We start from the raw sequence: 72089 nt of genomic DNA on the forward strand, positions 1-72089 counted from the left end.
TAAAAAGGTTTTATATTTTTGCCTATTTTATTGGTTTATGCCCTGATACCAATTGATTTATCACTAATCTATTTTATTTGTTCATGCTTCCTTAGTTCCCTGAGCTGTATTTTTATATTATTCATTTTAAATAGCTCTAGTTTAGAGACATAAATGTTTATTGGTATGAACTGTATGCACGGTGTTTTTTTTCTACTCCTTAGGTTTGGTATGTTGTGTTTCAATTTTTTTTAAGACAGGGTATTTTTATATAGCCCTGGCTGAGCTGGACCTCACTGTGTACACCAGTCAAGCTTCAAACTCACAGAGACCCATCTGCCTCTGTCTCCTGAGTACTGGGATTCAAGGCATGTGTCACCAAATCTGCCTTCTGTGTTTCAATTTTTATATTTACTTCTTAGTTCCCCATTAATTTCTTCATTCACTTATTTACTATTCCCTAGCATATTGCTTACTTTTCCTGTATTTTTGCAGTTTTCCCAGTTCATTTGTTCTTGATTTATATATTTTATTTTCTGTAGTCAGAGAAGGTACAGTGGGTTTTGACCTAGTTGTTAATTTCTTGATATTTGTTTCACAAGCTAACGTATTTCTATCCTAAAAATTGTTCTATGTGCTGATAAAAATATTTATTCTGTGGCTATGGGAAGAAATGTTCTACAAATGTGTTATAAGTCTATTTCATCTGTGCTCTGTCTAAATTCTAGCATTTCTTTGTTCTGTCCAGTGATGAAAGCAGGATATTCAGCACCTCAGCTATTGTTATTGTTTTGGAGGCTTTCACCTTGGATATAATTTTGCTTTATATATTTGGTGTCCTGTTGTTGAATCCATATATTTTTTGAGTACTTAGCATCTTCTAGGGTTTCTCATTTTGTCATTATGTAATGACCATCTATGTCTCTTTTTACAGTTTTGTTTTCAAATGTGTCTTATATATTTTTTACTTCTTTAAAACAATTTATTTAGCATAATATAAAGATATAAATATTTCTGGAATAGTAGCATATTTTCCATACTTTTTTATTAAAAATTTTCACCTCCTCCCCTCCTCCCATTTCCCTCCCCTCCAAATAAATATAGGCAATCCTGCATGCCTTTTAATTTCATTATATATGCATTTTCTTTTTCTCTTGACTTTCTGTTTTAAATTCACACACCAGTTAGCCTGTAAACAATGGAATTGGGTGAGGCTATGCATTAAGACAATGAGACTGGAATTAATAACATGGATTAATGGCAAAAAGCAATGCTCTGATTCTATTTCCCTTGTGCTCACACTCACTGACTTGAAATGACTAGTGCCATTAATGGTCCCACTTACAAGGTGGCAACAGTTTGTCCCACTGAAAGCATAAGTGATAATTAGTTTGCATGAAGGGAAGAAATAATACTTACAGTGATAAGTTATGTCCTTAAAGTATGCTTAAGTTTCACAGAAAACATCATATCCTTTGAACTGTATTGTCTTTTAAGAAAAATGAATGATTTTAATAAAATATGAAAGTATAAATCTTAAACCCAAAGCAGTGTCATATTTAATAGTAAAACACTAAAATGTCTCTTATTTCCCCAGGGTTATTGTTTAAGTATTCATTTATTTTTGAGATTATAATATAATTACATCTTCCCTTATCCTTCTCTTTCCTCCCTCCAAACTCTGCCATATACCCTTCCTTTATCCCTTTCAAATCCATGGCCTTTTTCCATTAATGATTGTTATATGCATATGTGGATGTGTATATACTTACATATTTTAAATATAAAGTTTTCATTTCATGTTTATTTTATGTATGTTTTCAGAATAGAGCATTTGATATTGGATAACCAACTGATATGCTGTTTCCTTCAAAAGACTATTTCTCCTACTCTCAGCATTCCTTAGTTGCCAGTATTTTTTTGAGTAGGGTTGAGGCCTGATAGATGGCCTTTGGCTCATTTGCTGTGAAATTGGGTCTCCCAGTAATGTCCAAGGCAACACTCATAAAGTCTCTGGATCATTACAATAGCAGAATGTTTCCTCTCTTCATGTGAGTCTTCATTAATGAAAGAATTAGAATTCCAATGTTGAGATTAAAATCAATTAAGGGTGTATTCAGATTTGTATTGAGTAAGGTGAAGCAATATGATGGCATAATGAATGTCCCCATGGCCATAGTCTCCTGCAACTGCCTAGATTTTCTGACCATGTATTTCAACACGTAAACAGCTCATTACAAACCAGCTGCATAGCCTGCTATTCCCTGCCAGAAGAACCTATTAGAAACTAACTGTTTTAGCTCTAACTTTTTATTGGTTAACTCTTACATTTTAAGTTAACCCATTTCTATTCATCTCTGTATCACCACATGGCAGTGGCTTACCAGCACTCTCTTGGCAGCTCCATTGCTTCTCTCTGACTCCCTCCTTCTTTCTCCCAGCATTCAGTCCAGTCCTCCCTGCCTATCTAAGTTCTGCCCTATCAACAGACCAACACAGTTTCTTTATTCATTAATGGTAATCGCAGCACACAGAGGGATCTCCCACATCACCTCCCCTTTTCTGTTTAAATAAAAAGGAAAGGCTTTAACTTTAACATAATAAAATTGCATATAACAAAACAGGTATCAAATAAGAATTACAGTTACAATATTTATATCTATTTTATCTTCCATCATAACTGAGGAAAAATATAACTATAGCCATAAATTCTTCAACTCCATCAAAGACTCCAGAAGAATATATTACCTAAGTAAACAGGAAGTATATTGTAAGCAACTTGCAAAATTCTAGAATTAACAGAGATATCTCACTACCTGGACAGTCACCCAAAGTTCTTCTGTACCATTGGGGAATCCATCTTCAGCCTACAGACCTATAGTATCCAGCAGACTTTTTCACAAAGCAGGAAATTTCAAAGACAGTCCCACCTATACTGGCAGTTTGTCCATCACATTTTTCTGTGTTCTGCAAAATGTCTAGCATACTCTTTCATGAAGCAGGAACCCTGAAGGATCATTTCACCTTTAAGTAAGTTTAACAGTCTTCTCTCTGTGGTTTCTGCAAGTTAAGTCCATGCAAGTCCATGCAAGAGCAGTTTCTTGCACAAATGGCTAAGGAGCCTCTTCGATGCCCATCTTTCTCTCAAAGTAATTGGTGCTGCCAGGAGCAGACGTGTCTTATTGTCCTGAAAAATCCTAGGTTATTAAAACATTTTAAATGCCATATTCTGATGGTTTCTGAAAGATTTAAAGAATGTCTATCTAACTGAAATATATCTCTATACATATAGAAAATCTAACTAACATGACTACAAGCTTAACTATTATAGATGAGTATCTATTAACTTATTTTTCTTAATTATACAGGACATTTTTAAATAAGCTACACAAACACAAGACCTTATCAAGATCAGAAATACATGTACATATAACAAAATTAACCTTAAATTTGTAACAATAAACCAAGATTCATACCAATGCAAATCTCTATAGCATATCCCCCTTTAAATGTAAACAAACAATTATAAACAATATTTGGGAATATGGGTGTAGTTTTGTCCATACTGTTTCCTATTTGGGGGCTTCCTGTTAATCAGGTCTTTCATGCTGTGTCCTGTGTGCTTGGTTGGTCGCCAATTTATTACATAGAGAGAGAGCCACTTGTTTGTTCCAGCTGCCCAGAAATGAAATAACCACACAGAAATTGTATTAATTAAGTCACTGCTTGGCCCATTAGCTCTAATCTTATTGGCTAACTCTTACATCTTCATTTAACCCATTTCTAGTCATCTGTGTACCAACATGAGGTTGTGGTACCAGCAAAGTTCCAGCATGTCTATCTTTGGAGGCGGATTCATGGCATCTCCCCACTCTGTCTTCTTTCTGCCAGCATTCTGTGAAGGCGTAAATCACAAACAATCCCACACCAGTTTGGAATTATGATTAATAGAATGGTTATTTATTTAAAGGGAAAAAACTTACAGATCACTGTCCCAGACAACAGCCCTTTGAGCAATCAGGAAGGGAGCCTAGTCACTGGAAGCAGAGCCAGAAGCCAGAGAGTGAGTGGAGAGAAGTGGCCGCATTTTTAAGGAGAGAGACCATGCCCCAGTGGGCTGGTATCTCAGCGGCTATTGGCTGAAGGAGCAGAAGGAGCTCCTGCAACAATTCTGTTTAGTTTTCTCTGCCTAACTCTGTTCCCCTATAGCTCTGCTACAGGTCCAAAGCAGTTCCTTTATTCATTAACCAATCAAAGCAACACATAGACAAAAAGACCTCCCACACCAAGTAAGTATGACCACCTTGTCTGAGAAATTGTCCCTGAACAGGAAAAATTTCTGTACTGATAAATAGTTTAATCTACAAAGCTTTTTATAGGGACTACCTCTTACAAAGGCTCCAGTAGTCAGAGAAAGCAAAAGAGGTAGTGGTAACAAATTTCAATGACTCCTGCAAAAGTATTTTGTAGGTAAGATCAAAGCTCTGAGTGATAAAAGCAAAATGAAGAGATTACGAAAGCATTACCATTGCAAAATGATAGAATTTAGCCTCACTAACAATCAACAGCCAGCACCTCCTAATATAGTACCTGAGAAAAATTCAGCCTCCATTGTTAGAAATTCCTTCTATAGGCAAAATTGAATACAGGAAACAGGAGAAAAACCTAAATAGGAATACACATGCACAGTATGTTCTATAAAATATCTGGTCCATAAACTACAAAAATGTCCATCTGTTAAGATACAAAGAAAAATTCAGGAGCGGTTTTATGTAAAGGAATGCTTGCCATGCTGTGCACATGATCAGATGCAGTATGCCGCCTTGAGTTCCCTTTTGCTACACAGAGAACTTTACTGGGACAGTTGGTGAAAGCTCAATAAGCTGATGGGATTATATCAATTTTATTTCTTTTTCAAATTTTTATTTCATTTATTTATTGCCAGTGCATGTATTCTCTGTAAAGGTACACAAAGAGGAAATGAAAAGTAAATATACAAAATGTGATTCTGTAGGAAGCCATGATAAAGTTATCCAAGAAGAATCCTTGCATTTGTATTTTTTTGTTATTCTCTCCTTTATATTACACCAGGAAATTTATATGAAGAAGGACATAAGTTTCAGTCTATACTCTTTCAAAATATTGTAGATAATATTAGTATTTTTTCCTGTTTGAGGAGTATATTTGGACATAGAATTTTGTTAATTTTCAAAACAGACAGTTGAAATCAATTTAAAATATTACCACAATCAAGAGTCAACAAAGACAGATCAAAGTATAACATCCTGTCATGGCTACTGGAAGTTATGCTACTTTAGTAAATATATTATAGTATTTCTGTCATTATATCAAAAGACAAACCCCAAAATATAGCAATACTTAATGAAAGCCATTTTTACGAAATGCATGTCTATGTGCACTTGGATTCACGTAAAGCAAAGGTCACAGCAGCCTGCTTCATAACTCAATCTAAAAGTCTTACCAAGAACTGTCAATATAAATTCTCTTAGTTATATACATTGCATTTGTATTTGATTCTGAAATTATATAAAATATAAAATACTTTTAAATTTTTATTACATAAATTTGTTTACTTATTTATTTGTGTATATGCGCATGTGCTCATGTGCCATTGTGTATGTAGAGAGGTCAGTAGACAGTCTGTGACAGTCAGTGCTCTCTTTCTACCATGTGAGTCCCAGGAATTTAATTCAGATCCACCAGGCTCAGGGGCAGAGGCCTTTGACTGCTGAACCGTCTCTGTGGCAGTTAAAATTGTGTCTTTAACCAAGTTAAGAATTAAAAAATATGTATATAAGCACATGGAAAATGAATATGTATTTTTGGTAAATATGATAGACATGTAATTTAATGTGATGCAATTTAAATGTGATTTAAATATAATTTAATGTAATTTAAATTTTTAAAGAAATAACATTGATGTGATCTACACAACTTACCATTTCATAGATTTCCCCATTAAAGTTCTCAAAATAAATATGTATTTTTGACAAATATAATAGACATGTAATTTAATGTCATGCAATTTAAATGTGATTTAATGTAATTTAAATTTTTAAAGAAATAACATTGATGTGACCTACACAAATTACCATTTTATATATTTCCCATTAAAGTTTTCTTCATAAAAATTGTGAGTCCAAAGTCCCATACTACACTGTATCATGAGTACATATGTGTAAATGAAGGTAATTTTCTCAATTTAGGTAGGTAGGTCAGAAATTCTTGCCAACATCTACTTATAACCATACCTACCATGTGTGAACACAGGCTGGGCTTCTGTAACTCAGCTTTTGCCATGGGAATCTCAAGATAAAAAATTTGGAGGAGGGTTTTGAACCTTTGTGAAAGAGTACTTGTGCATGTAAAAAGTAGGTTCAATAATACTACATATCTAATAGGCTTCATGATCAGAACAAGAAAACAAACACAAATAATATGCTGGAAAATAACATGCATTTTCTCAAATTTAGGGAAGACTTATATACATAAACTATCAAAGAAAATATTATCAAAATTCTACTTAAAATGTGTCAATAAAAAGTTGCTGTAACATTTTCAATTAATCATTTCTATAAAGCAGTCATTCAAATGGTTTGCTAAATCTATTACTATCATGGGCATTGATAAATTAACAGGGATCTTATGTTCTAAAGAGAAAATTAACAACAAAAGCCATTCAAATAAACTATTCAGCATTTTAACTGGCCAAAAGTGTAGCAGTATGTGTGGCTGAGAGATTTAAAACATATGAGAGGGTGAGCTGTTAAAGAAGTGAGCAGTTCATGTGTGGTATATAAAATTTACCACAATTAAGCTGATTAACACATCCATCCCCTTTCATGGTAAAATTTTTCCTTAATTTTATTGTTATAAGAACATTTAAGATCTTCCTTCTTACAAAATTTCAAGTATGCAATAAATTATGATCAAGTGTATATACTGTGGTATACTTTAGACCCTGGAAATTATTAGTCTTTCATAATAAACATCCATATTCCCAACATATTCTGTGTAATCAGCCCATGACATACATTATTTGTTTCTGCTCCTGTAAGTATGACTTTTATATTCCACACAGAAATAACTTTTTGCATTATTTGTCTTCCTATTTCTGGGTTTTCACTTAGCTTGTGTCCTCCAGGCTCATCCTTTCGTGAATGATGAGCATTCTTACTTAAGGAATCTTTAAGCACAGTACAGTCTCTGAGTGGAGGCATCCAGGTGACTGATAGGTAAACTGATTTTACATTCTTAACACTTTTGTAGATTTCATATCTACTAACTTTTTCTATTGAACTCTCTATTTTCTTTTTTTTTTTTCTTTTTTTTTTTTTTGGTTTTTCGAGACAGGGTTTCTCTGTGGCTTTGGAGCCTGTCCTGGAACTAGCTCTTGTAGACCAGGCTGGTCTCGAACTCACAGAGATCCGCCTGCCTCTGCCTCCCGAGTGCTGGGATTAAAGGCGTGCGCCACCACCGCCCGGCTGTGAACTCTCTATTTTCATTTTCTAAAATTATGATACCCAAAATTCTATATATAATGTAAGTGAAATTAAATAATGGCAAGAGTCTAATAGTATTTAAATATTTAACTGCTATAAAATAAATCAATGTAAAAAGTAAACTAAAAATTAAACAAGATGTGGCAGTGTAAACTATAAATGCAGATAAAATCATTGTAATGCCATAAAGAGTTCACTTACTAATTCATTACTTCTTATTCATTGGTGCCCTAATATATATGCATTATGCCTGTCAAGGTATGATAATAAACAAGATGTTATGAAAGTTATTTTATAGCATGGAAATTTATTAATAGCAAAACCATTTTAATTCACTTGTGTTTTAAGAAATGCTTTATAAATAAAGGAAGTTAACATCAGAATTCAGAAGATATGCATCATAAGGAAACAACATCACAGTCAGATGACATTCTTCCTTGAAGAAGACTCACTTATATCTGCCCCGAAATAACTTTTCTTCTCCAGATCTTCTTCATAGCACTTGTCATCTCCGAGTTTCTCAGAGTGTATATCAAGGGGTTCATCATGGGGGTGATGACTGTATAAAACACACTCAACATTTTATCAACGGGGAAAGTTTTAGCAGGCCGTGCATACATGAAAATACAGGGAACAAAAAAGGAGACAACTACAATGATGTGAGAGCCACAGGTGGAGAGAGCTTTCCACCTCCCTTCCTGACTAAGGTTCCTGAGAGAGAACAGGATGACAGCATAAGAGAAGAGTAAAAGCAGAAACACAATTGTGCAGATCAGTCCTCCGTTAGCCATCACTAAGAGGCCAATGACATAAGTATCAATACAAACGAGCTTTAATAATGGGTACATGTCACACATAAAATGATCAATGATATTAGGACCACAGAATGGAAGCCCATAAATAGTACTGAGCTGAATTACTGAGTGAAAAAATCCTCCAATCCAAGATAATATCAGCAGCACAACACAAACCCATTGCTTCATGATAGTTGAATAATGCAAGGGCTTACAGATGGCCACATAACGATCATAGGCCATTGCCAACAGAAGAAAGACCTCTGATCCACCAAAAAAGTGTTCTGTGAAGAGCTGAGTCATACAAAATGTAAAGGATATTGTATTTTGACCAAAGAACAAATCTGAAATTAATTTGGGAGAAATGGCTGATGAATAAATGATATCCACAAATGACAAGCTAGCAAGGAAGAAATACATTGGTGAGCCCAGGCTGTTACTAATAGTTACAGTCATAACAATGAGCACATTTCCCACCATGGTCAAAATGTAGGAGAGCAAGAACAGAACAAAAAGTCCCTTCTGCACCTTTGGATTCTCTGAGAGGCCCAAGAGGACAAAGTAGGTTACATTGCTCCTTGGTTCCATCTACTCTTTTATTGGTTCTGATTTCATATATGAGAAGATTTTTACCTACAAAACAATGAAAATATCTTGAGAGTATAATAAAATCAGTGCTCCCTTATTTATCTATTGAAGTAAATATATACCACATGTGTTTGTGTAAAGATCCCTGTTATAAATATGTATCTGAGGGTTGCCTTGAACTCCAAATCCTCCTGCACCCAGCTCTCAAGTTTTATAGTTATAAATAAGTACCACCATGCTTACTCAAATTTCCCTTTATAATAAAGTCATCAAACCATAAGGGATTGTTACCTTTCATAATGAATTTAACTTGGTTATCTGTACCAACACTCTGTCACAAAATAAAGCCTTATGCTGAACTCCTCAAGGTTAAGACTTCAATGTATACAAGTATGGAAGGGATAACAATAAAACTGTAATATTTCGTGTAACACAATATGTGGCCCAGAACTAACAGAATCTCAGATGTCTAGCAAGATCATTGACAACTCCGTTTTGTGTATTAGGTATCTCTCCTGTTCCCAACATATAAATGTATAAAGCACTCCAAAATAGTATGTCTTCAGTATTCTCTCTCCCCTCATTTTCAAACTGCTGTCTGTATATAACTATATATTCACTGAGTACTTGCAAAATAAATTGAAAATTATCACAAAGAATCCATTCTTTCCAATTTTCTCTAGCTAAATAATCTTTTTTACATGTTAATACCAATTCTAAAACTTTCCTCTACTCTTTCATTGTTTTCTTGTTACTTATTCATCATTTTATGAAGTCACATTGACTTTCCTTGTCCGAAACACTTTATGTGACCCGAGTTTCATTTATTCTTTTAGATATACTAACTTTGGAGACAAGAATCCTGTCACACCATCTAAAATAATGATGAATGCTATACAACCTGCATTTGACAAGTGGCTATAAGTACACACAGTACATTGTAATGTTCAAGATAGACTTCCAGACAACACAAAGAGTCACTATCTACAAGGTGTACACCAGGGGCTCAAGGAAAGGAACCTTGGTATTGGCTTAGGAATCACTTTTCAGCATGAGTCTTCTACTTTCCAAGTTGGAATTGTAGCTTTTAAGGACATGAAACAAGCACTAACAATTTCCTTTGGTTTTCCAAAACTATACTCATTTACATGTTACATGCAATCTTCCCAGTAACATTTTGCATGCAAAAGGTTTCTCAATGTATTTTGATCAACTCAATTGATATAATCATTCAGTGAAAAGTTTACCCATTTGTAAAGTCTGTTTTCCCCAACTAATTCCTGAATTCTTAACTTTTGAAAGTTTCTTTGAAGTTTGAAAGCGAATTTTTACTTCACAATAAAATATCTTCTTCCATTTGGATATGCACATAGAAGGCAAAAAAGTTACATTATTTCTTGAAGATATTTTTGAAGGCATGTGGCTTGTTTGCTGCTCTTCTGAATATTTCAGAAAATCATTGTCTATGTTGTAGAACTACTTCAAATGAGTTACATGACAGAAACAAAAATTAATGTTTTTATGTTGGAATAACATAAATTCAGGTAAATCCTGCATCCACATAATAAGACTCCACTAACCTTTGCCACAAGGAAGATTTTGCTTTCTTATTTTCTAACAACTTCAATAAAGAATAGCTGCCCTCCGTGTATTTAAATCATCTCCTCTCCTCTTGACAAATACATCCTCTTGAAACTGGAGGAAATCATTCACATGCATTTTGAAAATCATGTTTTAGGAAAAGAAAGTGTTTCTAAAAAATTATATAAGTTGCAAGGAGAACTGCACTTTCTTCCTGGCAGAAACAAAGATCATAGAAGTTTTTTTTAAATTATAAACTGATTGGCTCATTATCTGAGGCTTCTTATTTCCTAATTCTTATAACTTACATTAGCCCATAATTCTTGTCTGAGTTAGCCATGTGGCTCAGTACCTTTCCAGTGAGGTAGTCACATTTTGCTTGCTCTGTGTCTGGATCACGACTACAGACTACAGAATCCTCCTCCCAGAACACAGGAGGTTTTTATACCTGACAGCTACACTTGTTATGGAATGTAGCATCTGGAGTGTATTCAAGACTGACTCTTAGTAAAATTCGCTGTGACTTCCCACTAATATTTAAAAGAACATCAATATATAAAAATTCCATCCTATTTATCAGACACATGAGACAGGGGTTCTAAAAAGGAAAAAAAATCTTTTCAGAAAATACTGTAGGGCAATTGGCAGTAAAGATTAAAATATCAGCCCAGCTCACTGTTTCTAGTGAAGGTAATTTTTTCATCACTTTTCTGGTTTGTTAGAGCCAATCGTTTTTTTCCTTTTACTTAGCCATTTGAGTTTTGCACAAGTATTGGTGTATAATTGTATATACTTTTAGGTATTTGTTTGTTTTTAGAAACTAACTGTTATCTATGAATCGTTTGAGCTATTATCAGACTCTATTTTGTTTCAAATCCTATGTGAAGTATTTGGACCCAAAATAGAATTTTAAATAAACATTCTTTACTGTTTCTTCTGAATAATGACAAAATACAAATGAATAAGTTTGGTGTTAATCTACCAAGAACCTAAGAGCATACCCGGAGCTTGACTCAATTCTTTGGCAATTGCAGCTGCACCTGTGAACTGTGGTTGGCCTGGCCGAACTGTTATGATGAGAGTGGGGGCAGTGGGTCATTTTCAGTTGGAAATTAATTTAGCCATCAAATGATTATTGTCTGTAAAGGCAGTAATTTATATTTGTAATAATGTTGGGATGGAAGGAAATCACCTCTTCATTGCACATTTGCACACATTTAGGAATATGTATATTGAAGCAACTGAAATTTTCAATGTTTATGGTAAGATCCAGTAATTGCACCATTTTTTCCTTTTCAACCTGTTACTGTGGACTAATTTCAAAAATATTACTTCTGCCATCTTGGAATAAAGTAATTGTATCATAAAAAAATCCTATGTGATTAGCAAGATATATAGTAGTTACCAGAACAGACAAAATTTTTAAAAAGTATCATCTTATTTGCACTGTCTTTATATCTTTTTGTGCTTTTCTAAATTTTGCTTTCCCAAATTTAGGGTCTTTTATTCTATCTTTGAGATTATAATATAATTATATCTCTCCCCTCCAAAATGGAATACTCCCGCAAACTCCTGCATATGCTTCTCCTTGCTCTCTTTCAAGGTCATGGCCTCTTAAAATAAAGATGGGAGCAGCTTTTAAAATATAACTATGATCTATGATTGGTTTTATGCTAATAGAACAATAATTCAAGTACTATGACAGAAAACACTGAGGTAAACTATGACTGAGGTAATTATAAAAGATTGTTTTAGAAGTGATACTTAAGCTGAAATTCATAGGTGAGATGGGAACCATTTTTATATGTTGGCAGAGCAATGACTATAAAAGGCTGTGATAGGCTTAGTATACAGCAAAGTAAAGCATTGGGAAACAACCAGAACAGCTTAGTATACAGCAAAGTAAAGCATTGGGAACAACCAGAGCAATACCTTGGTTTCGATCTCCAGCCTTGAAGGAATAAACAAAGGAAAAAAATAGAAGGGAGCCACAAAGAAGAGGGGGAGGAGGACTGGAGGAAATGGAAGAAAAGAAAACAAGACTAGGAAGAAGAGAGGAAAGGCGATGAGAAGAGAACTGTCTCGGTCCACTTTTATCATTTTTAGTTTTTTATATTTTTATTTTTTTATTAAATATTTCCATCTCCTCCCCTCCTCATCCCCCTTCCCCTCCCCTCCACCAATACCCCCTAGTCCCTCCCTCTCCAGGCCAAAGAGCCATCAGGGTTCCCTACACTATGTTGAGTTCAAGGTCCTCCCAACTCCCTCCAGGTCCAGGAAGGTGAGCAACCAAACTGACAAGGCTCACACAGAGCCCGTCCTTGTCGTGGAGACCAAGCCCATCGCCATTGTCCTTGGCTTCTCAGTCAGCCTCCACCGTCAGCCTCTTTCAGAGAGTCCGGTTTGGTCGGATGTTCCATCAGTCCCATTCCAACTGGACTTGGTTATCTCCCGTTAGTTCTGTCCCGCCGTCTCAGTGTGTGAACGCATCCCTGACGGTTCTGACTTTCTTTCTCATGTTCTCTCTCCTTCTGCTCCTCATCAGGACCTTAGGAGCTCAGTGGTTTACAAAGTAGCAAGGTTCTTGATGACATTTCCATATAATTCTTAGTTGTTCTTGACCTTCCCTTCCTTTCTTTCTCCATTCCTGCCCTCCCAAAGCCCTGCCTAAGCCATTTAGACCCCTTTGAATTTTGTACCATATGTTTCCCTTAACCTTCCTAATCCCTTTCCCCTTGTAGTATGCTTTCCCAGCTCTCATGACCCCTTTCTATCTCCTGGAATTTGCCCATGCTCACTCACATGTACACATACATAAATATCTGAAACTAAGACATACATATAAGAGAGAACATGTGGTCCTTCTCTTTCAGAGACTGAGTCACTTTCAATCTTTATTACAGTTCCTGTCCATTTTCATAAATGTTTCATAATTTCATTTTTCCTTATGGGTAAATAAAAATTCATTGTGTGTATACACAATATTTTCACTATCCTGATCTGACCTGACTCCATTTCCTTGCTATTTTTTAGAGGAAAAACTTTGAAGGAAGTAGAGACCAACAGATGTAATCAGTCTAGGAGCAAGTGAATTGGGGTAGCTTAGGAGATGTTCACTTTAGTGAAACAACTCTGTATGATGCTGGGACAGATGATGTACATTTTGTACTGTGTATGATGCCATGATAGTGGGTGTGTTTTTTGTACTCTGTATGACACTAATAGTGGATATGGACCGTTGTACTCTGTATGACTATGGTAGTGTGTGTTTTTTGTACTCTGTATGACACTAACATAGTGGATATGGACCGTTGTACTCTGTATGACTATGGTAGTGTGTGTTTTTTGTACTCTGTATGAAACGAACATAGTGGGTATGGACCACTGTACTCTGTGTTATGCTATGAAAGAGGATGTGTATCATTGTACATTTTTTAAAGCCATGAAATACACCACCACAAGTGAGCTCCAATATAAACTATGAACACTGAATGATAATAATGTCATTGTGAACTGGTCAATTGTTTTAAAGTCTAACTATTGTGATATGTAATACTAGACTGGGTACTATGGTTTGAATATGTCCCCCAAATTTCATGTATGAGAAACTGAGAGTTGAGCAGTGAAGTGTTTGTTAGGAGTCAACAAATGAACGAATTCTCTGAAACCTAGAGATTGCATGTGAGTGGCTTCCTAACAAAAGTAAGAAAGAAAATGTAGCACAAGTCATTATGATAACTCAATATAATATATGAACTCTTTACATCATGCCAGATACACAGAGTGTCCAAATCTTCTGTGATTTTTTGTTTTGTTTTTGCTTTGTTTTGCTTTATCTTTGTTTTTTTAAATGTGAGTGACTTGGGAGATAATTACCTGTGGTAGGGTTCTGCATGAATCTACAGAGATGAGTGACCTTTGGGTCAGAAAAACAGCACACCTTCAGACACATGTCTGTGAGCACATGGTCAAGGTCTCAGCACTAGCAACACATCCTCCAGAAAACCTACTCTATCAAATGGATCTCAGCAAGTTATTCCTGACAGTTCTTTCACTTTGCAATTCCAACCTTACAGTTGCTTTGTAGACCAATATGTTATAAACCCCTCCTACTTAAATTTGCAACAGATGATCCTGCGTAATTAAATAAGAACCATGGATGGTATACTAAACTGATGTTAATGTCTCCATTTCTATTTATTGCAAGAATTAAATGTAATCAATGTTATAAACAAAGCAGTTATCAAAAATCTCTTTTTAAAATGAATTTGTTCTTCAATGTCAAATGGACTTGATGATCATTTACTTAGTGAATGTTTCTGTTATACCAAGTCTAGGTATTACAAACAAGGTAGTGGATGAAGTAGCCAATGTCCTTACTTTCACAGAATTTATAAAGCAAATAAGATACTCACATGGTGAAATGTTATTGAAAATGTTAAAGTTGTATGTGGTGATTTAAACAGTGAGAATGGATTGATGTAAGTATTCAAAGACCTATAAGATATAGAACTTTAACTATAGAATAAATAGAAGTAAGGATGCAGCCTTTTATTCTACAATTCACGAAGACAAGTTTGAGATTATCATCATTTTTTAGGGAGATACTTTTTTAACTTTTTATTGACTTGTTGTGAATTTCACATAATATATGCTGATCCCATTCATCTCCTTACTAACTCATTTCCACCCTAAGTCCTTGCAAGCCCGCCCCCCCAAACAAAATTGAGAAACAAAATGAAAAGAATAAAAAGCCAAAAAACAAAACAAAATAAAATTTAAAAATATCAGCATTGAAATAGTAGTGTGGCCCAGTGAGTCACACAGTATACCCTTTATTCCATACATCTTTATACATTGCAATTGAGTCATTAGTATGATTCAAGGTCTCTGCTACACCACTGATACTGAGCCTTCACTGGGGCTCCTCTTGAATATCCTATTGCTGCTTTGTGTCATGGAGGTCCTGTAACTTTGGGTCTGCAGATCTGGCCCTTCACATGCTCCAGCAGTTTATAGATGAGGTGGGTATTGGAATGGGCTGCCTTGTGTCCTGGTTCTGGGCCTGGGTAGTAGCTAAGTTTGTCAGCCTGCCAGCCTTCCCTCATTGTCACCACCCAGGCAAACTCTCCAGCACTGCCCCAGCTAGCTCACCCAGTGTAGCAGACAGACTTCTGCTCTCACACCCTCAGGCTCAGTTAACCTGCACTCACACCAAGTCCAGTGCTACTGTTTTGACCAGGTGAGGTGCAGGACCCGCTCTCCACATTGCTACACTTGGTGAGGGGCAGGACCAGCTCTTCCCTTCTCATGTCCCCAAGCTCTCCCATGTGTCGGAGGTGGCAAGGAGTGTTTTTGGTATGAAAGATATAACCTAAAATTATTTAACAATGTAATATTTTAATAGGCAAGTATATTAATTCTCAAAGTGTATATATAGGGAATTTCCTTGGATAAATCCAGAAAAATCTACCACAAATTAAGATATGTCTTTCAACAACAGCCCTCCAGCCTCAGACTACTAGAGCTGTGTCCTTAGCCCATACACTTGAACAAGAACGTAAACCAACTCTCACAGCAGACTGAAGTTTGGCAAGCAAATGAACAATGAATACATCTAAGTGGGACATTTTTACAATCATAATTTAATGTATAATTATACCTCAGAATGCTTGACATATTATAATGATACACTTTAACATATAGTGCTCACCAAACTCAGAATCTTAAGAGTAATTTTTCTCTATACCATTTGAAAGATAATTGATTAATGTTATGTGATTCTTTTTCCATTTAAGTCAACTTTTGACCCAGAATTTCTTCATAGCATGTTTTACCTCAGCATTTCTGAGGGTATAGATTAAGGGGTTTAACATAGGAGCTATCATTGTATAAAATACAGCCACAGCTTTATCAATAGAGAAGGTTGTTACTGGGCGCAGATACACAAATATGCAAGGAACGAAGAATAAGATGACCACAGTGATATGAGAGACACAAGTGGAGAGTGCCTTGCGCCTTCTCTCCTTGCTGTGAGATTTCAGAGCATTTAAGATGACTATATAAGAGATAATCAGAAGTACAAAGTTTAGTAGACAGATGAATCCGCTATTGGCAGCAACAAAGAGACCCAGAGTGTGTGTGTCCATGCAGACAAGTTTCAACAATGGGGTCAGATCACACATAAAGTGGTCTATGACATTGGGGCCACAGAAAGGCAGCCAAACTGTGAAGAGGATCTGAATGGTTGCATGAATAAAACCTCCAGCCCAGGCCACTCCCACCAAGAGGCCACACACAAATCTGTTCATGATGATTGCATAGTGCAGGGGTTTGCAAATGGCCACATAGCGATCATAAGCCATCACTGTGAGAAGAATGATCTCAACAGCACCGAAAAAATGCTCAGCAAAGACTTGAGTCATACATCCACTGAAAGAAATGGTTTTCCTCACAGAGAAAGAGTCAGCCAGCATCTTTGGAGTCATGGATGAGGAGCAGCAGCCATCAATAAGAGACAGGAAAGAGAGAAAGAAGTACATCGGAGATCCCAGGGTCCTGCTGCTGCTGACAGTGACGATGATAAGCATGTTGCCAACCAGGGTGAGGAGATAAACAATGAAAAACACAACAAATGAAAATATCTGAAGCTGCATATTTTGAGTCAAGCCGATAAGGATGAATTCGGTTATATTATTCATCTTCTCTATCAATTCATTGCAGCTGACAGGTGAAAGTTCTAAAAATAAATGAGACACAAGATTTAAATGAGTTGTTGCTTTCAGTTTCTTTTGGCTCCATGCCCTCCTACATTTGAAAACCACTAAATGAACTCAGTATAAAGTTTGGAGGGAGCCTGTTGAGGAGGATATGGGAAGGAGATAAATATGATCAGATTTAATTGTATATAAGTATAAAATTCTCAAGAATAAAAAAATTTAAAGCAAGTACTGTCATAACAACTGTTTCATTTTTTAACGTTACACATGTAACAGTGAAAATGTTTATTTTATTTATAATTTCCTCAGATGTTTTCAATTTTTTAAGTTTAGTCAAAAATGTTATTTCTAAAGTCAACCAAGAAAACTGTGATTCATAAAGTTTTAATAGCCAATCCCTGGTCTGGATTGGCTACAATCCATGTAGCACATAAAATCTACACAAAAACCGATGTGTCTTAGCTGAAAGTTTGTAAACATACCATTTTTCTAGTTTTATGTTCTATAAAAGAATCTAGGACACACAGACACTTTCATGGGTCTTCTTTTTCCTGCCTTACTTGTCTGGGAGCTTCTTAGTTTCTTCAGTATGTAAGTTCAGAGATTGTGATAAATGTCCATTACAGCAACTGTCACACAGTCTCATACTCAACCCTCGACACTCAACAGTAGGATTCTTGATGGCAAAAGTCCTGCTTACTGCATTGTAGTTTCTTATTTTTGCTTATTTTCCCAGTATTGGCAAAAACATAAATGCTCAAAGGATTTACTGAAAGAAGGGGAAAGAAAAGGGGCAAATGAGAAAGAAAGTGGAAAGAGAAGAGAAAAATTTAAAATGTATTTAAGAAAAAGAATAATCAATGATCTTAAAACTCCAGGTGTTTATTTTGGAGTACTGATTCTATTATTAATAACCACATAATATTTTATATTTCAGTTTTAGACCTATCAACCTAAGGAAAAAGTATATCTAAATACATAATTAAAATTGTGTTTAATTTGCTATTTTATTTTGTTGCATAATTTTCTAGTTTTAATTGAAGTATTAATAAAAAAGAAAACTGTTTTTCTAAAATAGTCTCTAAACATGCCTAAAAGAAAGAATATGAATGAAAGCAAGGGCTAATCATGAGCTTAATCCTCGATTTTCTGAAAAAGACAGAAAAGAATGAATGTCAAAAGGGAAGTTCATCTTCGTAAAAGGAGAAACAAAACATCCTTCATAACAAAACATATTTGATTTGTTTTTCTTACTTATGTTGAAGTTATGCATTTCTGGATTCATTTGTTAAAGTCACATGCCAATTCATAGATAAAGCTTTTCTTCCACTTTGGCTACTGTAGCTAAACATGGAAACAATTACATTAAACCAAGTTTACTAATCAGATAAATGCTTAGTTTGTGTTTGTAACTACAGAGCTGGGCTAGAATCTGTAAAACACTTGGAGATAATGCAAGTAATGTGTATGGATAGGGGAACAGAAAAACAGAACAAATGAGAACAAGAAAGAAGAAAAATAGGGAAATAAAAGACTGATAGGAAAGAAGAAAAAATGAAGAGGAAAATTTGGAGAGGATGGACATAGAATCATCTGAGGAATAAACTTTATAATTGGAGTGTGTGTGTGTGTGCGTGTGTGTGTGCGCGTGGGAGGCAGAGGACAAGTGTGGAGTAAGTTTACAATTGTGTGTGTGTGTGTGTGAGTGTGTGTGTGTGAGTGTGTGTGTGTGGGAGGCCAGAGGACAACTGTAGAGTAAGTTTACAATTGGAGTGTGTGTGTGTGTGTGCAGGTGGGAGGCCAGAGGACAACTGTGGAGTAAGTTTGCTCCTCTTCCATCTTTACATGGGTTCCAGGAATCATACTCTGCTTGCCAGACTTTCATCTTACCAATCTAGATGCATTTTTAAGTAGGAAACATTTCAAACAACTTTTGAAATATGAACAACATTAAATCCAAAGTTTTATCAAATTCACTTGATAGTTATGGCCCTTAGGATTAACAACTGTTGGTAGAGGCTGCTTGTTCGTTCCCGGCCACCCAGACCTGAAATAATCACACAGAAATTATATTAATTACAATACTGCTTGGTCACTCACTTAAGCGTATTGTCAGTTAGGTCTTATATCTTAAATTAACCCATTTCCATTGTTTTGTATTTTACCACAAGGCTTGTGGTTTGCCAGTAAACTGGGCATCTGTCTCTTTCTGCAGCTACATGGCGTCTCTCAGACTACACCTATTTTCTCCCAGCATTCAGTTTAGTTTCTTCACCTAACTCTATTCTGCCCTGTCTCAGGCCCAAGAACTTCTTTATTCATTAATCAACAAAAACAATACATATACAAAAGGTCTTCCCACACCAAACAACAACAGAAGAAAACGCTGGCAAATAAATATCTTTGATCATTCTTACAGACTATCAAGGGAAAGGGCTCAGTTCGCATGATTCCATACAGAGTTGAAAACTATACCCTTGCCATAGATGCAACAATACTTAAAACAGACTCTTTCAGAATTTGCCTCATTGAAAAATACATGCAGCCAGAGCAATTGTCATGTTAATTTACTGTTAAAAACAGTGTTTTGTAAAAGAAAATTATGAAATATAATTTAAAAATAAGAAGAGAAAATCCATGTTTACCCTACTTACCAACATTTATGTTACCTGCAGATTTGAGATTTCTCATTTTAGCCAATGATGCGCTGTCCCAAACAGTAGATATGCTGATAGTGTGTTTAAATACAAGTTTTTCATTTTTTGTTTATTTCTTGAGATTATAACTTAGTTATATTTTTCCTTCCTTTCCTCACTCCAAACCCTCCCATAAACCCCCACCCCACTCTCCTTCAAATTCTTGGCCTCTGATGTTGAAAACACAGGGATGGTTCCTGCAGCACTGAATCAGCTAGTTCTCTGTGAGGCTTAGAGAAATGATAAGGTTTGCCTGTTTTCATCCAGTGCTTTGCCCAATACTGGCAATCTGGACACTAGGAACTAGATCATCATAAAACAAACAAACAAACAAAAAAAAAAACAGGCAAGATGGATTTCCAGGTACCAGCATCTGAGAAAGCATTCCCTGGGCGAGAACCCTCCTGTAGCCAACGTTTACAAGCATTCACTTAGACTCTTAGAGCATGGTTGGGAAGCTCTGAGTGGCATAGTTGGTCCTTGAGCATCACACTTCTTCCTCTCAGATTTCAGTTGCAACTGCGGAGTGTGACTGGGATGAAAGGCATTACCTTTGATGAGGACTCTGCCTAGAAATCCTAGCAGCTTGCACTTTCAGGCTTAAATTCTTAGAACATAAATACATGAACTTGATACTAGCAGTAACTCCGCCCTGTGCCATTTTCACAAGGGGAGGACAATTAATTTTAAAAGCCATTGCCAAAATGTCAAGCATTTATCACATCATCTTACTATCCTTCTTAAGGTGAGTAAGACTGGTTAGAAATTTATCCATAGCACTGAGCTAATCATCAACCTGAAATTAGAGTCTGAATAATTTATCTCTCGAGTTTTTCTTTAGTGAATGTTATTTAAGTAGCTAAAAGTGACTGTGGTGTGAGTTACCAAGTACTCTTTGGTTAAAGTCCAGGCTTACTCCTCAAGGAAGAAGGGGGATCAAGGATTGATACTGTGAGCCTGGCTAACAGCCAAATCTTGAGAGGTAGTAGGCCCATGTGAGAAACTTATAAATGAAGTATAAATAAAATGACAGCAGCAAACTGTCTAAATACCTATATTTATACTCATAGACAAAAGTGGTTCCCAGTCTTAATCAGAGGAACTTCCTCTTACAATGGCAGTGAATGCAGCCACCCATCGCTGTTCAAGACTCAGAGTAATGACAAATGTGTTTAGTCAAACACTAAACAGGCATTAATATTACCCCTATAAGGCTCAGAAAACATTGCAGAAGAGGTGAAGCTTTTAAGAGTTGGAAGACAGGGTGAAGAGCCACACAATACCATTACCTAGAATTGAGTCCATACAATTGCAATTATTAACTCACACTAAATATAGCTACCTGTACTGGGCCCACACAAGACTATGCCTAACAATAGTCAAGAAAGGGGGAGGTCACAGTCCCCAATTTTTTAAAACATTTAATTTTATTTGTGTGTGTGTCTGCCTAGTTCAGGTATAATTACACATATGTAGGTGCCTGTAGTAGCCAACCAATGATGATTCCCAAGGCACTAGAGTTATAAGCACCTATAAATTGCCTGATTTGAGAGCCACAAACTGAACTCAGGTACCTTGCAAGAACAGAAAATGCTCTTAACCTATGATTCATCTCTTCAACGCCTAAGCCTTTATTTGTTCTTTGGCAATTTCATATAATATATTTTATTATATCCATTCCCCTCCCCCCAACTTCTTCCAGGTTCTCCCTACGTTTTTACTCACTTATTTGTAAGAGTCCAACTCATTCTCTTTTCTTCCCTCCCTCCCTCCCTCCTTCCCTCTCTCTCTCTCTCTCTCTCTCTAGCAAACAAACAAAAAAATGTAATTTGGTTTGTATTGGTCCCTAGAATGGCTCCTTCTGTCGTGCACTGCGCTCCCCTGTCTGCACTCTATGTGCTACAATCCAGAACGCAAGCTTTGGGCAAGGGGCTGGAGGTTGAGAAAACACATGCAGAGACAGACCGACACATGGCCCTCCAACCACTGGTACAAAGCCATTCTTTAATAGCACCATGGAGGCTTAAATACACAGCTGTCAATGGCCAACAGGTGAAAATCCCATCCTCTGATCCTTTAGGTAAGGCACAGCTTTTAGTAACTTCAATTAGAAGGCTCTAGACAGGGAAGAGCAGCTGAAGGCCAGGACTCAATTGGTCCCAACATCCTTCCCTAGAGTGTAGTCCTTATAGCAGGTGTCACTCCATTGAAGAAAACTGACTTTAATTTACCCAGCAGCAATCAAATACAAGTAGCTTTTTAGAGAAGTTTGAGGCTTCATAGCCATCTCTCCCTGCCCATGCTGGGATTTTGTCTAGCATAAGCATATGTGCAGATGTTATGTGCATGCTGACACAATCTCTGTGAGTTGTGCATCTACCTTTTCTTGTCTGGAAAACACTACCTTCTTGAGGTTATTGGCCACCTTGGACTCTAACAAATTTTCCACCCCCTCTTCTACACAGGTATCTGTTTAATAAGTAGGCCTTGAACCAAACCAACGTCTCATAGCAATGAACACTACGAGTGAAGATGTATGGATTAAAAGGTGTACTGCATGACTCACTGGGCCATCCTACAGCTTCTGCACTGCAATTTTTGTTTGTTTGATTGATTTGTTGGTTGGTTGGTTTTGGGTTTCTCTTTTAAATTTTGTTTTGTTTAGGGGATGAAGTTTGCAAGGGCAGAGGGCAAATGCAAAGGGGCCAGAGGTAAATAGGATCAGAATGCATGATGTGACATCTACAAAGAATTAATAAAAAGTTTTTAAAACGTATTTGGAATCCTGTTAGAGATTATTCTGGTTTAAAAAAGTAGAAGCAGTAGGCTTTCCTCTAGGGTCCATGACCTTACCAGCCATGGGTAGTTGGCTAGGATAATAGTGCCAAGCATTAAATCTTTCCTAATGAGTGGGTCTTAAGTTGAATTAGGCAACTGTTGGCTATATGCCAAAACAATAATGCCATTATTATATCAAATGAAATAATTTGGCAGGCTGGTCATACTTTTCTCTTATAGTATCTTGCACAGTAACTTGAAACACTATGAGAGCCAGTCCTCAGGGAGGGGACTTCCATTCCTGTTCTAGCATGAGTCCTTCAAGTCCTGTGTCCAAAGTATGTGGTGCTTTCAGCAATGGGGTCTTCCCTTCAAGAAATTTGAGGAAACTAATGGCAACAGCAATACAGCAATAGCTTGTACTATCTGGGAAACCTATTCTTTCCCCTGACCAACAACTCAAGGAGAAGTTCCTCATACCTCTCACTGGCACTAGAAATTTGTTAAATTGTCTGTGGTTCCTGGAGAGGGCACATAGTTTCAATCTAACTACATGGGTATGTGTGCACATAATAATATATGTTTTTTATGTAACTAGAAAATAATTTGTTTCCTATGGCTTTTTCACACATCCTTAATGTTATTTACCCTTCCCTCTACCTCTCACTATGCATTGCCCTCTTTCCCCCTAACCACTTAAGTCACCAAATCCATTTTTCCCTTCATAACACATAATTCAAATCCCCTTCTCTAAAGTTCCTTCTCTCCCTCTCCTGCATGATCCCCTTTGACTTCCCTGGCTTCTTCTTATACTCCAGTCTATACAGTTATATCTAAAGAATCAGAGCTAAGATACACAAAGAAGAGAAGAGACCATGTGATATTGACTTTCTGAGTCAGGATTATCTCACTTGATATAATATTTTCTAGTTTCATATGTTTACCTACAAATTCCATTATTACATTTTTCTTTAAAGATGAATAGAATTAAATTGTGCATATATGAATAAAATTTTATTACCAATCCATGAGTTGAAGGAAATTTAGGTTGTTTCCATCTTCTAGTTACATAAACAAAATAGCAGTGAACAAGGCTGAGCAGATATCTATGAAAATGGGCTATTGAGTTTTTGGAGTGGTGTAATTAAGTCACATGGTAGATATATTTTTAAATTTTTGAAGATATTCCCCACCAACTTCTAATTGACTTCAGAAGTTTGTAATTTCACCAACAACTAATGGGTGTTTCCATTTTCCCATATCCTTGCCAGCATTTCTCAGATGTTCTTATTTTCTTATTGAAAATAAAGTTATCCTCATAGAGGTATTCTGATCACAGCTTTTACTCCTGGATCCTCCCTCGCTTTCCTACCCTTCCAATATCTTGCCTTCTTTCTTTCAAAAAAACAAATAGGTAAATAAAGAAAAACAATGATTAAGAAAAGAACTAACAAACAAAAACAGTCAATAAAGAGAAAAAGAATCAGAAACACAAGAAATGCATACAGAGGCAAACACATATAAAGACGTAATTTTGAAAGCAATTATATACAAGCAAAGATCAATAACGGTTAATAAAATAATGCCCTCCAAAAGCAAAATGAAATAAAAATAATCTCCAAAAATACCATTCAGTTCATCATCTACTGCTGAGCATAGAATCTTCTCTCAAATGTGTTTTGTGTACTCAGTGAGAATCCCCTGAAAAAACTAATATTTCTTTTTATGAGCAGTTATTATTTGTTAATATCTTCTAGGTGGTGAATGGGAGCTCATACTGACTTCCCCATCTGAGTGCTGAGATTCTATCTAGTTTGTACTTGTGTTGGACCTTTGTGTATTGTCACATTCTCTGTGTGTTTGTATGTTATATGCACTATTATACCTGAAAATACACTGCTTCTTTGATATTATCCAACCCTCTAACTCTAACAATCTTCCTGCCTCCTCTGCAATGTAGTTCTCTGAATCCTGAAGACATCACATTTAGGACTGGTGTTCTAGGGTCTCTCATTCTCTGTATGTTGCTCAATTGTTGGCCTCTGTCTTAGTTTCCCCTGTTGCAGGAGGAAACTTCTCTTATGACAGGTGAGTGAGGCACAGATCTATAGTTATATCAGAATATCATTTGGAGTCATTTTTATTGCTATATTCCTTTAGCAGAGCAATAGTGTTGGTTTCCCCTAGACTGATGGAGTCCTGAAATTTGTTTAGCAAACTATGGCTTCTGAGAGCAGCATTATCTACTTTTTAAGTTGTTTAAAGGTTATGTTACTTGTATGCATTATTTCAAGACTGATAATTTGGTATTGGATAATGATTTGTTGTGCTTTTACCTGGAAAATACTATTTCTCATGTTTTATTTATTTCTTCATTGCCTGTTGTTCTTTGTGTAAGGCTGGGTCCTCTGGGCCTTTCCCCTGTCCACATGAGTTTGTCTATTGATGTTGATCCTGTTCAGCACATGATTATGCAGTCGTATTGGTGACCTTCATCATTGTCCTTTCTTTGGTTCTTACTAATCTTTCTGTTGACTAATCATTACATAGACTGCACAATTTGTATTTATTTAGGAATATATATGTACATGTATGTGTGTATGTATATACAAATCTATATATGTAACAACAATTAATAACAAAAAAGAGGTTGTGAGTTTGAAAGAGAGAAGGGAGATTATATGGGAGGGTTTGAAGTGATAAAAGGAAAGGAGGAAATGGTGTAGAGGTACAATCTCAAATAATAAAATGAGTAATTTTTTAAAAAGCAAACAAAAAATGAAAAATAAAATTAAGAAAAAAATAGTGACTTTGACCCAGGTATATACTTGTCCCTTTTCTGTAGTTCATAAAGTCATAGGATTCTATTTTTCCTCATCCTTACGGTCTGTTTATTCCTTCCCACCACTCCTACTTTCCCTCATCCCTGCCCCAATCCCCATTTAAACATTTCAATCCCTAGTATGTGTACCCATGCTTTCACATAATATGTGTTTGTGTTTCCTCCTCCCCAAACCCTTTCCTTTTTCACACCTTATCTAATTCCTCTCTTGCTTTCAGGACCCTAAAGGGATTTTAACAGAAAGATGAAAATTTAAAGCTAGGATCCACATGGAAGACAGAACCTATCAAATCTGTCATTCTGGACTTGGGTTACCGACCTCAGTCCAGTTCCATTTGCCATCATGGAATAAAATTCAAATATATATATATATATATATATATATATATATATATATATATTTCATTACTTATTTACTAATCAATAAACACATTGGAGAATTCCATTTCTTAGAAATGTACAGATATCTCTGTTGTAGGTTAGAGTCCTTGAGTAAATGTCCAGGAGTTCATATTGTTCTATTTTTATCTTTTTTTACAAACCCTAAATGATTTCTACAATGCCTATACTAGTTTACCATTCCACCGAGGTGAATAAGGGATCCCTTTTCCCTGGATCCTGGTCAACATTAGTTGTCATTTATCTCATAGAAATTGAATGTAGAGTAAAGGTCACTGCAGGTTAGAAAGGGTGAGTAAGAGGAGGAACAGAGAGATATGGGTTAAAAATAATTCCAAAATATTTTTCAATAGAAGAAATACATTATAAACAGACTAAGGTGATCACAGTTTATAATAACTTATTTTATATATTACAAAAAACTAGATCAGAATTCCAAGCACCAAAAAATGAGGAATCTATAATGCCATAGAAATCCTTATCATTCTGAAATGATCATACATATTATAAAATGTGTTATTACATTGCATCTATTGCATTAATATAGGAATTATCCATACTCTAATTCTGATGCAGAGTATAACTGACTATGTCAATTTAAATTACTTAGGGAAAAGAAACCTACATAAAATGTCACTAAATATTCCTTATCAACACAGAAAATCACTGGACTTCTTTAACCAATGTTTGACCTTAATTGACCCAGGAGATTCTTAACAACCTTCTTGACTTCCTCATTTCTGAGAATAAAAATTAAAGGATTTAACAGAGTTATCACTAGTATGAAAAATACACTCACAACTTTGTCAATGGGAAAGGAGGTCATTGGTCTTGCAAACAAATATGAGTTAAGTATAAAGAATAAGACAACAACAGAGACATACTAAACAGAGGTAGAGAGAGTTTTGCGATACCCTTCAGAACTGTGATTTCTCAAAAAAAAGAATGAACAAGGAATGAAGATTGACCACAGACGAAGCAATAAGCATACAAAAAGTGAGTAAACGCAGTGACCCACCATGGGCAGCAATCAGTGGCCCAAGAAAGTTTCAGGGCAGGCCAATTCCAGAAGTGGCATAAAATCACACATAAAGTGATCAATAATATTTGGGCCAAAGAATAGTACCTGCGCCAAGAATAAAATCTGTATTTATCCATGGATGAATCCCAAGATTACAGCAGTGAAACTGGATGATGTGATATTAAAGGAAATAGCCAAGCACAGAAAGCCAAATGCTGGAAGTTCTTGCTCAAATGCAAAAGCCACAAAGTTTTATCCCATTAGAGTTGAGAATAGAATAGTGCTCACAGATACTAGGAGAACAGAAAACAAAGGAATATTGTGAGGTTGAATAACAGAAACCAAAATACATGTATATCAGAGGAGCACATACTAAACACTTGGCTGAAAATGGTTCACAACAATTTATTATATGTTTTATAAGAACTAGAAGCCGGGCGGTGGTGGCGCACGCCTTTAATCCCAGCACTCGGGAGGCAGAGGCAGGCGGATCTCTGTGAGTTCGAGACCAGCCTGGTCTACAAGAGCTAGTTCCAGGATAGGCTTCAAAGCTACAGAGAAACCCTGTCTCGAAAAACAAAAAAAAAAAAAAAAAAAAAAAAAGAACTAGAAAAGAGTTTAAAGGTTTATGACACAAAGAAGCCATGGTCATTTAATGGGATAGAAATGTTTATCACCACAATTTTCACATATATATTATCTACATGGATTGTCACACTGAACTCCATTCAGAAGTATAATTACTATTCAATGAAAATTTGGTGCAGGTAGGATATAATTCACTGTCATCACTTTAATCATTTAAGGAGAACAAGTGTCCATGAAACAGCTCTAGATATTTTTAAACACACAAATCCCCAAGTTTATGCATCACTAGCTTTGCACATTTGACCCCAGAGCTTCTTCATAACCTTTTTGACCTCCTCATTTCTGAGGGTATAGATTAGAGGGTTCAACATAGGTGTCACCAGGGTACAAAATACAGTCACGGCTTTGTCAGTGGGGAAGGCAGTCATAGGCCTTAGGTACAGGTATGAACAAGGTACAAAGAATAATACAACAACAGTGACATGAGAAGCACAGGTAGACAGGGCTTTGCGACGACCTTCTGAACTGTGATTCCTCAGGGAGTGAAGGATGGCTATATAGGAAGCAACCAACATAGAGAAAATGAGCAAACAGAGTGACCCACTGTTGGCAGCAATCAGAGGTCCAAGAATGTGAGTGTCAGTGCAGGCCAACTTGAGGAGTGGTATTAAATCACACATAAAGTGGTCAATGATATTTGGGCCACAGAATGGTAATTGGGACATAAATAAAATCTGTATTCCTCCATGGATGAATCCCAGGATTACAGCAGCCCTTACCAGGAATATACACACAGGTCGGCTCATGATGGTTATGTAATGCAACGGTTTACAAATGGCTACATAGCGATCATAGGCCATGGAAATCAGCAAGATGATTTCAGTTGCAGCAAAAAAATGCTCAGCAAAAAGCTGAGTCATGCAGCCTTTGAAGGATATGCTGCTCCTCTCAGAGATCAAGTCGTAGATCATTTTGGGTGCTATGGAAGAAGAGTAGAAACCATCTATGATGGACAAGTAGGACAGAAAAAAGTACATGGGAGTGGCCAGGGCCGGGCTGATGAAGATGGTGACTGAGATGAGTGTGTTACCTGCCAGTGTAATCAAATAGATTATTAAACACACAATAAATAAGAGTTTCTTCAGATCTGGGTCTTGAGTCAAGCCCAGGAGGATAAATTCTGTGACATTGCTCATCCTTTCATTGGTTTAGTGCAGGCTGTGGCCATATGGCCATCTGAAAAAAAGATAGTGTCTCATTAATGTTATTGTAAAACTGAACTGAAATACTTTGTTATCTCATTGTTGTAACTGCTGAAATAGAAAAGCTGCATTTACTTTTACACTTAATATCACTTTGCAGGCAATTTTGAAGATGGGAATTAGGTTAGCTTACTACTAATACTTTATTATAACACCACAACCAAACATAATCTTATTATGCTTGTTGGCTGAAAGTTAGGTGTCAACCTTAAAAAAATAACCTTAGGAATAGTCTCAAACTTGACTTTCTTCATTTTTTTGTGGGAAAATATGAATCTCAACTTATTTGAAACTACATTTGCACATGAATGTGAATGTTAAAGTCTAGGAACACACTGTTCATTAAATTTATTGGGACACTAAAGAACAAAAGCCTCACTGGATATAAGACTCCTATATGATTCCTCTGTACTATATGAGGTACATGAACCAGGGGCAGACAGAACTTCAGGGAGAGTTACTTTCTGGATGACAAGAAAACATCTTTTTACAGCCTACTGAGTATAATTAATTCTAGAACAGCAGCTTTTCTGCCTGATTTCCAACGTCCCTTCTTTCATGATCCCACTCTTTGTACATGTAAAGGCTCCAAAGTCCTTCTGTGTCCTCACAGTATTTCATAGGTTTTTCCCAGATGTTGAACTCTTTCCTCATTTAGGATTATGTTCAGGGTTAGGTAAAATTCTGCTGGGCACTCACTGTTTGTAATAGAGTTACATGAGGTGAGCATGTCTAGGAGAGGGCTGGCTAAGAAAATAGATTTTCTGTTTTTGGTATACATCCAATCAAATCAGTAAATTTAATGTTTTCATTGATAACTGGTGGAAATGTTGATGTTATTCAAAAATGTTTTCTTTTAATTTCTATACATGTGGACTTTCACAGCATGGCAGTGTTTCTAAAAATGAGGAGAGATTTTATTCTTTCTCTTCCCCTTTCTGCCTCTTTCCACAACACCCACCAAAAAGCAAGTGACATAATTTCCTTCCCATAACATCCACATTCTGGATGGAGAGGTCATCATCAAGGCCCCTCAGCCACAATATGAGTGAGGAAAATACACTCGGTTTTTAGAGAAGCTTAGTCTCTGAGTGGTTCCCTTTTATTCATTGGGCCTGTATATGGGGACTATGTCGTTAATCATTCTCAACGTATTTAACTTAAAGTTCTAACTTCAAAATAGCAGTGTGGAGAATGGAAAAGGTGAAAAGTCCTCAAGATGTTACAAACAAAACTTCAGAATCAGAGTATTTAATGATGTTACTGAACATAGTAATTTAAAAGTGACTTCATCCATTCTCAATATCACCTACTTTATTATTCCTACAAATTACTTAATGTTACTGTGTTTCATGTTTTAATTTTCATAGCAAACTATCATATTTTGAATCCACAATAATATTACAAGTTACACTTCAGTAAGAATAAATTGTTCAAATCAAGAGAATCACCTTGAAGTATGTAAAGAAACAACACAGTGTAGTTTAATATAGAGATGTCCTTGTTTGAAGTTTAGTGTACTTATTGTCTCTTCTCCTTTGAATACATGCAGCACAATTACCCACAGACTCTGGGAACTGACATCTCTCTAGACAGTTCTCCAGTGTGCATATTTTCATTCATTTTTATTACCATCGTCACAATTGACTCTGAAACATAGCTATTCCTGAGATATATTTATAAACATATGTGTTTCTATAATATGTAAATATACTTCAAGTTAAAAGTACTTGAAATAAGGCCAAATATTTTAAAGCAGAAAGCATTTGTGTATTGCACTATGAAATGTGTAAATGCATAGAATAGCTAGAAAGGATCTGATTTCCTTTACCACTCTGGGCACCTGCTTTACTTCTTAGTAGCCTTTGAACATTGTGTAGAGAGAATTTCTTTCAATCCTAACTCAAGTTTTCCTGTAACTTACCTTTGAATAAACTCACTGAGGCCAAGCAGTGTTTCTTAAACAAATCTTGTTACCACATCTCTAATCATCAGCTCACAAAACCTGTGGAATTCCTTCTTCCTTGATTCTAAACAACTGTTAAATAGACTTCCAGTATAATATAGGATCTGGTAGTGTTTTGGCCTCTCAAGTACCCAAAGGACTGATAATTGTTTCCGTTGAAATACTAGCCAAGACAGAGTCAAGGTCATCTGCACACTCCCACTTGGTGCCCACAAACTTCATTAGCAGTGACTTATTTTAGAAATGCACTTGGGTGAGTGTTAAATTGGTATGTACATTAAAGTTTAAGATAAGACCTGAGTGCTATACTTTTGGAAGCTCCTTTATTAAAATTTTGTAAAAATTTCTCTTGTTAATTATAGCTTCATTGATGCTGGCCTAATATATGGAGTAGTTTTAAGTATAGTTTATAATTCAGAGAGTGGACTTATCACAAAAAAACGTGATTAGGTTAAAGGATACTGTTATTTAAAGATCGAAATGACAGTATTCAGGAATTAGGGATTTTGATATTTTCATTAATGGCCCATTCAGTCAACAAGATAAAACAGGACACTTAGCTACTGGACAGGAATTTTTTAAAAGTCAGAGACACCATTTTTCCTCAGGATGATTGCCTACCTCACATGGTGTCCTGTGTAACTGAGAAGCATGAAAATTTTATCTTCACTACAAAAAAGAAAAGATACTGATTCTTAAAGTTAGTGCCATATTCTCAATAAGTAGGAATTGAGAAAGTCACACATCCAAGGATTTATGTATGAATATATGAACAGAGTTAGGGAAGAGAATCATTCTATAAAAAAGGTTCCAGTAGCTCCTGGGGTGGCGTCAAACTCACTGAACCATCACATGTAATCATATTTCTGTTGATGTTATCAGTCTTTGAATTTAAACAAGAGCAATATGAAAATGAATGAAGCAAAACAAATCTTCCAGCTGTATTGTTAATAGTCAACTTTTGGTGCCTTTGTTTACCATCAATCTCATTCATGGTCCTCTCTATATTTAACAAATTCAATTACAATGTTTAGTTTGGTGCCATTAAGCATATTCACATTATTATAAACCATTTTCTTCATCAATATCTATGGAATTGTTGAGACTGTGATAGACTATAGGAACTTTTGAAGATGGACTAAACACATTTTTCATTATGATATTGTTACAAGCTTATAGGAGCCAGGGAGTAGAATGTGGTAGTTTGACTGTAACTAGCCCCATAATCTCACAATGAGTGCTACTATTAGTTGGTCTGACCTTATTGAAGTAGGTGTGGTCTTGCTGGAAATATGTCACTGTGGAAGCAGCTTTGGGACTGCATATAAGATCACCCAGTGTCTGATCCCACTTCCTGTTGCCTTCTGATCAAGATGTGGTCAGCACCATGTCTGCCTACACTCTGCCATGGTCCTGTGATGGTGGAACACTGCCTAAGCTTGGGTGTCCTGAAAATGGATCTCTAGACCATGCTGGCTTCAAACTCAGAAATCCACCAGCCTCTGCCTTCTGAGTGTTGGGATAAAAGGTGATCACCACCACACCCAGTACTAATCTTTTCTTTAGTTCCTTTTTGCAAGTTGGAAAAATAGCTGGTTGAGATCTTGCCCTGAGGTCACCACTCCCTTTATTCTATTTCTTAATCTGTTTATTTCCTTGAACACAATACTTAGCTCCATTCAACTGCTTGGTACTCTTTCTCCTCAAAATTTATATTTTGGAATTTACCATGTTCAGCTTTCTCCTTTTCTTTATAAATCTTTGTTAGAGTTACCACTAATAACCACTAAACATAGTTTTACTAGGCTGTTTTGAGATTTCCACTGCCAGTGGAATTAATTCAAAACTCTTCACAATTGCAACAGTTACTTGTTATATACTCTGGTTTTAATATCTATAATTTTAAAACACTAAAATTAGTAAATGTTACAGAATATCTGTTTACACTGTAAAGACATATCTTTATCAAGACCCCTTCTGGTTGGTTTAATATAGAGCTGAATGGTCAATAGTTAGGGAGGAAGAGGTTAGGCAGAACTTTTGGAGACAGAGAAAGAAGAAAGGTGGGCTCTTGAGTTAGACACAGAGATGAGGCAGGAGGTGCACAATAGAAGATAGGTAAGCCATGTAGCAGAGCATAGATTTAAAATTATGGGTTAAGTTATAAGAGCTAATTTAAAGGCTAAACTTTCATAATTAATAATAAGTCTCCAAGTCACTTTGGTTGGAGGTCCAAAGACAGCCCTATAAGAAAGTTTGTTAAATATGGTAGCCAAAATAAGGTCATGTTAAAAAGAAATCTTCCAAACACACAAACACAGAGCCAGACACAGATTCCTAATCCTGCAGTCTCTCAGGTGATACAGTTCTAGGCTACTGCCTGTGGGCCTGAGCCAGCCAATATCATGTATAGAGTCAAGTGGCTGGTTTAAGGTTTAACTCACATGGTCAGAGAAGGCTGCAGGTATGCAGTAAAGAGGTCCAAATCTTTACTTAATCTAACTTAAACATATACAGTAAAAAAAATAGATATAGACAGTCATTGTAAAATATAAATAGTTTAGGACTAATAAATTCTTTAAAGAGAGCGCAAAATAATATAAAAATTAAGCCACACAATGATGGGAAATACACAGGGCATCTTTCTGAAGAAAGATTCAAATAGCACAGGAAATAATCCCAAGGATTGACGAGTGTGATTGCAAAGTGCAAAAAGTTCCACAAAGCGAGATAAACTATCAGCACAGTGAAGAGAGAGCCTACAGCAAACTGTGCATCAGAGGACTAATATATAGAATATATAAAAATGCAAAATTGAAAAGTTACCTAATCAATAAATGTATCAATGAACTGAATAGGCTGTTCTCAAAAAAGGGTTATAAATACAAATAAATATTTGAAGAAGGTGTTTAACATGCTTGACCATCAGGAAAATGATTGTTTCAGTACTATTCGTAATTCATTAGATATGGAATCAGTTTAATTGTCCATTAAAGTATGAATGAATAGAGTGGCAGAGAGAAGAGATTCCAGGTGTGCGTGTGTGCATGTGTGTGTGTGATGCCATTCCATCTTTAAAATGAAGAAAACTGCCATTTGAGTTAACACTGGTTGACCTGGAGGGCATTAAGTTAAGTGAAAGAAATCAAATAAAATGCAAATATTGTGTGATCTCACCTATATAGGGGTGCCGGAAACAGCCATATCAATGATATGAGAAGAAAGGTAATTGCCAAAGACTTAAGAGAGATGAGTCCTGGAGAGGCCCTGCACAGTCAAGTGACTGTACTTAATGATTCGATATCACATACGTGAAATTTGCCATGAGGGTAGGTGTTTCTTATTATATATAAAAAAAGCAGTTAGCCAGAATACTAAATTCTTTATTATGTATGCTTGCTGTCATTACGATATATTGTGAACATATAAAAGATTAATTAGTAAATCTTAAATTAGACTACTTTAATAAAATATATTAAGATATAAATTGAAAGAAAACCAACATTTGGAAAAAAGTACCTTTAAGGCTCCATTAATAACCTTATTACTTTAACAAGAAAGAGTTAATTTTCAGAGAAATTTTGATACTTATATGAAAATTGAAGCTGCTTCTGTGATGTTACTCATAAAAAATAAGAACAGTTTTCCAACTTGAAGTTATGCCACTTTGATACCAATACAGCATTTTGATTTCTTAATCTGAGATAACATGAGAATGTCACAAGCTTTCATTCCAATTCAGAGAATACAATTCCCTACTCAACATTTTTTTTTTAGTGATGTCTCTCCAGAATATCTGCTTCCAAGACAAATCCTTTCCATCAAAAGATATAATTAATCCCAGCTGAAACACCAAGTCAATGCCTCTGCATCTTTGTTGGCCCTCTTTAAATATCAGTATAGTTCAAGATGTAAAAAGCTTTTGCTGTTAATATCTCTAGGTCAGGATTCATCATGAAAAGAGTGATCTGTCTAATTTATTTCATCCACACTATCTGCCTTCTGCCCTTTGCATTGAAAATCATTTCTCTGTATAAATATATTAAAATTCAAATATCAAGTTTTCTGTAACATTGTTTTGAGACTTTAGAAGAGAAGATTTGTATTAACAAAGACTCAACATTTCATTTCACATCAAGTTATCTAAGTGTTTCTTTTTCTAACTGTGGCATATGTTTCACATGGAAATTCAGTTTGAAAATAACATTGTGTTTGGATATTCCCAGACATTATTAGAATCACCTAAGATGAACAAGGTAAGTTTCAAAGTGTGATTGATAACTAGAACAGATTCTTACTTTCCTCATATGATGATAATTATTTTTAAATGCTTTTCAAATACATTTATATATTATTATTTTGTTCTCATTTTAAGTCTATGACATTTAAGCATTCAACTTCTCTCACATTGTAATTGAAGTTTAGATTCTTAAGGAATTTGTAGGACACAGGATTTTAAAATCAAAGACCACGCTTTTGCCATGGAATACCAAATGAAAAACATCCAGACAAATTATGAAAAAAGTTTCTGTACATTCCGTATGCATGGAAGATTTAAATACATAAATTATTAAAGGTTTATTCCATGAAAATAGAAAATGCTTTTTGAGATTACTGCTATAGATAACATGAGTTTATTGTCTCTTGAAGATTAATATTGGTAATGACTCTCCATGAGTTTATCAAGTGGCTACTTTTTTATAGTGTTGTTCTAATTTTGATTGTATTATGTTTTCCTATATATTCCTTGCAATAATTTTGATAAAAATCTATAAAATGTATCTTAATATTTTCACCTTATAGGTGAGGAAATAACAGCATAAGATTCCAAGAAATGCACCTAAGAGAAAAGAAATTGCACATGGAAGAACCAGGATTCTAATCTGAAGTTGGGGTTCTAAAATTAATATCCTTATAGCTACTGTTGGATGGTTTTCAGCATTTTGAAGAACAATCTTAAAGCCTTCATTTCATAATTATAGTAAAGTAAAGGTGAGTGTGACCATGAAAAAGACCAAATTCCAAGACTCTGCAACTAAATACAATACCACAAACTTCTTAAAACTTGAGAATAGAAAAATGTCATTGTGTGCAATGGATACTATGTTCTATACAAATTTACTTTAAAATAGTAGTAAAATAATAGTATTATTTAGGCCATAATAAAAAGATTAAATAAAATTAATTAAACTATACTTATTAAAACAGTATAGAATGTGAATCAATAATTTAAATAAAAATAATAAAGATATAAAAATAACATAAAATGTACATTTAACTGCTCTTTATTAATTCTTTGATTTTGTACTCAATTGGTAATTTAATTGCTTCTATTTTCTAATTTTAAGATAATGTTAAAATAATTATTGAGACAATCTCTCAAGTATATAATGAGAATAAAATTGGGAAATAACTACAAATTCAGAATACACTCATTGATCAGTCATTTGAGCAACAGTGTTCTTGTTGTGGCAAATAACATTAATATTCATGATTCTTGACTCATTTGAAAAATTCACAAAATAATGTCAACCACATAATTTGTTAAAAACATTAATGAAGAAACATGTGCACAGGAAACAGGGTGCATGCCCCATAAAAGCTCAATCACATGAAAGTATGTAGTACTATTGTGAAGTTATTAGATTTCATAAACATGATTTTTAATGTTCATATTTTTATTAGACTATAAAACGTCAGAATTCATTATATCATTTTTCAAGGAAAAATGTATTTTCTGTACCTCCTCCTCTCTTCTCTCACACTCTGCCCCTGTTTTATGCCTTCCACCACAACACTTGCATCCTCTATATTCCCAGGAGTTACACCTTAGAATATCTATGTCACCTACTCTAAATAGAGTCTGAACTCCTTTCTCTGGATTCCATTCTGGTACTCAATCTCAGACCTTCTCATCCAACTCACACACACAACTCTACTGCATTACCATCCAATATTTCTCCTTCTTCAATTTCCTCTTTAGTTTTACACTCATATTCATACACCTGCTAAATTTCATTATTTCACATGGACATAGAGAAAGTGCTTTAGCTTTGCATTCACAGCCTGTACACACAACATCTACATCTTTGTTAAAGCTTAGCTTCCACTAGCATAAAATCTACTACAAGTTAGATCCTGATGGACTCGTATAATCAGATGTCTTTCACCCTGCACACTCATAAAAATTCCTCATATTGATCTCCTAAGAGAGTTGTCACATGAGAAACAACTTGAAGAATTTAGAACCTTTCTTAGAACATAAATAAAAATTTACAGATAAGCAGAAAACAAAGATTTTTAGACTAAACGTAATAAGGTGGAGATTTTTAAAAGATTAAAAATTGCATTGATATTTTTCAGGTGATATAACCAGCTACAACATGAAATAAAATGGAAAACCAAAACAACGTGACAGAGTTTATCCTTCTGGGACTCACAGAGAACCCAAGGATGCAGAAAGTTGTGTTTGCTGTGTTTTTTCTTATCTACATCACTTCTATAGCAGGAAATGTGCTCATTGTGGTCACCATAATTTCTACATCATTGTTAGAGTCTCCCATGTACTTTTTCCTGGCCTATCTGTCCTTTATTGATGCCTGTTATTCCTCTGTTAGCACCCCTAAACTGATAGTAGATTCACTCTGTGAAAAGAAGACTATTCTCTTCAATGGATGCATGACTCAAATCTTCGGGGAGCATCTGTTTGGAGGTGCTGAGATCATCCTGCTGACTGTGATGGCCTACGACCGCTATGTGGCCATCTGCAAACCCCTTCATTACGCAACCATTATGAATCGACGACTATGTAGCCTGCTAGTGGGAGTGTCGTGGTTGGGAGGTTTTCTTCATGCCACCATACAGATCCTGTTCATTTTCCGATTACCTTTCTGTGGCCCTAATGTCATAGATCATTTTATGTGTGATCTTAATCCTTTGCTCAACCTTGTCTGCACCGATACTCACACTCTTGGACTCTTTGTTGCTGCTAACAGTGGCTTTATTTGTCTGCTAAACTTCCTCCTTCTGTTGGTCTCCTATGTGGCCATCCTACGCTCCCTAAAGAGCCACAGTGCAGAAGGTAGGCGCAAAGCCCTTTCTACCTGCATTTCACACATCACAGTGGTTGTCTTATTCTTTGTGCCTTGCATATTTGTGTACATGAGACCTGTAGCCACCTTATCTATTGATAAAGCAGTTGCTATGTTCTATACTATGATAACTCCCATGCTAAATCCCTTAATCTACACCTTGAGAAATGCTCAGATGAAAGATGCCATTAAGAAATTGGGGAGCAAAAAAGTTCTTTCAAGTAATGAATGAACACACCTGGAGCACAGCATGAATTAAATTAAATCTTAAAATAAAAAGCTACTATCCATAATTTTAGAAAGCACATTTATTGGATAAGGAGAAAATTAGTTACGCATTTTATTTACAAATTCTGCAGTAAAAAGAGTAGAGAATGGTATAACAAAAGACAACATCCACCCCTCACATATTTCAAAATTCTACAAAATTGAGACTTTTCAATAACTCAGCCTTGTATGAGAAATCATATGATTTCCATGTAATAAAAAGTAAATAAGTAATAAGTATTCGTGGTATGATGTAATCTCACTGCCCATCCAAAGATGGGACTGACATTCTTCCCCTTTCAGGGACCGACAGACAGGAAAGTACCAAAATTTTAAGGACTGATAAAACAGTCACCAGAATAAGACTGATTTTTCAGGCCATTCTTCTCCATTTATACTTCGTGAAGAGATGACAGTAGAAAGGTTATATAGATAAACACGGATTCTCAGCATATTAATGATTGTTTTGCCTCAGTAATCTCTCTGCTCTTAGCAAGATTTCATGTTCTTAAGAATAATTCCCTTTTAACCACTTTACATTTAGGTAATATTTTCTTATATAAAACTGTTTTTTAAAATGTGCTCATACTTGGGGATGGTTTAAGGTAGGAAGTCATTGGTGGTTAATGGACACAGGGCTGAAGCTGGACTGGAGGTATAACGCCTTACATTCTATAACATCATGGGGGTGATGAAAGTTTTATAACAATTAATTGAATTTTCCAACATATTCATTGAAGAGTAATTAAATGTTCCAAGTACAAAGACATAATATATATCTTAGATTATATATATATTGATCTGATATAATATTACATATCATTTATGTAATAAAGTATCATGAAATGCCCCATAAATATGTGCAATTATTGTGTACTAATTAGAAATAAAGTACATTTAAAATGTATATGTCTCCTGTGCCTGTGGTTGTTTAAATGAGAAATGTCTCCCATTGGATCAGATACTTGAACACCTGGTCCTCAATTGGTTGTACTCTTTGGGGAAGTGATGCAGCCTTGCTGGAGGAAGTGCATTATTGTGGCTGGGATTGAGAATTTATACCTTTGTCCTACTTCCAGTTTATTCTTCCTGCTTCCCCCTTACAGTTGAAGATGTAAGTCCTCAGTTTCCTGCTCCTGCAGCCATATCTGCCACTTGTGTCTATGCCTACCAATCATAATGGACTCATATCCTTAGTAACCATAAAATAAATTAAACTATTTCTTCCATAAGTTGCCCTTGGTCATAGAATTTTATCACAGCAATAGAAAAAATAATGGACGTATACAGCTCCAAACACATAAAGAAACACACACACAAATTCAGAATAAATACATTCTAGCTTTTATGTCTTTTATGCACAAATCAACAATTACTTTGAGCCCAGTGAATCTATCAGAAACAGTGACATTTATTACTGTTTTAATGGTAAATAAGGAAAAATCCAGATCTTCCCTTGATTTAGTTTAGTGCCCATTAGGACATTCTAAGAATAAATTCATAATGTAGTAATATAAATGATAAGAAAGTAGAAGTGCATTATGCATTAGCACAAAATTGGGCAACCCAAGAAAAAAATTCCTACATTAAGAAGCAGAGGTATGAGCCAAAACATTATAAATGGAGTCAGGAGTTTGATGATGGTTCACTTACAAAAGTACTTGCTGTGGTGCCGGGCGGTGGTGGTGCATGCCTTTAATCCCAGCACTCGAGAGGCAAAGGCAGACCGATCTCTGTGAGTTCTAGGCCAGCCTGGTCTACAAGAGCTAGTTACAGGCAAGCTCCAAAGCCACAGAGAAACCCTGTCTCAAAAAAAAAAAAAAAAACAAAAAAAAAACGTACTTGCTGTGCAAATATGAGGACCTGATTCCAGCTCCCCAGAATCCTACCAGAACCAAAGGAGATCATGAGAAATATTCTTCCCTAGGGAAAATCACACCCATTGATTGTCCAGTACCAAATGATCATCCTTGAGAAAATAGCACTATACAAACTATACCAGTAGCACTATACAAACTTAGCAGGTTGTATTTATGTGTTTAAGAATATACATCTCTACACATTGATGTATGTAACAGTAAACAGTGAAAAATAGAGACAATTCAAAAGAGAACTGATGGAGGACTCTCATTGGCTAATAAAGAAACTGCCTGGCCCATTTGATTGGCCAGCCCTTAGGTGGGTGGAGTCGACAGAACAGGAAGAAGGAAGTGAGGTAGATGGCTCAGTCAGATGCTACACCTCTCCTAAGTTAGGCAGACTGCCGTGCCTCTCCTCAGGGAGAGAGATGCGATGAAGCCAGCTGCCATATTTCCTGGTAAGACACCGCTCGTGGTGTTACATAGATTATTAGAAATGGATTAGTCAAGATGTGAGTAAGAGGCTGAAACTAATGAGCCAGGCAGTGTTTAAAAGAATACAGTTTCCATGTAATTATTTCGGGTGTAAAGCTAACCATGCGGGAGCCGGGCGGGACGAAAAGCAGGCCTGCCCGCAGCTCCTCACTACAGAGAACAAGAAGGGATATTTGGGAGAGCTTAGAGAAATGAAAGGAAAGAGGGAAATGTTGTAATTATATTTTAATCTCAAAAATAAAAGAAAAATTTAAAATTCTGGGCTTGGGTTGCAAGATTCTGTAAGCTCAGCACTGATGGAGCAGAGACAAAGGAATCTCAGCACTCACTGGCCACCCAGTCAGGCTGAACAGTGAGCTCAGGGATCAATGAGAGATCCTGCCTCAAGAGGAAAGAATAATGATGGTGGGAGACACTTAATATTCACCCCGGTATCCTTACACACATGCACATATATACACATGTACCTATATACATACAGAATATGAGCACACATATATTTAACACACATACATAAAGATATCAGGAGAATGCATAGGAATGAGGCTGATCTGAAAGTATTTCAAAAAAAAGGAAAATATTCAAAAGGTTTTCTATGAGAGATTGTTTCAGAGCAGACTTCTTGATGTTCTGGCTCTTATGATCTTTCCACCTCATCTTCTGTGGTGTTCCTTGAGCCATAGAGGCAGGAACTGTGATGAATGTGTACCCACTGAAGCTGGGTTCCCCATGATCTACTCTAACTACACCTTGAAAATAGATTGAAGGAAACAAGAATAGAAGCATGATTATTGTAATGATTTAAGTGTAAATGCTGTGAAGATACAGAGTGTGATAAATTCTGCTTCATCCATCTTAAATCTGTTCTACTGGGCTGGCACACATATACTCCAAGTACCACCAGTCTAGATCACTAACAGTTCATAGCCCACATGTCTCTAGACAATGCATGAGAGAAATAACGATTTCAGAGCCTCCAAATATCCAATATAGAGGTAAAAACAGTTAATTCTTTGTCCGCAAGGGAAATCAGCTCTGTAGCACACCCCAACGCTGTCAAAACTCCAGGATGAAGCCAAATGCAGTTGAGACCACATCCTTTCCCACAGCTGTAGTCAGTTTCCCTCAAATCCCTCTTCCTTCACTTCATTTTCATCAAAATGCTGATCTCAGGACCTCCACCTGTGCACCACCACCTAAACGAATAGGTTGAGATAATTCAAGAAATATATATAATATTTATATATTGTATTAAAATAAAATGGAAAAAATAAAGCATATTCAACTAATGGTGGATGTTGACATGCAGAAGAATGTAAATTGATCCATATCTATCACCATGCACAAAACTTAAGTTCAAATGGACGAAAGATCTTAACATAAATCCAACCAAACTGAAGCTATAGAAGAGAAGGAGGGAAGTACCCTTGAACGCATTAACATAGGAGACCTCTTTCTAAATATAATGCCAGTAGCACAGACACTGAGAGAAACAACTAATAAATGGGATCTTCTGAAACTGAGAAGCTTCCGTAAAGCAAAGGACATGGTCAACAAAACTAAAAACACTACCTACAGAATTGGAGATCTTCACCAATCGCACATCTGACAGAGGGCTGATTTCTGTAATATCCAGTGAGTTCAAGAAACTAGACATCAAACTACCAAATAATCCAATTAAAAATGGGGTACAAATCTAAAAAGATAATTTTCAACAGAAGACTTCCAAAGGCTGAAAGACACTTAAGGAAATGCTCAACATCCTTATCCAGCAGAGAAATGCAAATCAAAACAACTCTGAGATTTAATCTTACACCAATTGAAATGGCCAAGGTCAAAAACACTGATTAGAGCTTATGCTGGAGAGAATATGGAGTAAGGGGAATATACTTCCATTGTTGAGATGTAACTGCAAACTTGTACAGCCACTGCGGCAATCAGTATGACAATTTCTTAGAAAATTGGGAATCAATCTACCTCTATACCCAGCAATATCACTTTGGGGCATAAACCCAAAGGAGGCACACGCATACCACAAGGACATTTGTTCAACTATGTTTATAGCAGCATTATTCACAATAGCCAGAACCTAGAAACAACCTAGATTCCCCTCAACTGAAGAATGAATAAAGAAAATGGAGTATTATTTACCAGGAAAAAAATGACATCTTGAAGTTCTCAGGAAAATGAACAGAACTAGAAAAAATTCTTCCTGAGTGAGGTATCCCACACCCAGAAAGACAAATATAACATGTACTTACTCATAAGCAGATATCAGATATAAAGAAAAAGAATAACCAGCCTACAGTACACAAACCTGGAGAAGAACCCTCATTCAGAAATATATGGAAGCAGATGCAGAGATCAACAACTGGGTTAAGCTCCTTGATACAATCAAAGATAGAGAGAAATGATAATATGAACAAAGGATTCAAGACCATGATGGGGAAATCACATAAATTGCTGACCTGAGCTAGTAGGAGTTCACTGACTCCAAACTGACAACTGGGTAACCTGCATAGGACCAAACTAGGGCCCCTGAATGCAGGTGAAAATGCTGTGACTTTATCAATATGTGGAACTATTGGCAGTGGGACAAGGATCTAACCCTAATGCATGAACTGACTTTGTGGAGCCCATTCTCAATGGATAGATACCTTGCTCAGCCTAGGCATGGCTCAGGGGCTTGGTCCTGCCTCAAGCAGATGATGAGACTGATGGGACAGACTTAATAGACTTCCTAGAGGAGGCCTTATTCTCTCTGAAGAACAGATAGGGGGTGGGGTGAGGGAAATGTGGGAGAACAGTAGGAGAAAATGGAGGGGGAACTGGGTTTGGTATGTAAAAATAATAAATAAATAAAATATGTACTAGTTATAAACAAAAGATCTTGATATAGGATTAATGCTAAAAAAAGTCATAAATAAAACAGTTTCTGGTTTATATCATTGGAGAATAAGAGATCTGTATGGATAAGGTACAAAAATTTTCTTATTCAATGGAAGAAACTCATCCAATCAATTAAAGGTCTGCAAACATCAAAAAGACAATACAATAAATAAATTTCCCCATCAGGCTGACTTTCTTTGATCTGAGACACTAGCCATTTTTTTCTATCTTTGATTTGAACCATAACAGCAGTTCTTCCTGCCAGCATTCACTCTGAAACTGCACTATTGGCTATTGTGGTATATTATTTGCATTTTAATAAATAAATCTTGCCTGAAGACCAGTGCCAAAGGAGCAGACCTTCTCAAAACTCCATTTTGAGAAAGAACTACATTTTAGACAGGACCTGACTAAGGGAGAGTGAATGCAGTACAGTAAAGTCATAAACATTCCCAAGAAACTGTGCCAGCTCCGGTCAAAGTGACCCACCATGGTATTCAAACAACATCTGCTTGTTTCAAGCCTCCTTGTAGGTATCTGATGAGCCACTGTTTTGAAGTTCTTGCATATCACCATAGAACCTTCACCTGGCATTGGATGGAGAAAATGACAGAGCCCCACATAGGAGCACCAGACTGAGCTCTCAAGGTCCTGATGAGGAGCAAAAGGAGGGAGATCATGAGCAAGGAAGCCAGGACCGCGAGGAGTGCTTTTACCCATTGAGACGGTGGAACAGATCTAACGGGAGACCACCAAGTCCAGTTGGAATGGGACTGATGGAACAGGGGACCAAACCGGACTCTCTGAATGTGGCTGACGGTGGAGGAGGACTGAGAAACCAAGGACAACGGCAATGAACATGAACTCTACAGCATGGATGGGCTCACTGTGAGCCTTGTCAGTTTGATTGCTCACCTTCCTGGACTTAGGGGGAGCTGGGAGGACCTTGGACTTAACATAGTGAAGGGAACCCTGATGGCTCTTTGTCTTTGGAGAGGGGTGGAGTGGGGGTATGGGTGGAAGGGAGGGGAGGGAAGGGGGAGTAGATGGAAATCTCGAATAAAAAAATGAGAAAAAAAAGAGAAGAGAATCCCAGGGAAATAGAAGGCAAACAAACACACATGAGTAAGTGCAGAGTGCAAGGATCTCATTATTGTCTCCTATTGGCCCATCCAGACACGTCAGTGAAGCACCATAAGAGGAAGCACAAGACCTCACAGGACCAAACCAGAAAAAAAAATATTTTATCATTGACAAGAGGAAGAGGACACAAATTTCTCCTTCTAAACAAGAAATTATTTGCAAGTAATACCTACTGGAAAAGGGAAAATCAGTTTTCTCCAATAAAGTGTCACTGGGTATATCAACTATGTTCCAGGGAATAACCCATGCCCAGAGTAGCTGGCCTACACAAAACACACTCCATTATTTTGTTTGGTTTTGTATGCTTTATATGCTTTTTGGTTTTGTTTGGTTTGTCTTATTATTTTTTGTTTGCTTGTCTGTTTTGTATTTTTGTTTGCATTTAGGACTCTTACGAGAGAGAGAGAGAGAAAGAACATGTAGTTGGGTGGGTAGGAAGATGGAAAGGATCTGGAAGGAGTTGTGGAAGAGAAAGAATATGATCAAAATATACTGTATGAAAAATATTTAAGAAAAAAGAACCATAAGAGCATGTTAAAATTTAAAACTAACCTCTTTTCTATCCAAACAGACAATCTGTATTAGCTTATTTACAACCAGAGGATAGACTGAGAGCAGCATAGAGTTGTTCCCAGCACCTACCAGACTGCATTTCTACCTGTCACTCTCAAATATATTAGGCACCCTGGTGTTAGGGGTTAATTTTATTGATAAACACACACACACAACACACACACATTGTACTTCTGACAGACTTTCTTTTTTAACTATATTGTTTAATATTTATTTATTTATTATGTATACAATATTCTGCCTGTGTGTATGTCTGCAGGCCAGAAGAGGGCACCAGACCTCATGGTTGTGAGCCACCATGCGGTTGCTGGGAATTGAACTCAGGACCTTTGAAAGAGCAGGCAATGCTCTTAACCGTTGAGCCATCTCTCCAGCCCCAAGACTGATTTTCATTCACCTTTTGTAGTCAGATTTTTCTTTTAGACTCCAGCTACCCAATAATGACATGGAAACTTTTTATTAATTGTGAATTCTTGGCCTTAAGCTTGTTCTGATCTTAAATCTTAAATTTACCCATTTATATTAATCTACATTCTGCCACATGACTCATTTATTACCTGTCCTCCTTACTGTACATCTAACTTCTGTATGTCTCGCTGGCAAATTTCCCATGCCTCAGATTCCTCTGAGAGTTCCTGTCTCTCTCTGAAAGTTGTGCCTATTCTCTCCTGCCTAGCTATTATCCATTCTGCTCTTTATTAAACCAATCAGAATAAAACAGGAACATCTTCATACAGTGTACAAAGAGATTATCCCACAACAACTTTTATTAATTCTGGTTTTAACTGTCCCTCTCTGCTATCAATATCTTATTTGCCTCTTACTCTTTTCTCCCTAGAACAGTACTGTCTCACCTTCTGTTGCCAGGGTCTAACTCCTGCTTATTCATGTCTTATTTATTAACATGTTTTATGAAGGACACTAAGCCTTCACACTTGAGTGTGCAGTGCAATATTTGCATCTCTTCTACAAACCACCTCTAAATAATGGTTCATCATCTGTCTGTACATTTTTAGTGGAGGATTAATAACATACCAGAAAATGCCTAATCAAAAACTTATGGCATATCTCTTCCAGATCTCAGTGTGGTTCTGTTTGCATTTAATTCTGACTGTAGTTTCCAACAATTTGTATGTTTGTGCAACAGAGGAAATATCTACTGAAGCTAATTTTACTGAATTCGTTGGTATCTTCATGGGCAGGTTATGACTAATTTTTTTGTTACCTCTGTAGGCAGATTTCGGTAATTACACTAGGACCCTTCAGTTTCCCAAGTCTGTTGGTCTGCTTTGTGATGAGAATGTTCTGCCAGTATCAGTCCTCTGAAGCTTAGGCTATCAATGCAAGACAAATTTCCTGTTTACCAGTCTCAGTGATGTGTATGTGCATGCACATTCTCTCTCTCTCTCTCTCTCTCTCTCTCTCTCTCTCTCTCTCTCTCTCTCTCTCTCTCTCTCTCTCTCTCTCTCTTTCTCTCTCACACACACACACGCACACACACACACACACACGCATGCACGCACGCACACACACACACACACACACACATCATCATCATCATCATCATCATCCCAGTGGAAGGTTTGAATCTTGTTAACTTATCAAAGGAGTTTATTTTGTACTAGCAACTATCCAGGCCTTAGAAAACAGAATGAACTTCATTATTCAATGGACAACAACTATGCCTTTCCCCAGTATTAGAATCCTAGAGTTCATGGAGAAGTCTAGTCTAAAAATTATATGTCTTTCTTAGATATTTGTCATAAAATATCAGGGTATCTTTACTCCTCTATCATAAACACCTTAAAATTATTCATTGTGGGAAAATTTCATCTGTTCAAGTCAAGGATACTTTGTGGTCTATCTCTTAATTAGATTTCAACTGATAAAATATAAAAAAGAAGGTTTATAGGTCTAAAATAAGCAGTATATCTTTTTCTACATAACCAATATGTAATAGAAAACAAATTTATAAAGCAAAGAACTAATGTGGATACCAGAATCTCAAGTAAGGGAGATCATTACAGATGTTAGTTTTATTATCATTAATAATAAGCAATCTCAATATTACATAAAGTTATTACTATCAAACCAACATTCTAGGCTTTTTAGATTATAGAGATGTTTCAGATTTCCAACCACTTTACATATATTTGCTAATTTAGAAGCAATTAGTTGTGATGACAGATATATGAGACAGGAGAACAGAAATATGAGCAATAACACATGCTTAAATTTCTACTGAAATAGCTATATCCAAATGATATCAAATTACAGTCAACATTCTCATCTCAAGGGCAAAATTTTCAGCTAGGAGTCCATGTATTGCCTCTGTATGTAAAGTTCAATGACATGTTTAATTGTTTTCTGTACTCACTTTTTTTCTCCATAGCTTCCTTATTGCATTTTTTACCTCAGCATTCCTGAGGGTATATATTAAAGGATTCAGCATAGGAGCCACCATAGTATAAAAGACAGCGACGGCCTTATCAAGTGGCAGAGTGATCACTGGTCGTAAATATACAAATATGCATGGGATAAAGAATAAAACCACTACTGTGATGTGAGACACACAGGTAGAGAGGGCTTTGCGCCTGCCCTCCAAGCTATAGTTCTTTAGGGAGCGCAGGATGACCACATAGGATCCCATCAAGAGGAGGAAGTTAAATAGGCAGATGAACCCACTGTTGGCAGCAACAAAAAGACCAAGGGTATGTGTGTCCATGCAGACAAGTTCCAACAATGGGTACAAGTCACACATAAAATGGTCTATGATGTTGGGGCCACAGAAGGGCAGCCAGACTGTAAAGAGGATCTGAATAGTTGCATGGAGAAACCCTCCGGTCCAGGCCACTCCCACCAGAAGAAAGCATAGCTTGTAGCTCATGATGGTCATATAGTGCAGAGGTTTGCAGATGGCCACATAGCGGTCATAGGCCATCACTGTCAAGAGAATGATCTCAGTTGCACCAAAAATGTGTTCTGCATAGACTTGCGCCATGCATCCATTAAAGGAGATGACTTTGTTCTCTTGAAAGGAGTCCACAATCAACTTTGGAGCTGAAGAGGAAGTGTAAATCATATCTATCAAGGAAAGGTGGCTCAGGAAGAAGTACATGGGGGAACTCAGAGCCCGGCTGAGGATGATGGTGACCACAATGAGAAGGTTGCCTGAAATTGTTACCATGTACAGAACCAAAAATGTCACAAACACTACTTTCTGCACTTGGGGGTTTTGTGTAAGACCTATCAAGATGAATTCAGACACATTCCTTTTATTCTCCATCTGTGCAGTATGGTTAATTCTTTCAAAATTCAAAAAGAAATATTTTATCTTCAGGAAAAAAAGGAGAAAATTTTAACGTAATTATACTCACAAACTCTAATCTTCAGAATTCAACCATGTCATACATTAGAATTAGTCTGCCCAAAATTTTATAAAAACAGGTCAAACATTTTCTAAGTTGACTTTCCTAGTCTTTATTTTTTTTTAATTCAAAAGAATTTTTAAAAGACAAAGAACACACTGAAGAAAGGATCTCATTTTCTGCAGTCAGGGAAACAATTGCAAACTTCACTTTTACATCAGAATTATAGAACAGAGCAATCATTAGCAGCAAAATTTTGGAGATTAACAAGACACACACACATACACATATATATCTTATATATACACATATATACATATAAATATATATCCCATATATATATAAGTATGTATATATATATGGAATAAGGTAATTTACAAACATAAAATAGTACTTAAACACCAGTTCTAGTTATGAAAATTTAATAGAAGTAAAAAGTTAGTGATAATAACAGTGTAATTAGTATTTGAAAAGTCTATTCAAATACTAATATGTGTAATTCAGGAATAAAATTAAATTTTGAAGGTTCACATAAAATTTTATATAGACTATTATTCATTGATGTTAAAACACAAGCATATTTGTTCCCTTTTCTTCACATCCTTGCAGAAATGGAGGAAATTTTAATTGAAATAAGTCAAATATTAATGCTATATATATATTATCTCACGTAACTGGGTTCTAAAACAAGCATTAATCCAAAGGTACAAGTAGAAATGGAAACCAAGGTGTTCAAGAACACGCACCAAACAATTACATACCCAAAGACAATGCTGGTATATGCTCCACAGCACAGTTGGATAACTACAGTTGATAATAATGTATTATATGTTTTATGAAGAGCTGAGAGGAGTTCAATGTCTCCAAATACAGAGCTGATAGTAAGAAGGGAATATTAATGACCCTGACTTGATCATGACATACTGTGTATATGTGTTGATAAACACATTGTGACCCATCAATATGTGTAATTATTACATGTTAATCAAAAATAAGGTAGAAGCTGAAGGCACTGCTCAGTGGTTAAGAGAGCATGCTTCTCCTGCAGAGGACCTTGGTTCAGTTCCTAGTATCCATGACAGGTGGTTCACAATCAAATACAATTCCAGCTCCAGATAAATCTGAATTTCTCTTATTACAGAAACCTTCACTCGCATGTATGCATACCCACAAATAGACACACACACACACACACACACACACACACAAAAGTATAAAAGCATAATAATGTTTCAGAGCAATTCAAAACATAAAGAAAAAAATAATTACTTAAAATATTGAGAACATTTGCTTCAAAATATAAGATTATGAATGATTTATTTTTTCTTTAGTTTTGTTTATCATTTTCCAAGTTACCATAGATTGCATTACTAATTTTATGATCAGAAAATAACTTTGATTTCTATATTTAGTACTATAATTGAAAAAATGAATATTCAAAGCTGAGTAAAATATGACACAACAATTATAAAGAATTATACATTGGCACATCAGGGAAATCCAACTAATAGCATCTGAATGTAACCAAATATAATATGGTGTTCTTATAAAACTGTGCTTGTCAATTCACCAAATGAGCATAATGCAAGGGGATGCATGAGCACTAGTGAATGGGCACTCAGGACAGAGGATGAGATTGCCCTGACCACCCCACACAATATATTGTCTTTTATTCTATAATCAAACATAGGTTTTCATGTGAACTAACCCTGTTAACCAACAATTTGCTTGCACAGTAAATAAGTCAAGCCTGAATTCATTTTATAACAAAATCTGTTTCATTTACATGATGAAAAATGCAGATATCACTCAAACTTTACAATATGATTTAAAACTGCTATGTCATTCATTATCAGTTTTTATTTTTTTCCTGGGATTCAGATTTCTTTCCTTTTTTTCTTTTAAAAAATATCTTCTTGTGTTCTGACACCCAAGAACTGTGGAGGGTAATTACGATGGATTGTCCCCATCACACGTGGTCATGATACATACTGAAGTCTGCTGGAAAGAGATTTCTTTCCAAGCGACCTCAAGAATACTTTGTTGAGACGTAGACCTTACATCTTTAAGTCCAGGATTGTAACCTCCCTTCTAAATAGCCCGAAGTATTAGAGAATCCTCCCAGGAAGAAGAACCACTGGGAATAAAAGAGAGTGTGTTTCTAATTGTCTGGTCTTCTCTAGAGGAGTTAATCCTTGGGATAACAAAGACTGGACTAATACGTTTTTATAAATTCGAGAATGTAAATGCCAAAATCATATTTCATGATCAAAACCACACATCCAAAACATGACTCATTGGGTTAATCATTCCATTTCTTGCAGATTTTCAAGTAATCTGTATATATTTTGATGCTTTTAAAGTATTCTGATTCTTCCAGTTCCCTCACAGCATGCAGACACAAAGGCAAACTGAAAATTTGAGTATATGATAAAACTGATGTCTTTGGTGCTCAATTCATCTTAAAGTAATGGATGAGTTTCATTCCCTGCCCTGGCTCAAAATCTAATAGCATACATGTGGTGTTTGCAGAGGAGCAAGAAGAGACTGGTCTTCCATAATAGGAAAGACTGCAATGGAGAGGCGAGGATGTAAATGAGCAACCTCATCTCACACTGAGAAAATCTGGTCACTACTTTAATTCCTGTGCTCAGATATTTGGGCATGAACCCTTTGTTGTGCTCTGCTTTTTCTCATTTGTGGCAGCATGCTGAGGCTTGCATGTTCTGCACAAGCTTCCTGTGAGATAATCTTTCACTGAGTACCTGCCATGCAATTGGCACAATACTAAGTGATATGTGTGTAGTGTTTCACATATTCCTCACAACAATATCAAAAGACTTAGACATTTTAAGTGTGAATTTTAAAGAAAAGAAGACTGGACTATGGATGGAAGATAAAGAACTTACCTAAAGTCCCAGTAGTAAAATGTAAAGGTTCCTGTATCCAAATCCAAGATGTCTGTCTCTCTTTTTAGCATTTACTCAGTGTCTGTGTCTCCAAGGCAGATCAGTTTCCTTTGAAGGTCAACATTGCCAGAGTTAAGAGAAGTGGGCTAGTGCCTTAAAACCATCACCTATGTACATAAGAAATCCTCCACAGTCCTCTGCTCAGCTACAAAAGAAAGCCAGATGGTAATGAGTTTAGATTTCCAGTCCACAAACCTCCAGAACTGCCCTACATTAGAAATCCCTGGGTATCTTGTATTTTGTCAACTTATACATAAAGTTGAGGAATGAAGGAATGAAGGTGAATTTCAGGCAACCAAAGCTTATCAGCCAATGACAGAAAACAATAACAGCCTAGGTATGCTAAACTCTATAACACTGGTATTCTCTGCCTCTGCATCTCACCTTTCTTATATAAATATACAAGGAGAAGCAATATCCAAAAGGAGAGAAATCAACTACCATTTCATATTTACCAATACCTTTTTTGAATCTGAGCTTAAGGTGACAAATATTTAATCATGCAACTGGGAGCTGATCTACTATTGCAAGGGCAAGCTCTCACTGCTCAATACCCAAGAACATTTGATGAGGTCAAAATTAAGGGTCCCTGAGTCTGAACTTTTAATTCAGATTTCCAATCAGAGCAGAGAGTATCCTTTCCCATTCCAGATTCTGAATTTTTAATGTATTCATCTTTGAACCTCGGCTTCAAAATTGAAAGAATTCAAAAGCTGTTACCGTCCCTCATGTTCTGACCAGTCTCATGTGTAGTGAAGGTCACGTCTATCATAGCTCTAACTCTGAGGAGCCTTAGTTGATTCTCAGCTGCCTTTTGGCTCTGCAGCTATCAGGACAAGTTGATATGTTTCCTCTCTTGAATCCCTGAGGATAGCCAAAACAATTTTTTCCCTGAAAACATGTGACTGTATTAGCCAAGAAACTACCCAAATCAGCACACTCTATGTAGTAAACTCTCAGTAACCCACCCAACCTTTTCAGTCTCTTTATAATCTTCCTGTGCTCAAGCCATAGAAATGAGTTCTTGCAGTTTCATGAATTGTAAGCCTCCTCCTAATACATTTAATATGCATGTGTATCCATATCTACAGTTTAAAGGAACAAATATTTTAGCAACATCTTCTTAAAATATCTGAAAATGTTCAAAAGGCATTGTTTTGATGATTTTTATGGAAAACTTCTTAGGGGTGGAAATATGAATAGTTAGATTAAAAATCAGAATTCTGGGGAACTTACTTTGGCTGCTGCTGCAACTGAGGAGAATGTCCAGTGTCTTCAGACACAGAGTAATCATCACATACAGATATTTAGACAGTATTTTATGCAATGTATGCATCCCAAATCTGTAATACCTAAACAATACTTTAAGAGGCAGAGACTGTCAAATGACACTAAATTCAAATGCATTTAACAAGCACTTTCAAATATTGATGGCTTTGTAATGCCCAATCAAAAGAGAAAAAAAGAAAATGTTCTGTTGAATTAGGCACTCATGGTTCTCCCTACTACAGTGAATATTCTAATTTTCTTACCTAGATCAAGTTACAAAGAAAAACACAAATGTCTACCCTTCAATTCTTCCAGTGGAAGAAAAAGAATGAAACCATGTGTAAAGGCTACTGAGTGTTTTATTAAAGGATAAATCTGTCTCAGCTTTACCCTCCCAGGAATTAATTATTTCTATTTTTTTGAAGAATGTGCCTTAGGAAGAGATATTCAGCAGTACTTATCTCTAAACAATTCACCTAATAAGATCTTTTTCCTGCAGTTGAAACTAATTTATTAACAGTCCATATCTCTGGTCTAGAATATTGTGATGAAGGATGTATCGCATAAACCCATGAGGACCAAGACAGGGACATGAAGGGCTCTCACTACTGTGTGGATAACAGTCTGGGGTATTGCTCACTGTTTGTCCCTGAGGAAGCTTCCGTGCAGCCTGCAATCATGAACGAGATGGAGACAATCACTCAACTGTACGAGGGTGCGTCAGCGCTCTTTCTGTCCATAGGAATGAGTTTCGGAAACGGACACAATTTTAAGCATTGTAATATCTAGATCTAAAGTCCCCCCATCAGGTTTTACTGTGCAGAAACCAAAACTTAATTACTGCAGTCACTAAGCTCTGTGTTCTAATTAGTAAGTGCCATGTCCTTTTTCTATTAATAGGCTGTACTCCATTGAATAATTTTTATTTAATAATTTTCATTGCTGGGGTATAACTCACTTGGACATAATCTAAAATAATTTTATAACTACTAAATATACTATACTAGCTTTTTATTGAATTTTTGTACCATTTTTATATATTATTATGAATTATTATTTAGCAGCTTTGTTTGATTTTGGTATTAAAATACTATGCCAGCATCACAGAATAAGTTAGGAAGTATTGCTCCCTTATGTATTTTTGGAAAAGTTAATGAGGATTAGTTGGGTTTTGTTGTTGTTGATGTTGTTCTTTTTTACAGCTCCTCCATTATATTCAAGCTAAATAAGATCGCTCTTCTATGTTGTCACTTTCTTTACAAAAAAGAAACTATCTAGTATTTTCTGCGTATTTCTAAGGCAGGAGAATAGTGGATCTCATCATACTTGTGGTTGAGTATTCAGGATTCAACAGACCAGTATCTTTGTGAGGGACAGTGAACTTTTTCTATTGAATTCTTGAATTACTTCAGAATAATATCATAATTTTCATGTGTCTATTTCTGAGGTCCTCTTTAGCCATTTCAAAGGAAGAAAAAGTTTTGAAACTTTATTGTTTAGTATCCCAAGTCTCTAAATAATGACAGGCCTACCTCAGGGTTTATGAGTTCAGAACTGTGGTTATATGAGTAGGTTTGAAGAAATATCAATATCCTCAGAATCTTTAGTTTAGTTTTCTTGAGATTTAGCTTATTCAGTGCTCTTCCAGTGCTTGGAAACTCTACTACACTATTATGTGTTCCCATTTCTACTATGTGTTAAAAATACTGTGTTAGTGGTACTTCCCGTCTCCTCTCTTTATTAAAATACAACCTCCTGGACCAATGGGTGTTCCTAGGGTGACAAAGGATGCAATGGCAGCACCTTTCAGGTTAGGGTACACAGAAATGTTTGACATGATTTCTTTTGGCTCTGTGTTCTTGCTGCATTTATGCACAATATTCATTTATGTTCACTGTTTTACCTGACCAAAAATTAGATAGGCTAAAGCAGTTAACATTTATATCAAGGATGTTGGAAGGACTTAACTCTCTTTTGGTGCTCACATGTCTTGCTGTCTAGGTATTATGTGTAAATGGACACATGGATTTAAACTCTTTGGAAGAAAATTCCACCAACAAAGTATATTAATAGTGACCACATACTTTCACAGATTATTTTACAATTTTATGAAATTCATTTACTTTTTGATGTTTTTGAGGATTTCTCTCACTCAGCCACACGGAATGATATTGCCTCTCTCCCTATTAGGTGCTGAGATCGAGGTCATGGGTATACATCACACTCAACCTCAGAAAATCTTTTCCTGCATCACCTGCTATTTTAAATGTTATATGCTTTAGTGAAGACAAGTGGATTCAGCATTAGTTCTCTTATTTTGTTCTAATGTTTTATTTTTATTGATTTTTTGGGTGGATATTTGGCATCATGCACCCCAATCCCATTCATTTCCCATTCCTTCCATGTTCTCTGAGGCATTGTAACATCCCTAAAAGAAAACTAAAAATGAAAATATAAATTAACAACAACAAAAAAGATCTCCTTGACTTCGCTGAGCAACAAACTTATCTCATCTATGCTGGGATTTTGGCTGCCTTCCCTTATACAGGTCATGTTCATGCAGTCAGATTCTATAAGTATATATGTGCAATTATCCTAGCGTGCTCTTTTACAATGAACTTCCATATCTCTAGTTCATACAATCTTCCAATACTATCTTCAGGGGCTGGAGAGATGGCTCACCGGTTAAGAGCATTGCCTGCTCTTCCAAAAGTCCTGAGTTCAGTTCCCAGCAACCACATGGTGGGTCACAACCATCTGTAATGAGGTCTGGTGCCCTCTTCTGGCCTGTAGGCATCTACACAGACAGAATATTGTATACATAATAAATAAATTTTTAAAAAAATACTATCTTCAGCTGTGATCCCTAAACCTTGTAGGTCGTATGTATGGTATAGTTGTCTGAATTAGAGCTAAGCATTCCACAGGTTTGTATTCTCTTCATGGTGGCCAGTTGTGGATCTGCATATGAACTGCTATATATAGCTTTTTTATGAGAGCTGATAAATGCATGTATTAGTGAAAAGAAAGGAACATTGGGAATGTGTAAAATCTACAGATTCTTTGGTAGGATGGTTATCTTCAGTTTCTTTCTTGAGTGTCTCAGCAAACATTGCACAACTCTTTCACTTTATTTTCTATATTAATTTCAATTTTTTGAACTTATTGTGAATGGGAATGTTTCTTTGGTTTCTTTTTAAATATTTGTTGTTATTATTATTAATAATAATAATTATTATTATTATTTTTATTATTACAAATTTTCACCTCCTTCCCTCCTCCCATTTCCCTTCCCCTCCCTCTCCAGTCCAAAGAGCAGTCAGGGTTCTCTGCCCTGTGGAAAGTCCAAACAGACTGTGTTCCCAAAAGCTAGTACATGCAGTAGACTCAGAACCCAGTGCCATTGTACTTGGCGTCTCAGTCAGCCCTCCTTGTCAGCCACGTTCAGAGAGTCCGGTTTGATGACATGCTCCATCAGTTCCAGTCCAGCTGGCCTTGGTGAGCTCCCATTAAATCAGCCCCACCGTCACAGTGGGTGGGCGCGCACCCCTCGCGGCCCTGACTTCCTTGCTCATGTTCTTTGGTTTCTTTATTGGGATATTTGTCTTTAAGAACAGGAAAGCTGCGGTTTTTGTAATGATTGTGAAGGAGAGGGACCTTGGCAGGTGATAGCCAGAGGCCTCAGGGTGCATAAGAAACAAATACACCGTGCAGGCCACTGCTTGCATAAGGAGTTTCATTGAGATAAAGGGAATGCAGGAGGAAAGAAAAAAATGAGAGAGAGGAAAAAAAAGGACAGGGAGACAGAGATAGAGAGAGACACACAGAGAGAAACAGAGACTTGCTTGCCTCTTCAGAAGAACAGCAGGAAAGAGAGTGGGAATGGGTGGAGCTTGTCTCTTAAAGGGACCTTTGCACCTGCCTACAGACTATGTAGTAATATAGCACCCATGGGCTGGACAAGGAACTGGTGACAGGTGACAGGGGCCAGCATAATAACTGAGTCCTAACAGCTTTCATTTGTTAACATTGTTTCCTACTACTTTGCTGAATGGGTTTATCAGCTGTACATACATATTTCTAAAGGAATCTTAGAGGATTTTTATGTATGAAATCTGCAAATAATTATAATCAGACATATTCTTTCCCATTTTATCACTTTTATTCTGTCTGTCTCTTATTGCTCTAGTTTAGACTTCAAACACTACATTGAACAGAAGTGGAGAGAGTGAACATCTTTTATTTGTTCCTGGTTTAGGAGAAATGCTTTGCATCCCTCCCTCCCACCACCACCACCATTTAACTTGATATTGGCTGTAGGCTGGTTGTAATTTTCCTCGCTGAAATGATAGATTCTTATTCCTCTGAAAATTTAAAAAAGTAGAATTCTTTTTTACAGCAAAAGTCTCTTTTTGATATCGTGTTTTATCTTAGAAAAGTCACAAACACACCAAGTATTCACCTTGAGTTCTCACTGAGTAGCATTATCATCTGCTTTTTACATTATAGAAACTAAGGTAAAGTGAAGCTGACAGTCCAGATCACACAGTTTACGGCAGAAGAATGTTGCATAGCAATTTCCTCTGAGATTGAAACATTTCATCATGCAGGGAAGCTCTTTAAGACAGAAGGCAAACAACTCAAAATAGCTTCAGGAAGTCCCTGGCCAGCTTCACCTCCTCTCAGGAATGACCATAAATGTTGTATTCTGGCTGTGGGCGTAGGTTCATGAGGGTCCATGGAAAGAAGCACCTGGATGATTTTAGCCTTTCCAGCTGCAAGGGGACTCAACCTCTTTGTGGACTGTCACTGAAGACTGAGATGCTTTCCCTTAGCCTTAGGCTTCTTTATTGTTCAATTTACACCTTAGTCAGCTGATTTCCATATACCAAAAACATCCTAACTAAGCTTTCAAAGGGACAATGCCAAATGCAAATTCTTCACAAGAAATATTGCAGTGTGCTCCATTTTCCTCAAGTTTTGCATAGATTTTTGTACCTTTGGAAAACTCCTCTCAAATATATTTTAAATGTGTTAAATAGAAGGTGCTATAGACAAAAGGCAGATTATGGTTAGCTGTCAACTTCAGAAGCCAGTTGCAGCTGTGGAGGAGTTGCCTCTACCTTTACTCGTTCTGCTATGCTTGAAATTACACAGTCATACAGCAAATACAGCTTCTTATCTATCTTTCTGCTTCACAATCTTGCATAAGTAAGACCAAACACATTTTACAAACAATAATGTTACTATTGGTAGAACCTGCTAAAATAAGAACTCTAGTAAAGTGATTTATAGGGTTGAATGAGGCTATGGTATCTGCAAGACCTTCTGTAACATTCATTCATATTGTATCAGGTAACTTTTTCACAAAAGTTTTCTTAATTTCTTTCTGTAAATCATAAACTGAAAGACCCTAATTTCTAGGGTTCAAGAAAGGATCCCCCAAACTCAATAAGCCACACCAATGGATGCAAACAGCAAGAGGATTCTTTAATGTTGAAGGCACCAATGAGAGACTCACTACTCCAGTGAGAATGAGCCCCCTTGGTATTTTTCCAGCAAGCATTTATAGGGTCTCAGGGTTATGTAACAGGGAACCATAACAACAGCAACATCATTGGTCAACTCAAATTAACATATGGGGGGGATCAACATCAGGACGAAAACAAGTCTAACAGGATGAAAACAAGTCTAACAGGATTAAAAACAAGTCTAACAGGATGAAAACAAGTCTAACAGGATAAAAACAAGTGCATTTCCTTTTTGGTGGAAATGGTCCACAGCACTAACTGGTAAGGCTATTGTACAATAAACTGTCAGTATTCTCTGGTTCAGCATATCTTATCACTTAAAGCTGTTGCCAAGTTGTCAGAACCTTAAGAACAAAAACAAGTCTAAATTAAGCCAGTTTTCAGCCAGTTTCTGCCTCCTGAGCTTTGATACACAAAAGACTGGGTGTTTTTCTCAAGACTGCTCCTGCCGCCCACAGATATCCTGTTTTGCCTCCTTGGCAGGTGCAGCTAGTCTCAAGGCTGCTTCTGCTACTCATAGGTATCCTGTTTTTCCCTAGTTGATTACAAAAACATCTTAAGATGAAGACTAGGGCTGGGGTTTTTCAAAACCATTTGAGAAGAATTGGGGTGACCTATCAAATGCAGCCTATCTTTATCTCAATCATACTTTCATTAAACTTGAAAGGTATAATACAACATGATGTAACACTCCAATTACATTTTAACTTTATCTGTTCCTTCAATATTTCTAATGGATCCTCTAACAACACAACAGCTTGCCTCAACTCACCACATTCATTCACTATCTCATTATCAATCATATTTTTCAGTACAAAGTTCTGTTGGATGTCTATGCGACAGTGTAACCATCTCAGCATTTTGAATTTCTTTATGAAGGGCCACTCAGGTCATTGCAGCAGTCACAGTGCAATAATTCCCATAATAATTGCAATAGCAAATAAAACCATTTGCTTTTTAATATTCTTTCAGCAAGCTTCTGTACCAGCATCATCATAGGAGAGTCTTGACAACTTTACCAGTATCCAGATTGCTGGCCTTGCTCTAAGAATGTATAAACTTTTACATAAAAACATATGAAAGTCATTCTCTGACAAGCCAAGCTGCAAAGAATACCCTCTGACAAGCAAAGTTGCAAAGAAGACTCTGAGACCATACCAGCTTCCTGGAAGAAGCACACACCAATTGATATGCCTTGAAGAGGTTTAGATCAACTGAGTTTCCTGGAAAGGACACTCTCTACCCTGTTGAGATGCCTGCCAGCTACACAATGTGCTCCATATTTCCAGTTTTGTGAGTCATTTCTGCTCCTGTAAGTAACCATTTCTCATTATTCCTGTGAATAACCTCAATAGGCTTCATTGATTCACCATGTTTGACTTTTATGGTATCTAGACTTTGGTTTGTCATGGGATCCTTATCTGGGGTAAGGAGACTTGTGTTGTGTTTATTTAGGTAAGGTCTACTCACACAACAAGGAGTTATCAAAGCTTTTAGTATTAAGAAACATTATGACTACAGTATTAAAGAGCTGTCTCTTTAGCTGTGCATGTCAAAACACTGATAATAATAACAGGTCAGTTTTACTCTGGGTTAGATAGTCTTACATCTCACCTTGCTCTATCTTTCCCATACACTGTAAAACAAATGTTATTAGTGTTGTTTTATAGACTGAAATTGAATCCTTCACCCATTTCCCCATGACTACACAATTCTGTGCTGTAGGTCTCAAACCCTAAGATCATTTTACACACACTACCATAGATATGCTACTAGCTCATCCTAGCTGGCTCTTTCCCAAAATTTGGTCACAAATCTCATGGTCACCAGACAGCGAACAAGCTCTATTGATTTGGATGCCATCTTGGCTAAAAATACTAATTCTAGACCTCTGGGAGCTGAGAGATCAGAGCATCACTAACTTCTTGCATTTGTATAAAATGTATTGAACATTTCCTGAATCTACTCAGGAAAATTCTGGTAAAGCCAGAGTTCAGAAATTCCTGATCTAAAAATCACATTAGCATAAGAAGCCACAGGGCTCATAATTTATAATGCATTTGGGTTTTTCTTTTTTTCCATTAGTAATATCTTCTAATCTTTAGAGATTATTTGAATGGCAGGTAGATTGCCTTCCAGGAGGGATGTTCTATCTGCTAGCTTATAATTTTTTTAACAGATTTTGATTGTCAATTTCAAAAGTATGAAACCTTTCTGATAATCTCTCAGTAGCATTTTGTAAGGTTTCATAACCCATGTCTATGGATTGAATTTTGCCTGTCAAATTAAGATCATCATTTTCAATGGTATGAATCCTTTCTGCTAACTTTTCATTACCAGTCTAAAAGATTGTACCACTTTTTTAAAAGTTTCTCATTCTTAACTCTGTTATCAAATCATTTCTTTAAGGATATAATATGAAGTACAAAACTAATAGCCTCTATGGCTAGGAATGTACGTGTCCCTGGGGGGTCATGTAGCTCTTCCAGAAATCTGTTCATTGTAGAAACAAAAAGATGGTTAAATTCAGGATGGTAATATTGTCTGCAATTATCTTGGTATTGGTTTACAAATTTCGAATTTATTTTTTATTTATTAATCAGTCTAATATTTAGTTATCAAAGTAACTTACCTCTGTTGTAATTTTCAAAAATTGTCATAGGTGCAATAATCTTAATTGACCAGCAGGTGGAGTCGGTGTTCAGGTAGCTGGCTAAGGTGGACGTTGAGCGTTAAGGTGTAATAAGGATGGTGGCCAGCAGGTGTCGCCGGTGTGACACTAAAGTAGGTCCTAGATCAAGACCTGTGAGATCTAGCAGAGCTGCTAACAAATTTGATTAGATTGGATAAAAGCAACACTCACACACGGAGAGGGTTGCATTGGGTAAAAAGCTCAAGGGGACCCAGAAACTGCAGACACCTGTAAGCTGTGAGGTTACTGGCAGGAGCTTGGGTCAGGAAATCCTATCGCTCGTGTAAAAAAGCTGGGAAAGCAAGACAGTGTTCCACGTTCTGGCTAACTAGCCAAGCAGGGTAAGAGCTCCCAGGGTCAGAGCTCAGCCTGGTAAGAGCAGACCTGGTGGCAGCTGAACATCAAAAGCAGATCACAGTATGGGTTGTGGCAGTGGGCCACATGGGTCAGGGGTCAGAGTGGCCAGAGACAATTATAAGCTACTCTGGGTAGTTGGTTGCAGTGGGAAGCTGCAGGTGATGGTAGCTCAGCCATGTGGTGGGAACCTGAGACTCTCACGAACAACTTCTCCTTTTGGAAAGGCCCTGAAGAATCTGGCCCAATTTATTGGTAATGCTGATGGATAGTTCACTGCATAATTCTCGGCATGACCCAGGAGCATATGTGTACTTTTTCTCCTTTCCTTCTTTATCCAAATCACATTGCTGGCTGCCTCTAGTTTCAATTTCTTTAGAGCTATGGATGAAATGGCTATTGCCTAGGGAATTTCTCCATGATGACTCCTTTCTCGGTGATCCAGAGAGCATACTATTTTTTTTTCATGGTTTATTTTTTTTATATTTAAAAATTTCCATCTCCTCCCCTCCTCCTCCCCCTGCCCTCCCCTCCTCCTCCCCCATCCCTCCCGTCCTTCTCCCCATTCCCTCCCCTCCCCTCCACCCATACCTCCCCTCCCTCCCTCTCAAGGTCAAGGAGCCATCAGGGTTCCCTACTCTATGCTAAGACCAAGGTCCTCCCAACTCCCCCCAGGTCCAGGAAGGTGATCGACCAAGCTGAGAAGGCTCCCACAGAGCCCATCCATGCAGAAGAATCAGAGCCCAGCGCCATTGTCCTTTGCTTCTCAGTCAGCCCACACTGTTGGCCACATTCAGAGAGACGGGTTTGGTCGCATGATCCATCAGTCCCATTCCAACTGGAGTTGGTGATCTCCCATTAGTTCTGTCCCACCGTCTCCATGAGTGAACCCACCCCTCACGTTCCTGACTTTCTTTTTCATGTTCTCTCTCCTTCTGCTCCTCATCAGGACCTTGGGAGCTCAGTCCAGTGCTCCAATGTGGGGCTCAGTCATTTTCTTCATCTATCGCCAGGTGGAGGTTCCCTCACGTTCCTGAATTTCTTTCTCATGTTCTCTCTCCTTCTGCTCCTCATCAGGACCTTGGGAGCTCAGTCCGGTGCTCCAATGTGGGGCTCTGTCATTTTCTTCATCTATCGCCAGGTGGAGGTTCTATGGTGATATGCAAGAAATTCATCAGTATGGCTATAGGAACTGGCCTTTTCAGGCTCCCTCTCCTCAGCTGCCCAAGGAACTAACTGGGGGGCGTCTCCCTGGAAACCTGGGAACCCCTCTAGGGTCAAGTCTCTTGACAACCCTCAGGTGGCTCCCTAAATTAAGATATATGCTTCCCTGCTCCCATATCCACCCTTCCTGTATCCCAAGCAACCCATTCCTCCGAGCTCCCCCCATTCTCCCCTTCACACTTTTCTCTCCCCATCTTCCCTTGGCCCAGTCTCGCCCCACCCTCAAGTTCCCAATTTTTGCCTGGCGATCGTGTCTACACATTGTCACAGGAGACCACTTCCTGAATATAACACCAGTAATACAGACACCGAGACTGACAATTAATAAATGGGAGCTCCTGAAACTGAAAAGCTTCTGTAAGGCAAAAGACACAGACAACAAGACAAAATGGCAGCCTTTAGAATGGAAAAAAATCTTCACCAGCCCTACATCAGACAGAGAAATGATCTCCAAAACATAAAGAACTCAAAAACCTAGATATCAAAATATCAAATAATCCAATTAAAAATGGGATACAGATCTAAACAGCATTTTTCAACAATCTTAAATGGCTGAAAGACACTTAAGAAAAAATCTTCAACATTCTTAACCATCCAGGAAATGCAAATCAAGATGACTCTTAGATAACAGCTTACACCAGTCAGAATGGCTAATATTAAAAACACCTCTGATAGTTATGCTAGAGAGGATACAGAGTAAGGGGAACAATCCTCCACTGCTGGTAAAAGTACAAATTTGTACAGTCACTTTGGGAATCAATATGATGGTTTTTCAGAAAATTAGAAATCAATCTACCTTAAGACACAGTAATACTAATCTTGGGCATACACCCAAAGGATTCAGACCCACACCACAAGGGCATTTACTCAACTATGTTCATACTAGCATTATTCAGATATGGAAAAAGTGGACAGCCTTGTCTTGTTCCTGGTTCTCCTGGAATCACTTTGTGTTTCTCTCCATTTAGTTTGATGTTGGTTGTTGGCTTGCTCTATATTATTTTTATTATGTTTAGATATCTTACTTGTATCTCTGATCTCTCTAAGACCTTTATCATAACGGTGTTGGATTTTGTCAAATGCCTTTTCAGCATCTAATAAAATGATCATATTTTTTTCTTTCAGTTTATTTATATGTTGACCCATCCCTGCATCTTTGGGATGAAGGCTACTTGATTATGTTGGATGATTTTCTGATGTGTTCTTGGATTTGGTTTGCCAATATTTTATTGTGTATTTTTGCATCAATATTCATGAGGGAGACTGGTCTGTAAAACTCTTTCTTATTTGCATCTGTGTGGGGTTTGGGTACCAGGGTAACTGTCTCCTCGTAAAAAGAGTTTCACAATGCCCCTTCTGTTTCTATTCTGTGGAATAATTTGGGGTATTGGTATTAACTCCTCTTTGAAATTTGAGAGAATTCTGCACTGGTGAAACCATCTTGCTCTGGGCCTTTTTTGTTGGGAGACTTTTGATGACTAATTCTATTTCCTTAACTATTATAGGTCTATTAATATTTTATCTGTTCTTGATTTAATTTTGGTATGTGGTACCTATCTAGAATATTGTTCATCTCCTTTAAATTTTTCAGTTTTGTGGAGTACACGTTTTTGAAATATTACCTGATGATTCTCTGGATTTTCTCTGTGTCTGTTATTACATCCCCACTTTTGTTTCTGATTATGTTAATTTGTATATTTTCTCTCTGACTTTTGGTTAGTTTGGATAAGGGTTTATCTTGTTGATTTTCTCAAAAAAATCCAACTCTTTGTTTCATAGATTCTTTGTATTGTTTTGTTTCTTTTTTATTGATTTTAGCCCTCAATTTGATTTTTTCCTGGTATTTACTCATTCTGGGAAAGTTTGCTTCTTTTTGATTTAGAACTTTGAGATGTGCTGTTGAGTTGCTAGTGCAAGATTTCCCCAGGTTCTTTATGTAGGCACTTAGTGTTCTGAACTTTCCTCTTAACACTGCCTTCATATTGTCCCATAAGTTTGGATATATTGTGCATTCATTTTCATTGAATTCTAGGAAGTGTTTAATTTATTTATTTATCTCTTCCTTGACCCAGGGATGATTAAGCTGAACATTGTTCAATTTCCATCCATTTGTGGGCATTCTGAAATTAGTCTTGCTGTTAAATTCTTTTTAAAGATAATCATTTTCACAATATTAATTCTCCTATTGTGAGATGGGAGATCTTTTAGCCTTCTACTATCTTCCTCAATTTCTGCAGTGTTTTAACATTTTCATTGTAGAAGTCTCTTACTTCCTTACTTAGGTTTATTCCAAGATAGGTAACAGCCACCTTCGCTTCCTCTTCCCCACTCCATCTGGGATTTTTTTTTTCTTTTAAAGATTTGTTCATATATGGATGAGTGCTTGGTCTGCACATACACCTGCAGGCCAGAAGAGGGCATCATATGCCATTAAAGATAGTAGTGAGCCGCCATGTGGGTACTGGGAATTGAACTCAAGACCTCTGGAAGAGGAGTCTTCACTCTTAACTGCTGATCTATCTCTCCAGTCTCTGTTGTTAAATTCTAACATTAAGTCATGGTGGTCCAATAATGTACATCTCAAAGAACCAAAAAATAAAAATAAAATAAAATAAATAGAGTTTTTAAAAAGCCACGTAAATATGGAAAATGCACAGAGAATATGGATACTGTTTGTTATTGTGCTGTCTCTTAATGGCTTGACTGCTGAGGAAGAAGCAACAGCTGCTAGAAGATATTTGATTATACATGCTGCTGTATTAATCCATCATATATATTTTTAAAAATTTCTTGACTTCAAAATTTAAGTCAAAAGATGTTACTTTGGAGAAGAGGTTTTGCTTTTGTTTCTGTAGGAAATAAGAGGATGTGGATTTATTATGGGATAAGAAAACTAAGGTTTGACCAAGGTAGATGCCCTTAAATATCTTCAATATGAACTGATGGCCCAGATGGTCCAACATTTCAGAGCACCCCTATTGTAGTTTCTTCTGAGTTCTACGTTCAGAACAACCTCAAGACTGCTGGCTGAGAAGATCAAGTCTCACAGAATACACCATTTATGACTTGACCATAATCCTAAATTGTTTTTTAGTCCCATAAGATTATCAGTGCCCCCAATCATCAGGAAATAGTCTAGAAAACTATACCCACAGTCCCCCCCCAAAATGGATAATGGATGTTTGTCTTTGTTTGCAGTGTTTGTTACAAGTTTACAGATAATGATCAGGAAAAAAGCTAAACAAAGGAGATTAGATTTGCAGTTCTTGTTTTGAAAAGGAAAAAGGGGAAGTGCTGTGAGATAATGCTCTTGTATACTGTAAAGATGTCTCACTTGTATTGTTTTAATAAAATGCTGATTGGTCAGTAGCCAGGTAGGAAGCATAGGTAGGGTGAGCAGACTAGGAGAATTCTGGGAAGAGGAAAGGCTCAGTCTGCAGTTACCAGCCAGACGCAGAGGAAGCAAGATAAGAATGCCTCACTGAGAAAGGTACTAAGCCATGTGGCTGAACATGCATAAGAATTATGGATTAATTTACATTGTAATATCTTGTTAATAATAAGCCTGAGCTAATCGGCCAACCAGTTCATAATTAATATAAGCTTTTGTGTGTTTCTTTGGTACTGAATGGCTGCAGGACTAGGTGGGACAGAAACATCCATATACATTGAGGAGGTGGAATTTGGAGAGGAATTCAGTAAAAACTCACCTCTAAGTATGCTGTTACACACAAGACATGGCTGTTCCAACATAAGTTCTTCACAATAATAAGCATGTAATGAGATGATCCTGATTTTCTATCCATTGCTGATAAGCTAAAGGCATTGATGAATGTTAATGGAGGGAGAATTATTTTTTGGAGGTATCATAGGAATTGTGGACTTGCTCATTCCTCAGTAGATGACCCAAAACATATACTTAAAATGACAGCACCAGTTTTATCTAGTTGGTTATTTTTTTTTTAAAGTCTGGAAGGAGATCAGAAATATATGGGGGGGAAGCATGAGGAATGTAATATGAGACACATGTGGTCAATATATATTATATACTTGTATAAAATTTTTAGCCAACAAAAAAGACACTTAAATCTGATATTATTTTCTTCAAGCTCAGTTTTCTAAATTTATAATCAACTTTGTTTTCTGGTTTTCAGGTAGATGTTATTTTATGGAATTTTTATAGTGAATGGTGTCTTGTGTTTTTATATATATATATACATATATATGTATATATATGTATATATACATGTATATGTTTGCTATACTTTAAATATTAGCTTAATTTTCTATATATAGGCTTTCCTCTTTTATCTATGTTTTATTTATTTATTTGTTTATTTTACATGAGTCCTCCATGTGGGTTGATTTCACTTGCATTTATGTTCAGAAGAAAAGTTGACTCAAGTAACTACTATGATGGTTTGACAAAAAAAAGTCTCAATGTTAATTATAGGAGAAGAAATTGTGCTCACGACTGTTTCCCTGTAATATTTGTAGACATGAGTATGAAATGGAAAAATGTGGCATATTTAAGTAGTAAAGGAAAGAAAGGGCATGGAATAAAGGGGCCATAGGAGTGAAGGAAAAAGTATATAGACTAGAAATATGAAAATCTATAAAAAATATTGTATAGTTGGTTTAGGAAAAACATACATAAAAGGGATTTTTATAACAACCTATACCTTTCAATACATTAAATGCTTAAAGTACAAGAGTGTATATAACCAGTCTGTCCAACAATAACTGCACCACGTTCTACACAAGCTTCTGTGTAGCCCTTCCATGTCTCCCACTGGATATGAGACCATGAGCCAAAGAACTGTTCTCTTTTTTAATTTTCACAAGTTGAGGTCAGTTCCTGCTGTATTCTAATCTTTTCTTGCAGTTTAGACCATTCCCAGGTTACCTATATCCCATTACTTTCTCTTCTGTACCATGACAGAGGAGAAAAGATGTAGGCATTGTTAATCTCTCTATTTGAAATCCCCACATCCCCCATTCAGCACTATCCAGAGATATATTGAAGACTCTTTAATCTCTGGAATGGATTGCTGTGGAGGCCCAAAAATGTGAGCCTATTTCTACATTGACCAAAGGTCAGAGAGTTGGAACTTATCTCTATTTCTTGAAGGTTTTTGTGTTTCTACCTCAAAGGTCCCACCTAGATTAAGATCAGAAAGTTCTGCTCTCTCAAGGTTATTGTTAACAGGTGTGGGTAATATCCAGATCTTGTATTACAGGAATATAGAAGTAGATGTTTCTACCTCAAACAAAATCTAAGCATCCAACTAAGATTCCAGGTCCTTTAAGAAGATAACATTTGATTCCACCCAGGGAGTGGTTTGCCTACAGAATTTTTTGGTCTAGGGTGTGAGCATAACTTGTTTTTTTCTAGCAAATAAATGTTTAACTATGGATTCAGCCCACATCCTTCAATTGGTCTGTTCATTTTCTTGTATCATATTAATGCAGTTTTTTAAAATCTTACTCTTACCTTTTAGGGCCAGAGATATTTTAAGCAATTGGAAATTAAATGTGAGTGATTTCAATACTCACTGGAACTCCTTCCCAGTACTATTATATATGTTTCTCTTTTATTATTTTTATTTGTCTCTTCATATTCTTAACTAATATTTCTAAATTCCCATGCCCCCACTCTGACAAGTGATATTTTAAGGTTGGTCCTCAACAAATTTGAATTTGAAAATTTGAATGTGGCTGACGGTGGAGGAGGACTGAGAAACCAAGGACAATGGCGATGGGCTTGGTCTCTACGACAAGGACGGGCTCTGTGTGAGCCTTGTCAGTTTGGTTGCTCACCTTCCTGGACTTAGGGGAGTTGGGAGGAACTTGGACTTAACATAGTGAAGGGAATCCTCATGGCTCTTTGGCCTGGAGAGGGAGGGAGTGCGGGTATGGGTGGAAGGGAGGGGAGGGAAGGGGGAGGAGGAGGGGAGGAGATGGGAATCTTTAATAAAAAAAAGATTATCATGGACAAAAAAGTACTAAGTTAAACAGTTAAACAGTACTAAATTAAACAGTACTAAGAACCAAAAAAAAAAAAAAAAAAGAAAGAAAATTTGAAAAGTGCCTGAATCTTGTCACAATTCTGTATTTGGCCTCTTGAGGAAATGGCTCCATGATCTGTTCTTGGCCCCAAGCTACTGGCTGAGTTGGATTGGCAGTAGGATTCCTTGTCTTATCTCTGATGGCAAGTTCTCCATAATCATGTGGGTTTTGCTTCATTTCATTCTCCTTTGCTTTGTTATTATATCATTTTTTTTCATGGATTTCCCAAGGTCTTGAGATTCTCTCTGTGGAAGTCTCCTCATTTTTATTATTTCCTTGTTTTCAACTCTCTCTTCATTGGCTCACACTGAGAAGGAACATGTAGTTTGCAAACTTATCCAAAAGTCCAAGTTTGGTTTTGGGTTTTTTGAGGGTGGCAGTTGTTTTCTTTGTATAGTGTGGTCTAACTGAGGTACTATAGTAAGTGTTGGCCATAGAAAATTAGTTTTGAACTGTTTTTCCTTCTCAGTTTTCGGGAAGAGTTCAAGAAGTGCTGTTATAGTCCTGCAAGATCCAAGAAGAATTAATAAACATAGCCATCTGGTTCAAGGACTTTTATTCATAAAGATCTGCCTTAGTCTCAAAAAGGAATCAAATTTAAGCCTATACTCCAACATAAATGAAATAAAGTCATTACTGTAAATGAAACAGGACATAAATAAGGAGGGGCTATATGAAGTTCATTGGTAGAACACTTGCCAGAATACAAGAACCTGAACTCAATTCACAACCCAAATGAATTTCTGAAACTAGCCACTGGTAATGATGTCTGGTGAACCAAGTGGGGATAATCAAAAGGCCTTGGTGAAGATTTCATAAGAAACAATTACCAATCCTCTGGGTACTTGCTAAACCAAAACATCACCAGACCTTTTAGACTGCAAATCTATTTAAGAATTTCTTTAGCATCAAGATTTATAACAAAAGGTCGTTGTGTTGATGACTGGAGCACAGTATGAATCAATAAGATGAAGATCTGTTTAAGAGGAACTATTCTCAGTATGGACAGGTTTCTAGGGAGATGGAGGTAGAGAGGAACTAGGGTAGAGGAATGATAGGAATTCTCTCTCCATGTTGTTCATAGACTCTTAGGAAGCAGAAAACATGCTCAAAAGTATAAGGAAAAGAGTCTAAACCATTTGGTTTTATTCTCTTATACATGTCAAAGTTTAATGTACTAAGGTTTTCTGATTTGAGTAACTAGGCCTTATTCACAGCATTGTTATCTGAAAAGAATATAATCTACTAATGTTGGTGTGTGTGTGTGTGTGTGTGTGTGTGTGTGTATTCACACCAGCAATCACACAAAATCAAGACAAAAGCAAGTGAACACTAGTAATATCAAAGTTCCTAACTTAAATAGTTCATTTTTTGATGTAAATGTTGGCAATAAGACCAAAGGTAAATAAATAAAAATGTCTAAATTATATAATTATATAGAAAAATGATAATTTCAGTGTTAGCTTAGAGAGTCTACTGAGCACTGTACTGGCTGTGCTTAGAGGGGAAGAAACAATTACTGCAATCAATCAACAGAGGAATCCACAACCAACTACAACCTGGTAAGTGAAACCTAAATCTTTTTCCCAAAATTTAAGATTAACTTAATTTAGCCAATTTATTCTCACTGAAGTAGACTTTACAGTTATATGCTTGACTTGAAGTTTTATATTTTGCTATAAAATTAATTTAGACACACTAGCATGGAAATACCATTGGTAATTTTACTTAATTAGGTGATGCTGAGAATGATTGGAATCATTTCTAAAATGCAATGTTTAATGTCTATGTCTCACTAAATGCATTGATTCTAGATGGCTGTTTATAATGACTTAAAGATTTTTCCTCTTCATGATATATGCACTGTCATTATGAAGTTAAAATTTGTGAACTAAGTTTATTGAGAATGATTAACTATATGTTCCAGTCTATAGACATCATGCACAGTGTAGAGACACTCTGGACTAAGTCAAATTGAAAACCAATAGGGCTTCTTCTCATTTCTTCTTCTCCTCACTCTAAAGGGCCTGAAAAATTATGCTAATGAGCACTCTATCCAGAATTTTTCTTTGAGGCTGGGATAGACTGAGGAAAATTTTGGTTTGATTTTGGGTAGCTCTTAATGAAAAAGATAAAGAAGTATAAAATATCTCAGCTCATTAGTAACAACGCTAATTCATACTTGAAATTTTCATTGAAAAGAATATATTATACTATCCTCACCATTTCTCCAACTAGGCAAGGAAAACTGCAAATTCATCCTATTTTGGATGAAATTACTGTTAAAAGAAAAAGGGTGGTGTCTTAACTAATACTGGCATTTGTGTCTTATCAACAAGAAATTAAGAGTAGTCTCATTATCTACTTTTAATATGTGATTAGGGAGGAGAAAAGTACCTAAATCTGAGAATAATCCTATAATTGATCAAAGTCCAATGACAAAAAATTTATTCATGAAATACTGTGGTGTTAAGGAGATATTTCGTGGTACTTACATGTAAACAACCAGAAATGGAGACAAGAAACATTGAAACAATGAAAATAATTGCTATGGAGAACCAGGCACAAAATCTGGTTTCTGGAATTCAGTATGCTCAATGAGCTAAACAAATGCAGTGCTTTGGCATCCAGAAAGAAGACAGCTCCCTCCGGAGTCACATCTCTAACTCTGGGAGCAGATGCATTCATACGAAAGAAAAGAATTGGAAATTAAAGCGGATGAGAGCTTTAAGTGCAGCAACACTTGTCCTTTCAGTGTGTAATACACAGTTGTCCATTAAATACTGCATTTTTATAAAAAAAATCTGTTCAAATAGACAAACCTTCAGAAAAATTAATATTGATAATATCTGCCATCCAAAAACACAATGAAATAAGACACTTAAGGAACTAGCTAGAAGAAAATTTGAAAGTCACCCTTGTCATCAATTATAATGAGAGTTTTCTTGTAGTATTTACAAAAGGTCCTGTCACTACCCCACAAAAGTTCATTAGGAATAATAGAACTTAACTTCTGTTCTTGATAAGGGCAAGGAATGTAATACTATTGGCAGAGGTGAGAAGTGCAGCTACATTGACCTCAGGGACCAGAAGTAATAAGATGATAGAGTATTTCAGTGTTTCCTTTTAAATATCATCACTGAGACACTCTGTGATTTGTTTTTTCAGATGACTGTATGCTCAGAGCCTGAACTAAACTGATGGAAAGGATGAGCAATGTCACAGAATTCATTCTCCTGGGCTTGACTCAAGACCCAGATCTGAAGAAACTCTTATTTATTGTGTGTTTAATAACCTATTTGATTACACTGGCAGGTAACACACTCATCTCAGTCACCATCTTCATCAGCCCGGCCCTGGCCACTCCCATGTACTTTTTTCTGTCCTACTTGTCCATCATAGATGGTTTCTACTCTTCTTCCATAGCACCCAAAATGATCTACGACCTGATCTCCGAAAGGAGCAGCATATCCTTCAATGGCTGCATGACTCAGCTTTTTGCTGAGCATTTTTTCGCAGGAGCTGAAATCATCTTGCTGATTGCGATGGCCTATGATCGC

The 72089-nt window shown here is 36.5% G+C and overlaps 6 protein-coding genes and 1 pseudogene across 6 annotated transcripts in view; 2 read left to right on the top strand and 5 right to left on the bottom strand.

Moving 5' to 3' along the window:
* Positions 1–7954: 7954 nt before the first annotated feature.
* LOC119803389 (olfactory receptor 4A47-like) lies at positions 7955–8884 on the bottom strand. The gene has a single exon (XM_038314674.1). It carries the CDS (start codon positions 8882–8884, stop codon positions 7955–7957), a length of 930 nt encoding a protein of 309 aa, XP_038170602.1.
* A 7379-nt stretch (positions 8885–16263) lies between these two features.
* Positions 16264–17175, bottom strand: LOC119803344 (olfactory receptor 4C12-like). The gene has a single exon (XM_038314587.1). The coding sequence runs from the start codon at positions 17164–17166 to the stop codon at positions 16264–16266; it is 903 nt and encodes a 300-aa protein (XP_038170515.1). The 5' UTR covers positions 17167–17175.
* A 9400-nt stretch (positions 17176–26575) lies between these two features.
* LOC119803660 lies at positions 26576–27291 on the bottom strand (annotated as a pseudogene).
* Positions 27292–27783: 492 nt separating this feature from the next.
* LOC119803661 (olfactory receptor 4C45-like) lies at positions 27784–28707 on the bottom strand. The gene has a single exon (XM_038315069.1). It carries the CDS (start codon positions 28702–28704, stop codon positions 27784–27786), a length of 921 nt encoding a protein of 306 aa, XP_038170997.1. The 5' UTR covers positions 28705–28707.
* An 8422-nt stretch (positions 28708–37129) lies between these two features.
* Positions 37130–38059, top strand: LOC119803433 (olfactory receptor 4C46-like). Its single transcript, XM_038314737.1, has one exon. It carries the CDS (start codon positions 37130–37132, stop codon positions 38057–38059), a length of 930 nt encoding a protein of 309 aa, XP_038170665.1.
* A 9350-nt stretch (positions 38060–47409) lies between these two features.
* Positions 47410–48351, bottom strand: LOC119803434 (olfactory receptor 4C12-like). Its single transcript, XM_038314738.1, has one exon. The coding sequence runs from the start codon at positions 48337–48339 to the stop codon at positions 47410–47412; it is 930 nt and encodes a 309-aa protein (XP_038170666.1). The 5' UTR covers positions 48340–48351.
* A 23378-nt stretch (positions 48352–71729) lies between these two features.
* Positions 71730–72089, top strand: part of LOC119803662 (olfactory receptor 4C45-like) — a 927-nt gene continuing 567 nt past the window's right edge. Inside the window, exon 1 of the mRNA XM_038315070.2 lies at positions 71730–72089. This exon is cut by the window's right edge and continues 567 nt beyond it. Coding sequence (XP_038170998.2) covers positions 71730–72089 — 360 coding nt within the window.

This window comes from Arvicola amphibius, chromosome 17 (assembly GCF_903992535.2).
Source record: "Arvicola amphibius chromosome 17, mArvAmp1.2, whole genome shotgun sequence".
Taxonomy (NCBI): Eukaryota; Metazoa; Chordata; class Mammalia; order Rodentia; family Cricetidae; genus Arvicola; species Arvicola amphibius.

Coding starts and splice junctions, on each gene's coding strand:
- LOC119803389 (XM_038314674.1), bottom strand. CDS start 8,884: ATGGAACCAAGGAGCAATGTAACCTACTTTGTCCTCTTGGGCCTCTCA.
- LOC119803344 (XM_038314587.1), bottom strand. CDS start 17,166: ATGAATAATATAACCGAATTCATCCTTATCGGCTTGACTCAAAATATG.
- LOC119803661 (XM_038315069.1), bottom strand. CDS start 28,704: ATGAGCAATGTCACAGAATTTATCCTCCTGGGCTTGACTCAAGACCCA.
- LOC119803433 (XM_038314737.1), top strand. CDS start 37,130: ATGGAAAACCAAAACAACGTGACAGAGTTTATCCTTCTGGGACTCACA.
- LOC119803434 (XM_038314738.1), bottom strand. CDS start 48,339: ATGGAGAATAAAAGGAATGTGTCTGAATTCATCTTGATAGGTCTTACA.